Source organism: Halichoerus grypus, chromosome 7, assembly GCF_964656455.1.
Source record: "Halichoerus grypus chromosome 7, mHalGry1.hap1.1, whole genome shotgun sequence".
NCBI lineage: Eukaryota > Metazoa > Chordata > Mammalia > Carnivora > Phocidae > Halichoerus > Halichoerus grypus.
The window spans coordinates 100,245,289-100,317,377 of record NC_135718.1 but is presented as its reverse complement, the minus strand read 5'-3'; the positions used below and the strand labels follow the sequence as shown (position 1 = coordinate 100,317,377).

Sequence of the window (72,089 nt, the reverse complement as noted above, 5' to 3'; positions counted from 1 at the left end):
CTCCATAAAGGAGGCCTTGGCATTACCAGAATAATTACTTACTCAAACAAGCCCATAAAACCAAAGGGTTGCCCCAACTAAAAGCCAAGCAGGGAACTTTTTCCTTTTAGTGTTAACATGTAAATCTAGTAAACTGTATTTAGATTTCTATAAAATCAGCTCTGGATGCAAAAATGGATACTTGATTTACCAGGTGGGCAGCTGAATCAATTCCCCAGGGTTACAGAGGGGCTAAGGGAAAGCAGTGCTGTTAAATATGAAAGAGCACTCGCTCATAAATGGACCCAGCCAGTAACATGCCGAAATTGTGTGGAGGGTGAGAGAGTAGGTCCTGGGGTCAGCTGGGTCCGATGCCGTCTCCACCACTATCGAATGGTGATCCATATTCTTTGTGTCTCATCTGTAAAGTAGAGATTGGAAGAAATGAATAGAATAATACATGTGATCGGCTTAGAGCAAGACCTTGTATATAGTGGCACACACAATAAGTAGTAGCTCTTATTATTGGAAGTAATAGATCTTATTGCAATAAACAGTAGCTTTTATTATTACATATATTAATAATGCAAATAAATATTTTTTGAGCACTGAGGGTCAGCACATAGTACCCAATGCTATACTAAGCATTTCAAATATGATCTTTCATATAATCCTCTCAAGGTAAAATTCCTATCTTAGGTGAAGATTCTGGTAACTGGCAGAACTAGACAGAGAGCTACCAGATTTACCACTTAAAACCATGGGATACCCAGCTAAATTTGAATGTAAACAGGAAGTAATTTTTTAGAATAAACATGTTCCAAATATTGCATGAGACATGCATATGTATCCAGCAACCTAATTAGAAATCAAGCCCCCAGATCTATCTTATCAGGCCCTTGCTCTTTTTTCTTCATACACAAAGAAAGTTATATCCAGAATATAACTTATTCCTTGTATGTTTTATTCTCTAGTATTTTTTCCCAACCAGAAGTTTCTTAGATAAGAAACAATCCAGAATGTATGTGGTTACCAACTATCAGGAAAAGTGAAATGCCAAAGACGATCAAGCTAACCCAGGGGGGCCAAGTGTAGAAGTTGTACGTCAAGCCCCATGTCCCGGAGATTATGATCTGAAAGCACAGCAGCAATTATTGAAAGCACTTAAAAACAAAGTGGCAAAATAACATTTTAGATTGAGAAAAAATATCTTTGCATCATAATAAGCAGCCATAAATTGTGCTTAACATGTTTAATTTTTTTCTTAATGGTATGGATTAATAATCTGATTCACTCTTTCAACAAAAATTGATTGTCTTTATATCAAGTTACCATGTAGATGCTGAAGGAACAAAACAGATGCTGTCCGAGGGGCACATGGGTGGCTCAGTCAAGTTAAGCGTCTGCCTTCGGCTCAGGTCATGATCCCAGGGTCCTGGGATCAAGCCCCGCATCACTGGGCTCCCTGCTCAGTGGGGAGCCTGCTTCTCCCTCTCCCTCTGTAGCTCCCCCTGCTTGTGCGCTGTCTCTCTCTGTCAAATAAATAAATAAAATCTTTAAAAAAAAACAAACAAAACACAAATGCTGTCACTGTTCTCACAGAATTTACACTTTAGTGAAGGGAACTTAAGTGATTAAGCACAAAACCAAATATAAAGTTGCAATCATCACAAGATTTATGGAAGAAGAGTACACAGTGAGATGAGTCCATAGAGGGGCCCTGGAGTTCAGAGAAGCTTTCCATGAAATAGGAAGATTTCTCGGTGACCTGAGCTAAGATCTAAAGAATGAACATGATTTGACCAGAAAGTGTTCGTGGAACAATTAATAATATGTGCAAAGTGCCATAGAAGAAGGGAACATGGCAAATATGAAGAACTGACAGAATATCTCTTCAGCCGATGTGGAGAGGTGAGGTCTGAGCAGTATTGGGAGTAGATGGGGCAGGAAATGTAACATATTAGTTACAGTAGACCAGTCCTCAGCAACACATGGGCCCAACCACATCACGGCTCAAGACGATAAATGCTTCTTTCTCTCTCATATAACATCTCAAGGCAATTCCAGGTTAGAGGTGGTGAAAGGGGATCCTGGGGAATCCATTGTCAGAGATTCATGCTAGCACTTCTCTGTTGTCTTCAACACGTGGCTTTCAAAGTCAACATAAGTCTTGCCGTCCCAGTCATCTGGGAAGGTCATGAACATGCCTATCAGAGATTCTTAGGGCCTGGGCCTGAAAGTAGCACAATATCACCTTTGCTCACATTCCATTAGCTAAACTCAGTCACGTGGTTACCCCTAAGATCTGCAAAATGTCTGTGTCACAGGAGGAAGAGGAATGGGTATTATTAACAGCTTGCACTGTCTGCCACAGGAGGCAGAACCAGATGATATGGAATTTTAGTTTTACCTCAAGACCAGCGAAAATCTATTGAGGGAATTTGAGCAAAAAGGAGTGAGGTGATCTGATATGTATTTGGAAAAGATGACTCTGGCAACAAATTGGAGAACAGTTTTAGTATATGTGCTGCTGAAGCAAGCACCAAATTGGAGAACAGATGAGAAGGGTACCAGAGTGGTTGTAGGGAGATCATATATTTGAGGAGGACATTCTAGCACTTTAGGCCAGACATCGTGGTAGCATGGAATAGAGTAGTTGGTGGTGCTAGAAATAGGGAGAAGTAGATGGATGCATTAGCACCGGGCCACCAAGCAATGGCTAGAGAACAACGGGCAAATATCTAATAAGCCTATTTTCTTTGTTAAACTGTTTTCTACTTCCTGTTATCCCCCAGCTCTCCTTTTGTACTCCTAGGCTCCTCAATCGGCATTGGTAACAATGAAGATGTAAGAATCATCATAAAGAATTCCTCGAATTTGGAAAAAGTTATCAAAAGGGCTTTAAAGAACCTCTGGACTGAGTCCTTAGGGTATGAATTGGTTCAGCACAGCCTGGCTTTTTTTTTTGAATACCAAGCAAGTAAAATGAAGTTAAAAAAAAATTTTTTTTTAAGATTTTATTTATTTATTTGAGAGAAAGAGCGAGCACAAATGAGGGTGCAGAGGGAAATGGAGAAGCAGACTTCCCACTGAGCAGGGAGCCTGATGAGGGGCTCAATCCCAGGATCCTGGGACCACGACCTGAGCTGAAGGCAGATGCTTAACAGACTGAGCCACCCAGGCCCCCCTAAAAATTTTTAAAAACATAACACTGGAATGAGCATAAGGCAGGAATCAGAAAACACAGGACTCTTGTGTCACTGTTTGATTATTATCTTATGCATAAAGTGAGGACAATAATACCTACACATCCTACCCCTTTGCTTTGGATGTTGTGAGAATGAAATGCCGTGGAAATGGCTTATACTGAGGTGCACAGTGGTTCATATTAACAGGGCTCCCTGGTGTTTGAAGTTCTGTAATGGCTTGCTCAAACTATTTAAACAGACATTCATCAAAGTATTTTCACATAAAATAAAGAATTGCATGTTCAAAGCCTGTTCATTCTTTCCTTGTTTTTACTGCTACCTAATATAACAGTAAGCAAAAGTTATTTGCCTACTATAAAAGGCTAAACAAACACAAGACATATAAGCATATTATTTAGTGTGCTGTTTAATTGAAGAGTTGAGAGCTCATTGATTGATTTTACTAGTGTGAAAGAGGTAGCTGCTTAACCTGATCTTCCTCATGGCTACTAAACCTAAACTACTCCCTTAGTCATCTAGTAAGCTGAAAATAGTAGTAGGAAAGGGCACTGGGTGGCTCAGTGGGTCCAACTCTTGATTTTGGCTCAGGTTGTGATCTCAGGGTCGAGGGATCGAGCCCCGCATTGGCCTCTTCGCTGGGCATGGAGCCTGCTTAAGATTCTCTCTCTCCCTCTCCCACCCACGCCCTCTGTCTCTAAAAAAGGGGGGGAAATAGTAGTAGGTAACACTTATTAAATACCAAGCACTGTTCTAAGTAACGTGTGTATATAAATGCTCACACTACACCCACATATATATCAATGACTATGCCCCTCCCCACAATCCTACCTAGAGGATACCATGATCACCATATCCAGTTTATAGGTGAAGAAACTGAGGCACTTACAGGCTAAGAAACTTGCCCAGAGTCACAAAGCTAATGAAGAGCTGAGTCGGATTCGAATTTTGACACCTCAACTCCAGAGTACATGCTCCTTAATCCCATAGTGCTGCATTTCTGTAATGTTCTAAATGCTGAATAAAGTGCTATATTCTGCCCCTATTAAGATTATCCTCATTCTAGGGGCACCTGGGTGGCTCAGTCGGTTAAGCGTCGGCCTTCAGCTCAGGTCATGATCTCAGGGTCCTGGGATCCAGCCTCACGTCAGGCTCCCTGCTCAGCGGGGAGTCTGCTTCTCCCTCTCCCTCTGCCCCTCCCTCTTGCCCCGACTCATGCTCTCTCTCTCTCTCTCTTATAAATAAATAAAATCTTTTAAAAAAGATTATCCTCATTCTAGTTATTGCATTGTTTTCTCTAGAAGAATTTTCACTGACAGTCATCTGACTAAATTACTCCAAGAATTACCACTTGGCCCCATAGCTATTTAAGTGAGGCTAGTAAGATAATCCCAGATGGGTGGGGGAACTAGAAAATTCCACAAGGAACTGCAGCCAGTTAAAGTCTTGCCCGGCAAGGAGCAGGTTGCTGTCACAAAGTAGCTATGTCCACGTGACAAATTCCAGGGCCCACCAATGTGCAGGGACAAGGAAGTAAGGATTCAAGCCTTCCTTTTCTGGTGTCCACTGTCTTATGGATGGTTATAGAGAAGGCAGTACTTGAACTGAATCTTGGAAGTTTAATAGATGCTCATTGAATTGACAAAGGGGGAGCGATTTCACCTAAAGCAAAGAAAGAAATAGCACAGAAGGGAGAGGGCAAGGGCTAGCAACTACGAGAAGAGGATGCCAGGAGCCGGGTCATGCGGGGCTTCGTTGAATGTGGTAAACTTATTCTGTGTAGCTCCAGGAGCCACTGAAGGGTTTTAAGCAGCTGGATGATAAGTTTCGAATATCAGAGAAAGTATTAGGGTTAGGGGAAAGATTATGGTTTCAGCCTTGGGTTTCTGAGTTTGAGAAAGTCAAACTGAGGGAAATCCGGTGTAAGTGTTCTGTGGGCAAAGGGACATGAAGTTTACAGTTTAGAAGAGAGCTATGAGCAAGAAACAGATTTGGGAGGCAACCGCAGTTAACTGGCAACTGAGGCCATGACCGTAAAATGAGATTTTCCAGGCAAAAATAGACAAAAAGACAGAGGATAGAGATTGGGACCCTGAGGTCCACATTTAAGGGTGGTGGACAGATAAAGAATGAGCCTGGGGAGAGGCAACAAGTCAGGGGAATTACATGAGCAGGGCATACGCCAAGGGAGGAGGGAGCATTATTGAAAAGGGTGTGGGCAAAAAAGATGTCTCAGAGCAGTCAAATGAGGTGAGGGCTGAAAAACCCTTCTACTTCAATGGAGTGACAGGGCCAGCTCCTAATGGCAGGAGGTGAAAAGTGACCCCGAGGTTAGGAAATGAAATGAGAGAACAGGTGGAGAGGTTTCTGAGGAAGGAGAGGCAGAGGCAGCAACTTGGCAGCCATTCCACGGTCTGCTTCTCAGGGACCCGGTTTCCTCAAGAAGCTGGGAAGAGGCACAAGGCTCCACAGGCTTGTCTCTGACAGCCTCTTAGAACAGATGAGCGTTCCAGACACCTCCCCAGTTGGAGTTTCATGTGGGATTCCAGCAATCAATTTTTAGGATGATTTTCCAAATCCCAAAACATCGGACCCTACTTTGGGACTCCGTTACCTAATACCTAGGGAGCACATGTGACGGCCTCAGAAGGCAGGGTCTTTGGTGTGTCAGGAGGAGCCCACTGACTGAACTGAGTCTTCATGTTGTTATAAAACCCAGGTAATTTCATAGGCTGCAAGGAATTCTCACTGATTAGTTTTACTTTCCTCTATTAGTAGGTTTAGTTCATAATGATCATGCAACCTCAGGGGTATGACTTAAGACAAAAATATTCAAAGGAAACCCAGCTCTGTAGAGATTTCTCAGCTCGCCTTTCCCCGTGTTTAAAATTTCATGGTTTGTTATCTCCACCCCACCCCTCCCTTGTGTCATCTTGGACATGTCAGTTAACTTTGCAGGATTTCCCTGGCCTCATCTGTCTAAAAAGGGGACTGGACAAGATGCTGAATAAAACCGTATTATTCTACACCAGGGGTCAGCAAACTTTTGCTATAAAAAGCCAGATAATAAACACGTTTGGCTTTGCAGGCCATGTGGGCTCTGTTGCAACCACTCAGCTCTGCTGTCATAACACTAAAGCAGCCACAGACAATATATAAACAAATGAACATGGCTGTGTTCTGATAAAACTTCATTTACAAAAACAAACAGTGGGCCAGATTTGGTCTTCGGGCTGCAGTTTGCCAATTCCTGTTCTAAGCTTTAAAATTAAGTCCTTCAATTTACTAAGCTGGATCTCTTAGACTCACGTATTAAAATAGTCACATCCCAGAAAAGGCAAATTATTCAGCTACTGTCAGCCATTATGTGGCGGGAATCACAAAATTTAACTCACACACTGAAAATGAGAAAAAGCAGAGAAATAGAAGGTTTAATATTTCATTGGTACACAGTCTGGTCTTCCTCAAAAGGTAGGTGAGAAAAATATACTAACAATCCAGTCAAGCTGAAAATTCAGTTTGATCCAATAATTTAAACAGTCTATTTGAGAAGTATTGAACATCTTTTTTGTTAAAAATTCCCAATCTCTGCAAAAGCCTTCCTTCCCCCTGCATAAAGATGGTGAGGAGTGAGGAAGTCGAAGAGAAGGAAGATGATTTGTGGGTCCCCAAGGGCCATAGGGAAGAGTAGGGTCTCCAGGAGCAATGCCCCCTCCTTCCTGCTCTGGGATATCATCTTTATCTACAAGGTGCTGCATACTCTTCTGGCATTCAATGGTTAAGGTCTGTGGTCAGTATAACTTGCCATCTAGTTGGTCTTGGCTTGGGCTTGGCAGGGCTCCATAGTGACCCTTGGCTGATTCTGCCTCACCTCCTCTCCTGTTGGTGTTAGGGACCCCTCAAGGTCTGGCCATGGCTATCATTCATTAGGCCCAGGTTTGACAAGTGCACCTTGCAAATCTCACCATGGAAACATTGCAGCCCCTTCCCCCAAAACAGTGACACCCCCTCTGCCAAGTTCCATAGCCACATTCTCAGGTCTTTCTGAAGTCTGCCTGTGCAGCCATGCCTCAGGAAAAGGTCGACCTCAGACCCTTTCTCTGCCTGAGTTTGTTGCATGATCAGGTTGATGGGACTGTGGCCCAGTTTGGTTTAAGGCAGCCACTAAGCTGGCCTCTGCCCCAGTCCCAACCTGCTTTGAGTTCTCTTCAACTTACCCAAGGGTAGACGAAGCAAGAGATAACTGACCACTTCACTACCTTACTCTCTACTCCACTCTCCTACTCACAATCTCTGCTCATCCATTTTACCCCCCTGCTGCCATGGAGGTGACTCCACCTCATGGCGGATGAGCTGTCTTCTCACTGCTGCAGGAGACATCTCAGAGCACAAGCCCTTCAAGCTGAGTTGTTCGTATGCTAAAGGCAGCAATGAAGGGATCTGGAGAACACTTTCCTATTAATGCCTGCTTGACTCTCCAGACTATTGTTCAAAATCTATTTTTTATCTTAGAAGCTGTTTCCTATCTTTCTTCCTTGAATTCCTTACACAACAAATCATAATCTTTCCTCAGGTTAATGGATGGATGAATGCATTTGGAGCACTAGGATGAAGATCTTATGTCATAAGAGGTCAAATAAGGAATGCATATTTCTAAAGTAGTATGTCATTGCAATCATTTTCTTAATTTATTCAATAGTGTTTTGTTTTTCATGAAGATAGCTGAATAAAGGGAAGTTCCTGAGAGAAATAATCTCAGGACAGGTTGATATTAATGCAGAAGAACATGGAGAGGCAGCTAGCAGTATGTCACGAGAGGCATGCTGGGTGTCCAGGCTTCAACATGTGGTCACGAGGCAGAGGGAAGAGGAAGAAGGTTGTAGAAATGCATTTCATGGATGTGTACAGGATTAACATGTCCCAGTATTACAATGGGAAAAAAAAGATCTGAAGCATAAATCAGTCTGCAATCCAGTAAGAAGGTTTGGAGAGAAGATTGAAGTAACAAGCTAGAGCAATGATTTTGCATTATCTGAGCATTAGAACTTCAAGAGTTAGTTCTGTTGGTAAAATGGCACCAGGGAGGTAGAACCTTGTTCAGAAACAGAGCAAATTTATTTAGTTGATTGTCTCTGTGTGGTTTCCTTGACTTTGGGGCCAGGCTCAAAATTCAGGAGGTGCTAATGGTGAAGGGTCCAATAGAATGTTCCAGGGAGAACTAAAGAGAACAGCTCAAGAGAAACATACACAAAAATATTTAGTAACTGAATAGGACATTTATATTTATTAAAAAATGGATAACTGCATATGGTCAGAAACTTATACCTACAATTTAAATGCCATCTTGCTACCTACGAAGCCATGGTAAACCCATAGGTAATTTACTCTTGACTTTGAAGTGTATTGTATAATTTTAGAATTATATTTTTTTCATAATTATGTCATCCTACAGCTGACATCAGCATTTCTTGAACGTGCACTGACTAGTAAAGAGATGGAAGAAGAAGTTAGTAAAACAAGCCAACCTAGCATTAAAATGCTCTTCAGAGAGTGGAATGTGTGCTTCATTTATTGACTACACATAGTATTCACAAAACAATCCCAGGCACTTGTGTATATAGAATAAATACTGCGCTGATTCCTCTCCTCAAGGAGATTAAGGTCTAATGGGAGGGAAATAAAATACATAAAATCAACATAAATACATACAGATGTGCACAGCAATTACAAGAGTGAGGTGGTCATATGGAATCAAGAATTAGGCTGATTAGTTGGGGAATGATTAGGTAAACCTCAAAATATATATATAAAGAAAATAGGGATGCAGTATTCAAGGTTGTTATCAATGTAGTTTCCCCCCAAAATTTAGTTTCACAATATTCCTTAAGTTTATACCTGTAGCATGTGATCCCCAGCATCTAAGAAACTTTATTTCTAAGACTTATTTCCTACCTAATACCCAAAATAACTGCAGGGTTTAAGGATCTGTTACCAACCCTCACAGATTGCTGTTTCTCTATCAAAAACACTGAAATTAAATATGACAGCTTGCTATTGTGTGATGGCAGATATATGTATGAGGATACGTATCAACAACTCAAACTTGTCAGGTTCCCACAGTAGTGGTGTGGTTGGGGTAGGATATTCTCTCAGTGGGTTATCTGCAGCCACAGTCCCCAAAAATACTCCCTTGGGCCCTGCCTCCCTTCACCAACACGATGTACATTCCAATGAGCATATATCTGTGCACTGGAACAGCTGCAGAGAATAATATCCTATGACTTATTCTGCAGCCTGACATAAGCAGGTTTCCTGGGAAACCTGGGACCTATTCTGCAGCCTGCTATAAGCAGGTTTTCTGGGATCTTCCATCCTTCTCCTCCAGGCCAGAGGAATCAGGAAGAGGATCTATCTGTTTGTGAGGAATGCTGAAGACATAATTTCTAAGAAAGGAAGGAATGAAAAGCAGAAGCAAGTGAGAAAGCATATTCTTTGTACAAAGGGGGAACCAGAAAAGACATCCCATTAGAGAAGAAAAAAACCAGAAATTACAAAGAAAACCAAACAAACAACAACAACAAACATCAATACAGCAGAGTCTAGATGGAGCTTAAAAGGGCTCTGGAATCCTACAGGCTGTTGCAGTCATTTGCCAAAAACCCACCCAGCAGTTCTCTGGGAAAAAGAAAAAAAAAGCCCATAGGGACTGAAAACATTGACTAATAATTCTTGAATCCATCTCCACAATATTATTCATCTCTGCCAAGGTCAAGTTTGGTCACTGCATGGCTGGAGGTCTGGGCATGCTGTTCCCAGTTTTATTTTTACAGTAGTTATGAAGCCCTTTATATTTTCAAGGGCCCTCCTGTCACTTATTACCCACCCGTCCAGACCACCCACCCACGCTCCCACACACAATATGTCCAGACACACCCACAAATACCCAGATTCTTTAAACCTTATGGTGATTCAGGCTACAGGAATATTGTTTGCTCCAAATGACTCTGTTCTACATTCTTGGAGTTTCCCAAAATAAATCTGTTTCCCTCTCTGGGGACCAATCTGTGGATCTTTCCACTCCGCAAACATTTATAGAGCACCTACTGTGTGTAGAGCACAGATGGATATAGGAGCTAAAGGCGGCTCACCGGGAGGCGGGGAAGTGGATGTGAGCCCCATCCTGCTGAGCAGGTGGCTGGCTTCCTGTCACCACACAGGGGTTGGGGGAGGGGAGGCCCTATCTGAATGGAGACCATTTCTCTCACCCACAATTCCTCCTCCCTCCTTTTGTTTCCTTCCCCTTTAATTCAATTCTTCATCTTTTGTGTCTCTCTCACTGCGCCCTCTCCTTCCTTCCCTGTTCTCCTTTTTCTAAGAAAAATAGGAGCTATCGCTGTGCTTTCCCTGCCTCCTTAGTAAACAACTCATGGGCCCTGTGGCCATACAAACTCTAAAAGCATGAAAGGAAGGGAAACAATTGTCCTAACTCAGAAAAGCTGACTTTGAGAAAACTATTTTCCTCCACATCCTAACACGGGTGCCCGCATATCAGAAAGGCCAGAAGGGCGGCCCAGCCACCCTGCGCTCAGGGCTGACAGCAATGTGGACCTGCAGCCTTCCCAAAGCCCCCCCAGGCCCCGAGCCCTTAGGATAATTTATGAGGTGTCAGGATATTCTGGCCACAAGGTCAGAAGAGAATGGGTTTTATACTTCAGCTGCCATGAAAGAGAAACAATTTAATTCTGTTTTACTCTGGCACTGTCTGTTTTCGCAATGAACAGGGGATTTGGGTCTCCTCAAGATTATTTGTCTAAGCAGAGACCAAGCCTCTGCTGAGTCTTGAGAGGTCTGATTTGACTCTGGCTTCCTTCTCCTTCCTTCCCAACTAGGGAAGGAGGCACTTGCCTTTCCTATTGTACCAAAATGAGATTGGAATCCATTTTGCCCAGGCAATTGTTTTGTGCCAGTGAATACACCGATGTCTGCAGTCATTCCATCCTCCTCTCAGTTTTAATGGGAAAGAGTGGTTTGAGCACGTAAAGGTATGAGAGAGCCCTCTCCTAAATTCAGTGGGCCCCAGAGTCCCTGCCAAGTCGTGGTCTTGAGTCTGAAGCAGTGTTTCCCTTGGCCTGGAAGCACAGCCTCCTGGCTCCTCCTGAAGCTGCAGAACCAAAGACATTCCGCTGAGTAGCCTGAAGGTCTGCCTGCCAGCAAAACCCAAAGTCTCCTCCGAGAGATCTCAGAGTAGGAGCGCGTCCTCCCTCACTGACGGAGCAGCCAAGAAGACAAACACAAGGCAAGCCGGCTTCTCAAGACCCCACCAGCCCCCTTCTCTAAGCCAGACTGGAAAGGTCATCTGAGAATCAGAAGGGGACAGACAAAGCACATTATGCACAGTCACCCAGGATGCTTATGTGGCGGAAAGGGGCGCCTGGACTCTGGGGCCTAGAAGCAACAGGTCTTTCTGGACCAATCCACGTGATCTGCTGTGTTAAACTCATCTCCTAGGGTTTGGCCACGTGGCAGGCTCTAGAAAGACAGGAACAGTAACAGGATAAAATAGAACGGATTTCATCAAAGTTTAAGTGTAACTAAAAGGAATGAGAGAAATCTCTACATGTTGAGAGGTAATAATCTTTAAGAAGCATTAAGTGAGAAAAGGAAAGGTACAATACAGTGAGATTGGTAGGCTACCAAGTGTATAAAAAGAGGCCATTATATATTAATATACACTTATGGGAAAACAGAAGAAGCTTGTTTTAGGTTTTGTCCCCAGAAAAGAGAACTAGAAGCCTCACAGTCAGAATTCAGGTGGAGATTTTCTTCTCACTACACATTCTTTTGTATTTACAACAACTTTTTAACCCAGAACTCATACTACCTTTACAGAACAATTTTTCATCAAAAAAATAGTAATAATAAAGTAAAACCCCAGAGAATGGCAAAGAGAAAGGAGATGTAAGAAGAAAAGCAAATGATTGAACTTTAAATTGCCGCTTTATGTTGGGCCAGCCAATTCTCCAAAAAACCACTCCCCTAAATTAGAGCACTGAATTCTTGGTGGGAAGAGTAAAGGAGCTGTTTGGTAAATGACCTCTTCGAGTTCCCTGAATAGTAGTACTTAAATGCGTATGGCAGAGTTCTTTACTTTCATGTGGGCGAGAAGATTAATCCCCAAAAAAGGGCTTCAGTCAATGCATGGAGCCTCCTGCAATTTCGCATCCAGTAAGCCTCCATTTCAAACAAAATGCTGAGTCAAACTGATTTGCTCTCCCCTCTGCCCTTGTCACAGTTTCTGAAGTCCCTTCTCTATACTGCTTGTCACAGTAATAATTATCCTTTGCATTTCCAGAATGTCATTGATCCAAGACAGGTGTGTGTATGTGAAAGAACATTGGGTCCTAGGTCAAACGCCATGTGTTACAGCACCAGCTGTCTCTCTGGGCTTCGGTTTTCTTCTCTGTGCAGAGAAGGATTTGAATGAGAGGCAATACTATAAAATGCCTTAAATGCTACAGGTCTCTGATTCTTTGAAAATATAGTTATCAGAAAAAAAAAAGAAAGAAAGAAAATATAGTTATCAGGCTGTGTGCAGATGGAGCCCAGGACATATTGCAGGCCTATTACAGATGTCTGTGGTTCCTTCTGACCTTCAGGTGAATGCATATATAAAAGTACTTTCTGACTTGCTTCTTCCTTAATTAGAGATAATTGAATTATTTTCCCAAAGATGCTGTCCACTACCAGACCATGAAAACAAGGTACTGGAAGTACATTCTGCCCTGCCATATGACAGACAGAAGAAACTACTACATTATGAAGTAAGCCTCAAAGTTATCCTGGTATCGCCCCCAGGACCTTGGCTGGCTGGCTCACTGCTGTCCACATCAATCATCTGATAAGCAGAGCTTGTCACTGAAGGCTATATCCCTGGGTAGACAATACATGCCCCCAGATGAAGGCCCCTCTTCCCATTCTCTGTCCCACTGCAGATGGTCTGGGGTATCAGAAAAGTACTTTCTCCATGTCAGGACAAAGTACTCTGGTAGAGCAGCCAAGTACCGTTGTCACGGTTCACACGAACCAGAGAGGCCCAAGACATGGTGAGACAGAAAGAATGAAATAATTGCTAGGATGGCAGTCCCCATCCATCCACTCTACTCTAACCTCAGATGGGAAACTTAAAGAACTCAGTTAGTAACTAGCCAATCTGAAATGTGTCTGATTCATTCTCTGCAAATTTCTCCTCCAACATGTTCCCATTCAAAATATAACTGCTTCTCATTCCTTTCCCCAAATATTCCAATTCATCAGGGCCATGTGCGACCTATTCCCCTCAACCCTATAACACAGTCTTAATGGGTCCTTCCCGTTAGTTGTGCTTTTGAGTTTATAACCTTGCCGCAACTTCAGTATGCTAACATAGTGTGAAAAACAGATTCTAAAGGGATGACAGAGGACAAGGCTTAAGAACATGAATTCTGGAGCCAGAACACCTGGTTTAAATTCTAGCTCTGGCTATCAAAAGATGGCAGCAGCAAGATGCACCATCAGTGGCTTTGGACCTGGTGCTCATGGAGGACTGGGCCCTGCTGCATCGCAAGAGGGCTACTGGTCCTTTAGAGAACTCTAACAATGAACAGTCCCTGGCAAGACATCCAAAAATGTTTGAACTAGACTGGTGAATGCTATAACTGATAGTAAGGTAATGAAATCATAGATGCCAGTGGAGGAAAAGGGAAAACTTATGGCTGCCAGCTTTAAGATATTTGGCTGTGGTTCTGAAATTGACCCAAGCTCACTAGCCATTGAACAAGTTAAAGGAAAACGGATGAAGAAGCCATGACTATCAAAAGCGCAGACATTGCCAAGGAACTGTGCCTTCCTCCTAAGAGAGCTGCACTACTCCAGGCTAACTGAAGACACAACCACGGGGGCCTGGTCAACTGGAAACTGGAAAAGAATGTCAAGAGATGAGAGATAGAGAAGAAACAAGCCCATGGACCAACCTCCATTGGATCTAGTCATGTGTTTTCCCACTCTCAGTGTAGTTGCCTTTTATGTCAAAAGGCCCGTTATACTGTAATTAAGGAGCCATGGGATGTGTACAACATTCTGCCCCTTATAAATAATTGCTGTAATACAGGTGACAGTTAAATGACTTTTAACATAGGTACAGTGCTAAGAACAGTGCCTGAAACACAGAGCACTATATTAGTAGTAGTAGTAGTAGTAGTAGTAGCTATTGGGGATATTAGGTATCCTTGAGGACTTTGGCTTACCAAAAAAAGTAAAAATGCTGTTTCTGAATCTTTCAGGCCCTTCCAGAGCCCCTACTTCACCCTTTTGTCATGACTATAGTTAGCTCTGTTTCTACATGTGCCATGCCCATGTGAAGTTTCATCCATCTTTACTGACACGTGTTTACTTACTTACATACCTATCCTTCACTTGTCCATATCCTCTCAAAAAATAAAGCTTGACTTGTTCTTTAATTTTGAACCATTCTCCTCCACTTTCCTGTTCAAAGTTCTAGTATTTAGATTTGAATACTAACAGAATATCGAAAAGTTTGAAAGGAATAATCAAACTATCTATAATCTTTCATGGGATTCTGGTTTCCTCACCATCTTTTTTTCTTTAAAGCAAAATATTCCATGTGGGTCTGCTTTCAGTTGAGGAAGATCGAGGAGGACATTTTTCCCGGTGAAATGAATAAACTGTTCATTATCTGCCCAACAGCCATCTCCTCCTCTTACTTATTAATTAATCTCCAGAAATATTTAGGGAGCAAGCAGAGGTTTCACACTTTGGAAGAAGTTTAGCCCCTTCTAGGGCCCCCTTTGTCATTCCCTTTGCCAACAGCCAGAGATTGGTCTATGACCCAGATCTGGCTCATAAAACATAGGAGAAAGTCTGCTGGGGGGGGCAGGGTGGGAGAAGCTTCTAGTAACTATTTTCTCTATTTTTTTAAAATTTTATTTATTTATTTTAGAGAGAGAGAGGGAGAGCATGAGCTAAGGGAAGAGCAGAGGGAGAGGGACAAGCAGACTCCATGCTGAGCTCAGAGCCCGATGCCAGGCTCAATCTCACGACCCCGAGATCATGACCTGACCTGAAATCAAGAGTCAGATGCTCAACTGACTGAGCTACCCAGCCCCCCTATTTTCTTTCTTTAAAAAAGAAAAAAAAAATCCCACAAGGAAAAAGTTTGTTTTCTCTATCCCTAAATGTAATGAGGTAAAAATGTGATGCTGTAGCAGCTATCTTAGCATAATGAAGCACAAGTTGAAGGAGCAAAAGCCAACATGCTGACAATGGGAGAGTAAAAAAAGAGAAGGAATTGAGCCACTGCAATCTCCGGACTTCTTTTAATAAAATGTAAAACAACTGTAATCTGGTCTTATGTTACTCGATAGCTGATCCTAATACAAATACACATTCCACAAGGAATGTTGAGTCCCTTGCAATAGCACATTCATTCATCCTCAAGAATTTTCTGTGATATCTAATAAATATTTATACATATGAAGACCTTTCTGTATTCCAAATTATTGCTATGCCCCTATGATTTTTCTTTATAAATTTTTCTGTTAAAAATGATTTGCTTATCATATAATGTTATAATTATCTCACCCCAATCAAGCCCAAATTTTTACAAGTACAAAATCATCATTTTCTTCTCTAAAATTACACATTTAAATAATTATAATCTTATTTGACTCTTTCTGCCCTTTGTACTTACTATCTCTTCCTATAGAGGCTTTTGTTAAAAACATGGATTTGGAATCAGAGACCCAAAGTCACAAGTAGTAGCCATGTGAATGGATGAATTACTTATTTTTTCTGAAACAACATCCTCGTCTAAAAATAATATCTAGTGCTGTCACCAAGGTGAAACGAGATGACATAAGTAAAACACTTCCCTAAATCTTGGCACAGACTGAAAACAAAAAAATTGTGGAGGGGAAAAAAAAGGAGGGAGTGGGGATGGAGAAGAAAAAAGTGAAGGAGGAAACATAAAAAGAAAAAGAAGAGGAAAAGGAAGACATGGAGAGAAGAAAAAGAAAGGAAGAGAAAGGAGGAGGAGCAGAAGAAACGGGAAAAGAAGAAGGGGGAAAGGACAAGAAAAATGGAACGAGAGCTAGAAGACAGAAAAGAAGGAAAAGAGGGGAATAGGAGGAAAAGACAAGGATGAGGAGCAAGAAGACGAGAGGTAAGGTGATGATGATGATGATGTGGGTTTTAACCCAGAGAGGAACTCAGAGAAACAGGTTAAGGTTAAATTTTTGAACCCAGACAAAGCCCTGATAATCTACACCTTCCTACAGCATGATTCTTTTCCCCTTGAGCTTTGGTATTTTGTGTGGCTGACTCTCATGCAGTTTGAATCTAGTTAATCCAAATATCACTACAAAGAAAATTACAAAGGATTATAAACCTTGGGCAATAGTCCTCGTATTTCAAAGAAGTGGTTGATTCATCAAGATTCCAGTGCAATCAAAGAACTTGGAGAAGTCCCTGGAGTTTGTTTCCATCAAATGTGAGGTACGCCTCAGTTAAACAAGCAAAAACTTAAATGAGTGATTCATTGGGTTTCTTCTGTAATGACCAGGTGTCCTCCTTCTTCAATGATGACAGGACAAGAGGAAAGAGACTTTTTTTTCTCCTGATACAAGAGGGAGATCTTTTTAACAGTGAGGGCTGGTAAAAGCCCTATTGGTTACAAGTTATTTCCTACAAAAAGTCTAAAAATACTGAACTGATTTCATGCAGTCAGGGTAAAGTGCAGCACAAAAGAAGGTAGGTAAAGGACTAGAAGAATCTCTACAAGGACCTTCTAAACCCACGTTTTTGTTCTGCAGCCAGTGCTTATCTGTTTTCCATAATGGGGACTTCGGGAGGGGTCTCCCTGTCACTTCTTTAGGTTTGTTTGTATCAGCTCTCTCCTTGTCTTCCAGTCTCCCTCAAATGCTGACATGGGTCCCGCATCTACAGCTCTGTTCTTCCTGCTGTGAGAAACACATGCAAGTTCCCATTTTGTCTATGCTTCCTGCTCCACACCATTTATGATTCCAGCTTTCATTGGTATGCATTCTGAGCCAGACTTTCTGACTTTCCCAAGTGCCGTATGTCCACAAGATCCCTCTCTGTTTCAGTCTGTATTATCGTTAGCAACCATTTCTCAGACCATCCATGGCTAGTATTGCCAGCTTTCTTCTCCCCTCTACAAGGTTCAAGCTTAGTCTAATGCTATCCTTCATCGCCCATCATCCTAACCCCCACCCTCTGGCCCTGATGCCTTCCCTTCCCCATTTAAGCTTTTACTTGAGAACCTTGTTGCCTTGCATCACAATTCCAGTAGAATGATTTCAGCCAAGGAAGGCAAAGGAAGGAAACTCTCATGTTGGCCTGAATGAATAACAGAGAAAGGGGAGAAGTCTAATCTTTCCAGTGCAGAAGATGTGGTGCATTGTTTGTTGTGAGTAGCCCTCAGGGAGGCAGAGATTTCAAGTTCAGCATTTACGTGGCACATTTTTCAATTAGACAATATACTGTATGGCATTTCCCTTCCTCCCCCAGTCCCGTCTCTTTTATTACCACATGACTTCATCTCCCCGTGTGACTGACAGAGCCCATTGGGCTCTACTCTGATAAAAAACATCTGGGGAAGAAAAATTGCAATTTAGAAAACAATTAAGTACATCAATTTCAATTCATTTAGTTGGCCAGAGAAAGAAAAGTTCTTTCAAAGAGGTAACTCAATCTCCAGAGGTCATGGATTAAAGGGCAAGCAGACTCATTTTCTCTAGGTTGTAGTGCGGAGGAGTGCATCTTAGTTCAGAGGTCTAAACACAAACATAAACTCTTATTTTGCAATTTTTAACAAAGAGTAAACCACAGAGTTTCTCTAATTTTCTCATTCCTTCTCATTTTTAAGAGATTCTTTCCCTGTCTTCCTAAATTCCCAAGAACTTAAGAGCTTCCTCGAAGGATGTGTTTTCTCTCTCAAATGCTCACCATATGCTCATTTGTTATGGAAGCTCTGTAAGTGAACCTCAGTTTACTGTTAAAGACCCCATCTGAAGGACTGATGGGTGTGTGTCTGTGTGTTACTGACTTTTCCTTCCACTTTTCCTCACTAGGTCTGTGAGCACCCATGGCTCCATTGCTTTAAAGGGCTCAGAACCTTTATGAATCATGGTATAACTTTTCATTTGCAAAACCTTAAATAAAGAATTTCATTATTTTTTCCAGCTTCATTGAGAAATAATTGACATACACCACTGCATAAATTTAAGGCATACAGCATGACTTGGTTGACATATATTGTGAAATAATCACAATAGGTCCAGCTAACATCCATCTTCCCATACAGACACAATAAAAAAAAAAAATAAAGAAGAGAATAAAGGAAAAGATTTCTCTTGTGATGAGAACTCTTAGGATCGCACCTTAACAACTTTCCCATATAGCGTACAGCAGTGTTAGCTGTAGTCATCACGTTGTACCTTACACCCTGTATTTCTTTGTCTCATAACTGGAAGTTTGTACCTTTTGATCTCCTTCATTCAACTCCCCCTTGTCCCACCCTCCACCTCTGGTAACCACAAATCTGATCTCTTTATCTACGACTGTTTTTAGATTCCACATATAGGTGACATCATACAGTATTTCTCTTCCTCTGTCTGACTTATTTCACTTAGCACAATGCCCTCAAGTTCCATCCATGTTGTTGCAAATGCTAGGATTTCCTTATTTTTTATGGCTGAATAATAGTCCATTGTAGATATATGGTACAACTTCTTTATCCATTTATTCATTGATGGGTATTTAGGTTATTTCCATATCTTGGCTATTGTGAATAATGCTGCAATGGACATGGGGTTTTCAAGTCAGTGTTTTTGTTTCCTTTGGATATATTCCCAGAAGTGGAATTGCTGGATCATATAGTAGCTCTGTTTTTAATTTGAGGTTCCTCCATACTGTTTTCCACAGTGGCTGCACCAATTTACATTCCCACCAACAGTGCACAAGGGTTCCTTTTTCTCCACACCCATGCCAGCATTTGTTATCTTTTGTCTTTTCGATGACTATCATGTAACACGCATGAGGTGGTATCTCATTATGGTTTTAATTTGCATTTTCTAATGACCAGTGATGTTGAGCATCTTTTCCTGTACCTGTTGGCCCTTCATATATCTCCTTTGGAGAAATGTCTACTTGTGTCCTTTGCTTTTTTTGTAATTGGGTTACTTTTTGCCATGGACTGGTGCTATACTGGTCTGGGGGAGGGTCAGGGCAGTCAATGTGCAACCACTTCTCTTACCTTCTAATGCAGTGTGTCTTGGTCTCTGTGGTGCAAAGAGGGTGCTTCAGCCTCACCCCTATGTTCCAGGATGCTCTCAGCGGTGTCTTGTTCTTGAATAGTTTTTAGCTGTTTTTCTTGTGAGGAGTGAAATCGGGAATAATATATGTCATCCTCTTGGTTATATACCTCCCAAATAAGGGCCAGAAACATATATCTAGGTAAAATTATAACCACTGCTCTCATCTCTTGAGCACCTACTATAGAATAGTCACTATAATCACACCTTAATCATAATATCTGATTTACTTGTGTTAGAAGGTGAAGGAGGGACAGTAAAGTATCCCCCAAACTGAGAAGGCACTTTGAGATTGGAAAACGAAGCAGGTGACTCCATACAATTTGCACCGAGTTTTTTTCAGGGTAACTTACTGACGGGGTGGGGAGCAGGCAGAGGATGATCCACAGCAGCTGCATCGTTACTCTCCACAAGTCCAGACCTTAGTCCACAGATGTTATAGAGCAAAGGGGCATGCAAAAAGGGCACTGCAGTGAGATCAAACAGTTTGCATGCACCTAAATGACAGCTAACTTTAATTAAATCTTGTGGCACCACCTATATATCAGGAAGGGGAAAGACTAAGTTATCTCTAACAGATTCATGGGAGGCCAAAGCAAGTCTTGCCCCTCAGCTTTGGCAGGCATTTCTAAGGTATGTTTATTAATCTCCAAGGAGCCCAGAGCATGTAGCTCCAAAAGAGGCCATTGATAGGACATGGAAAAGATGGAGGAACAAAGATGAAGTCAGGATTGTCAGCACTCCTATGACTTGTCACATCAATCTTATTAAGTAGGTATTATCATTCCTATATTTTACAGGTGAGAAACTGACTATTTTATTCTAAGGCATTAAGATTTGTACTCATATAAAAAGAGGAAAGACTTGAAGCCAGACTTGTCAGCTTCTTAGGTTCATGCCCTAAATATCACATGCAAAACAACAATAGCCTAGGAAATGAACTCTGGAAGATAGGATCTAGTGATAGCTCTGAATTGAAAGTCTCTAGCTACGTTTAATTAAGATAACATATATAGAGTAACTAGTTAGTGCTTGGTCCAAAGTAGTCTCTCAATGAATGATAGCTCTAATTATTACATAAAACCATCTCCACCTAATCCTTACTGTTATCCTCAATTTCCCTCAAATTTCATAGTACACTTGGGATTGTCAAGTATACTGCTGAGGTTTTCTTATAGTCCCCACTTAAAATTATCACCTCTGCAACCTAAAGATCTAAAAGCAAGATCCAGAAGCAGGTATCTGATTGAGAAATATTAACTACCAGGAAATCCCATTCCAGGAAGGAGCCAATAGGTGGAAATGTCCTAAAGGAGACCTCACTCACTTTTTATTAAAGTCTGCCTTGGGAAGCAGCTTAAAACATAGCCACTTTCACAGCATGTGTTTCATTTTGCCTACTGTAGACAGAGAATACAATTACAATAATACTGTGAGGCCATATGGAAGTGTGAGGTTAGGGCATACACATTTTGTAATGAGCCAGAGTTGACTGACAGGATCACTCAACAAGTGGACCACATTGGCACTGGGAGGGCTTGAGGCTAGGAAACATGAGCAAAGAGTGGATTTGATGTCAGTGAATGGATGGTAAAGGAAAGAGAAAAAGGACATGTGGGTTAGAAAACATCAAAAGGCAGAGAGAGCTGGCAGAGGAGCCACTGGGGGTTGCTCCCTGGTTGAGCCAAGGAGCCCATAAACTCCTGAAATTCAAGAGTTTTGACTCAATCCAGAGGTGATCTTGCAGCTCAGGAGAGTTAGAAGGTTGCTGGGAAGAGTTCATTCGACTTAATTGTAGAGGTAAAGAGATGGCAATAAAAAAATAATTCTAACAGTAGAGTATTTGGGAGCCTGGAAAATTTTTATAGCTGAGAGATGGATCATGACCTGAGCTGAAAGCAGATGCTTAACCAGCTGAGCCACCCAAATGCCCTCTCAGTAATGTTTAGACACATTTTCCCTCTTTTTCTTGCTATTATCCTGCCCACTTTTGTCTTCCTGATATCATTCAATTGCTCACCTCTAAGCAGGTCATCCAGATTTCTTCTCATCTCCCCAGATCCTACCAAGAGACTTTCCCTAGCAGGTGTGCCTTAAACATTCCAATTTACAATGATCTCTCCATCTCTCTCTCTCTGCCAAATAAATAAATAAAATCTTAAAAAAAAAAAAAAAGACTACTGAGCCCCTCACCATCCCCCACCCCTCCAAGTCTTGTGTTTGGTTTCTTGATGATAGTAGGAACAGGAGAGCTACCCTCTCCTGGGGCAGATGTGCTTGCAGAGAACAGGAAAAGTTGTTCATGATATGTTGGTTTGGGTTTTTGTTTCTGTTTTTTGTTTGTTTTAGTTTGGTTTGGTTTTTAACCTCTCCAGGTCAGCTCAGGACAAAAGCCAATTCAAATTCAAAGGTACTGCTGAACTTATCAGAACCATTCGTCTCCTTTGACTTTAAAAACCAGGCAGAAAATGTTGCAAAATAAGATTTCCAGTCTTTCTGGCCCTTGCTCTTGCCAAGAATGCCCCATGACTGCCCTCTGAGAGGCAACAGCCCTTCAGATCATCAGGAAACCCTGGAGCTTGCTAATAAAAAGAAAGTGATTTTCCATACAAAGTAAACAGATCCCTCCTGCACAACTAAAAAGACTTGGCTTCAGATGCGGGTGAAGGTTTGGGGTGGAGTTTTAATTTTCATATTACAGAAGCTCATTCTGAGCTTGAATTTTCACATTATTCTTCAAAGCACAACAGAACCCCCTGTCAGGATATATCCAGCAACTGCATTCTTGAAACAGTTATAAATTAGCTTGCTTTCCTTTTCCCCCTTGAACTAGAGGCTCCTTTCAGGGACCCAGCAGAAACCCTTTAGGAAGCAACAAGTGAAGCTTAGGGGATCCATTCTGTTATCTAGAAGGATCGTTCCTATAGAATCTGGTCTTCTTTAGTTCCCCACCCCTCCTAAACTGAAGCCTGCTCTTCAGTATCAACATATCATAATAGATTCTGAAACAAAAGAATCATCTCTCTGGGGCTGAATTGCTATGTCATTGCGTAGCTGAGCAGGAGATTTCTACAGTAAAATTCTCCATGTGAATTAGAAGAAAAAAAGAGAGAACTCTTTTCCCCAACATCATCTTTTTATTTATGAAACACTTCTGAGCTTATTGGCAGAAAGGCACAATCTAATGCAAAATACAGGGTGGTCCATTTAAAACAGTCCCCTTTAACCAAGGATAGCTTTAAGTGTAACCCATTGTGAGTGGGTCACCAGATGTATTGTTATGTCAGTCCTTCCTGGCATTGTAAAAACAGGGAAGGCTTTCAGGGGTTGGGAGTATATGTGGAAATACAGGGAGTCTGATTGGGCTTTAGAATTGTGAGAATAAAGGAATCTACCAGGATGCCTGATCATCAGGAAATAAAATACAAGTAAACAAATGGGAAACATGTTCAATCTCAATTCTAATATCTTTGTTGTCACAGGTAAGGTTTCTGGTTTTTATTTTGTTTTGTTTTGTTTTCTAACCACCCTGATGGTTGGTTGTATTTGTGTTGTATTACTCATTCAATAAATATTTATTGAGCATCTACCATGTAATAACACTTGACTGAATGCTGGGAATATGACAATAAAAAGGCAAAGGCAATGCCTTCCAGAACCTATATTTTAGAGAAGAGAGATAAACAGATATATATACATGATGTGTTGCTGACATGATGCCAGATACTGATAATGTTTTGGAGAAAAGCTCAGAAAGCAAAGAGGGAAGGGAGGAGGGAGGAGAATTGGGGATAATAGAGTCACATTAAGGGCGCCTGGGTGGCTCAGTCGATAAGTGTCTGCCTTCGGCTCAGGTCATGATCCCAGGGTCCTGGGATCGAGCCCCACATCGGGCTCCCTGCTCAGCGGGAAGCCTGCTTCTCCCTCTCCACTCCCCCTGCTTGTGTTCCCTCTCTCACTGTCTCTCTCTCTGTCAAATAAATAAATAAAATCTTTAAAAAAAAAAAAAATAGAGTCACATTATAGCAGAGACCCGAAGGAAGTGAAAAGTTAAGCCACGCACGCATGTAATAAGCAGAGGAAATGGCAAATGCAAAGGTCCAGGGGTAAGGGTGTGCTTGGTGATTCCAGGAACAGCAAAGACAGAAGAGCCTATAAGGCAGGTCCTTGAGAGAGATGAGCTTCATTCAAGTCTTCCTAAAGTTAAAGGACAAAAGTGGAATAGGATAGCGCTTGGGTTGCTGTTATTTAACTGAAAGTAGAAGTTGAGGTAGAGAGACAACAATCAACCTACCTCCCATGTCTCTGAGCAAGTGTTGGTTAGTGGGGATGCAGAGGGTGAGCGAAGAGAGGAGAGACTTTTGCCTGCTAAAGCAAAGGGAGCAGCCATTTTTCAATTGAAGACAAGGCAAGTGTCATGGCACCCTGTCCCAGGAGGTGGCCATTCCAGAACCTGTACAATTATTCGATTGGCTTTCGTATGAAACTTGGCATTAGCAATGAGGTAATCAAAGTTAAACTGAAATAAACTATTTGTATCTTAGAAGCTTGTTATTAAGGATGGAAAAAGGAAAAGGCATTTTATTCAGTGTTCCTTCTTCTCTCTCTCCCTTCACTTTCCCTAACCTGACTCATTGTCTTTCCAGAGCTGGGGAGTTCTCACTTCATTTTCAAAGGCAGTGCTGAAGGGTGCTGGAGAATGCTGGAGGGCAGAGAGGTGGGTCTCAGCCCCTTGGTGTGGCCCCCTAGACCAATGCTACTAAGGGTGAAATAAAAGTCCGGACTGGCAGGGACCTACTGCTTCATCCCAAACTTTAAGCCTCAAATGAGATGATTCTCTTTCCTTCCTGCTGGTCTTTGACTTCTGCCTTCAGGACCTTTTTCTGGTATTGTCTACAAGTTGTTCGGATATTCTATAAGGCATAAAGTCCCAGTGTGGGATTTATGAGCTGAATACAACTCCCAAAATTCGATCTGCCTCTTAACTTCCAGCTTTGCCCTGATCCACTCCATAGAAACAGAGAAGCAGAGAAATGTTAGCTTTTAAATTATTCATTTATTCAACAAACATTTGTTGAACACCTACTGCATGCTAGGCATTGCACCAGGTGCTGGGAACGAAATTGTGAACAACACAGATCTGACTTATGGATGGTGTGGGAGAAAGTACAGAAAAGATAGAAATTTCTTCCCCTTCCAAATCCACCTTTATCCCCTGATATTTATGAGGACCCCATTCAGAGCATTTCATCACAGCCCTCATTTCATAAATCACCCCTGAGTGAAACCCCAAAGAATCCAGGATTTATTAACCAGGAAAATCTTTCTAGATCTTCAAATATAAATTAGACATCCCACACCCACAATTCTCTTTCTTGTGTGTTTGCTTCATGGCATTTATCACAATAAAGATTACAGTTTATTTGAGTACACACTCATTTCACATCTGCCCTTGACAATATTGAAAGTTATTTAAATCTGTTTTGCTCCCCATAGTATCCCCAGGGCCTAGCACAGTATTTGGCATGTATTAGGTGCCAAATAAATACTTGCTAGTTTAGTGAATGAGTGAACGGTTGGACAAATAAATTGAGCCTTTCTTATTCGTTGGAAGAATTTGGAGTTAACAATAAAGATTAGAACATATCTTTTATATATTTCTCTAAAGGAGGGATCACAGTCATAACATTTCCAGAGTAAAAGCAATCCGTCAGGGGCACCTGGGTGGCTCAGTCGGTTAAGCATCTGCCTTTGGCTCAGGTCATGATCTCAGGGTCCTGGGAATAAGCCCCACGTCCAGGATCCCTGCTCAGCGGAGAGTCTGCTTCTTCCTCTCCCTCTGCCGCTAGTCCCCACTCACCCCCGCTCGTGTGCGCTCGCTCTCTCTCTCATAAATAAATAAAAATCTTAAAAAAAAAAAAAAGCAATCCATCATAATTTCCTTCAGAAATAAAAATTTAAATATGCCTATTTGTAAACCTAGTTGCCAGGCCTCACCCTTCTTCCTATCATCCTGGGTTAAACCTGACTTGAATATCACACACCAGACCCCAGACCAGGGCCTGTGTGAAGAGCACTCATCCGTCCTTAGCCAAGACTCTAATGTTCCACTCCAAACAATCTGGGCTCCTGTCTCCTTAAATGGCCTCTTCTGCAGCCAGGTCTTGAGGCCCCAGGATCTGCCCACGTTCCAGAGAGGGTTAGGATTTCTCATCAGTCTCTGTCTAGACCCTGTTCTCAGATTAGCAACCACTGAAATGCAATCCCTGTGACGAGAAATGAATGGCGTGACCCATATGAAGTGTAGCCGATGAACTATCGCTTCCATGAGACCCATTGTCCCCAACTTCTCACCTCTCCCAGGCACAGCACATTGACTGAGAGAAGCCATTACTGTGTTCTCGCTGCCAAGCATCCAGAAGGTGTGCAAAGGAGTCCTTCCTTCAGAGCTTGCCATCTCTGCCCACATTTGGAATCCACAGAGGGCACAAAGGACAGTCTCCTGGAGTAGAGAAAGGGTATGCACTTGGTTCTAGATAGCAGAGTTGAGACTCTTTTTCCCAGAGTGAAAAGAAAAGAACAGGGTCTAGAAAAGATCAATTCTGTAACAATTTGTTATTTTATACTTTGTGCTCATTTATTTCTAGAATGTCATACTGAGGGGTTTGAGGGTAGAGGAGAAAAGGGTTATCCAGTGTAGAATATGGGAATACAGAAAGGATCCAGAGATCACACAAGGCCTCGGGGTTGGTAAAGGCAGAGGTAACCTCTTTTAGATTATCTTTGGTACAGTTATTCTACATTACTGGTGGTGCCGAAGAGCTCAGAGATACAACTCTAGCTGTGTAACCTCAGTAAAGTTACTTATATCCTTTATGCCTCAGTTTACTTTTATGTAAAATGGGAATAAAGGTGGTGCTCAGGTTCTAGGAACATGATGAGGCTAAGTGAATTAATACATTTGAAGTGTTTATAGGGATGTTTAGGAAAGAGCAATAAATACTTGCTATTGTTATTTATCATCAAAAGTATAAATCAGATGTTGAGTTGGAACCTTTCCAAAGTCAGTTCCACCTCTAAGATTCGTTTACAAGGGTCCCTTCTTCAGATACACATGTATTTAAAAAATGAAGGAATCTGTTGAGATGAATATTAAGCTTGGAAAAGAAACTCAATCTAAATAGAGATAGTCTTACCACCATAATAATTTTTACTATAGCACTTCTCTTGAATTGATATGTAAAATTCTTTGTGTATGTGTGCATATATACAGAAATAAAGGGCTCATAGCTTTCATCAAATTTTAAACTCTAAAAATAAGAAAACTTTTCTGCAGGGTTTATTGAAACATAGTGTACAGACCAAAAAACAATCTAAAGTGCAAGTTACTTGTATGGTTAAGTTAATTACCATATGTGTTTTCTATATGTAAGTAAACCAAAAAAAAGGAATTACACTGACAAAATTTCTTTTTTAAAAAATATTTTATTTATTTATTAGAGAGTGAGAGAGAGAGCAAGCATGAGTGGGGGGCAGAAGCAGAGGGAGAGGGAGAAGCAGACTCCCCGCTGAGGAGGGAGCCCGACATGGGGCTTGATCCCAGGACCCTGAGATCATGACTGGAGCTGAAGGCTTAACTGACCGAGCCACGCATGTGCCCCTACATTGACAAATTTCTGAAATGTCCTGAAATTAGTTAAATGGATTGTAAATACTTACAACACAATAGAAGCTTGCTAAATGCCTCCTTACTGCAGATTTGGAGGAATGATCTAATAATACACTGTAATAGTAAAGAAGCGATGATAAATCTCCTGAAAACAAGTAGAGAGAGCTAAAGACCAAGGACAAGTCCAGGATTTGCCCAGCAGAGGGTTAGCAGTTCTTTTTGGACAATCATCTTATATAGCGAATGTTTGCCTGTGGCCTCTTACTGAAGGCCTGGGGCCTGGAAACTCTGGATTATCCTTTTCACTGTAGATCTATTTCTCCAAACCAGGAGTCAATGACAGTGGGATCATCTCAGGAGCGGGCTCCATGGCCAGTCCTCTTCAGAGTGGCCATTCCTCTTAAAAATAATCTGAAGAATCTTCTGACATTATATGTGAGTGGGACAAGGATTTTCTGGAGGGTGGAAAGAGAAAGCCATTACTCTCCCCCAGACACAGGTGGGGAAACTACTAAATCAAGTTTAGGAAGCTCTACTTGCTAACTTAAAGTTTCCCTTTATAGAAGGCAATATCTGAATCTATGTATGGGAATAGAATGATATAAGTGTGTAATTAATGTAAACATAATATTTTCATGTTCTTAGACATCATCATCATCTCTACAGATTCTCTCAAGAGCACAGACTTAGCGATCAAGCAGGCCTGGGTTCCCAATTATGTTCGGCCCTCTAACCAGCCACTAATCTCGGGCTATTCTTTTAAAATCTTCAAAGCTCAGTTTCCATACTTATGAAATACGGAATTTACATAAAAATATGTAAACGTCTATCTCACAGGGCTGTTGAAAAAGTTAAATAAAATCAGAGATGTAAAGAACTCAGTTAGCATTTGCTAAATGCTTAATACTACTATTACCCCAAGTTTGAAAGGAAATTCCAGAAGCCAAAGTGAGGAGGAGACAGAAAGAACTACTTCTCATGTAACTTTTGAGCCATGGAAAGGGCCAAAGGGCTAATATTCCAGAGATAGACTAACATTTCATGTCAAGAGATGGTAGCTTGACACAGAGCAACACCCAGAAGGGCCTCACAATGCCTTTGGCTATTTCATTGCTTGGCGTGCCTGGCTCTCAAAATTTAAATTTCAGTTTTAACAATAAGTATTGTCAGAGAACATCTGGCAAACACAGAGGGCCTGTTTGCCACATTCCTTTTTCCTTCTTGACAAATATTCCTAGAGGGGGTGAGAACCAGACATTCTTCCTTGACATCCTTTTGTTCTTCTTACAATAACCCATATCCTTTCTGTACACATATTTAAGCCAGCGGTGCAGGAAAATTGCAGCCTACTTATTCTTGCTAAGGCCCCAAGTGCAGGTGTTGGCTGCATTTCCAAGACACTCTTTTTAAAGAGTTCCTATCAAGAGACTGCCTAATTGCATTTTAGTGCATGACCTAAACATGTTACATGATTTAAAATTTTCTGATTATTTCCTGATCTCAGTCACTGAAGACACTCAGACACTGAAGACAGTTTTTGAGTATCTTCCGAGCTCACCTCCTTTAGCCCACAGCTGAGGGTGGAGAGGATGGGGTACACCCAGCCTTGCAGCATAGCTGAGTGGACAAGAAATGAGGCTCTGACATAGGCCAGGCCAGCGGGTAACCTTGCCAGTGAAAGGAGAATGGAGAGCAAGATCAAGGGCTACTGAGAAAGAGTCAGTCACTTCGTCAGTCACTCTCTGTGGCTGAATCCAGAACAGGCAAACTGGGAAGCCCTGGTGGCCCGTGTTTTCTGTTTTCTGTTACAGAGACAAGGGAACAGAGAATGCCACCCGCAGGAAATGAGAAAAATAAAGCATATGCTCAGAGAGAAGCCAGGGCTTGAGATGGAGAGGGTCTATTTCATGGGTTCCCAGTGGCTTTCTTGTCTCTGGTCCCATCCTGAGGCCCAGCCTCACCCTTGAGTTTTATAAGGGATGCTTGCATCCATGTACTAAATGTTCCCCTTTTTGCCCCGCTAGACCAGTGATCCAGTCTATTTCCCTACCTGCTGTTTCCCTTAGTGCCCTGGCCCTGCATTTTGTCCATGAGAAGGCACATTTCCCATTTAGGGCCCACATAGAATTAGACTACTTTACCTGAGTTTGTATTTCCAGTTTTTGTGTGTCTAGCAAAGGTCCTGTCATTGGAAGGGGAAATGCTTCTTACTGCATTCCTCAATTTCCATAGAGAGGTGGAGATTTTCATTCTACTTTCAGGAGAGATCAGTAGGGGAAGGAAGGAAGGAGGACTTTGGGCCCTTTTCCATCTTACTCCTTCCCCACAAAGAGCAGTGACTTCCCTTGTTGAGTTTGGGGCAACTGATTGGATTCACAAAGCAAGCATTGTCTTCCCTCTTACTCTTGTTTCACTGTGGAAAGAAAGTGTATGTGCCTGATGCCTGACAAGCCTTTCTTGTCAGTCTTCCAACCTCCCTGGGTCAGGAGAGATTGTAGATGTCCTTGTATCTGTCTTGGCAAATATGAACCCTTCAGACCTGAGTCTCCCCTGGTCGGGGTGCAGTGGGGTGCACTGGGCTGGTGGGGGCAGTCAAGCCCCAAGATCTAGACTTGTGGGGTAGGGGGGAAATGGGGCATGAGAGGGAGTCTTATTTGGGCTCCAGGCTTGCTTCACACTTAATTACATTAATATTTCATCCTTGATTCCTGAGTCCATATCTAAATTGGCTAAACTATTTAGAGGAAAAAAAATATGATTTGTCCCTCGGAATCCTCACCAGTCTTGAAGATACTTTAAGGAATGTTGAGTTCCATAAAAGAAAGAAATAACTAATTACAGAATAAGGTGTACTCATGAAGCCTCTGCTGAGTGATTGCCTATTAAAAGGTGGGCCATCTGCCAAGGTATCTTAGTTGTTCTCATTTATTTCCTAAACTATAAAAGTTAATATATTCCACCCAGTGACTGTAGTTGAAAATCTTCAAGTCTTCCTTGAGTCCTTTCTTTCTCTCACTAACCACACCCAATCAGTTGCCAACTCCTGTTGATTTCACTTTCCCTGCATTTCCTCTGCTCCTATGGGCACTTTCTAAGTTCAGGCCCTTTGATTTATAGTTTTAACTATCACTGTAGCTGTCTGGTTATCTTCTCTGTCCCCAACCACTTGCTACATTGTGAAATAAACTGGTGAGTTAGTGCCCTCCTACAAACCTTAGGCAGCCCCTTTAGCTAATAGGAAAATCTGAATGTGTAAGACCTATCACAGTCTGCCCCAACCTACACCTTTTATCAACTTCATTTTCTTCCACCACACTCTCTCATTCCCCAGCATTTCTACATTATAGCCACTGTGGTCCAACTGGATGCCCTGGACAGATTCATATACTCACCATTTCTTAAATTCTGTGCCTTGGTACATGCTATTAAATGCCCAACCATTTCACTATGTCTAAAATATTCTTTCCCAGCCTCTCCACATTAAGAACAACCACTTATCCTTGGAATCTTATATAAAATTTATTTTTTAAAGATTTTATTTATTTATTTGAAAGAGAGTGAGTGAGCGAGAGAGAGAGAGAGAGCACGAGTGGAGAGAGAGGGAGAAGCAGACTCCCCGCTGAGCAGAGAGCCCGATGTGGGGCTTGATCCCAGGACCCTGAAATCATGACCTGAGCCAAAGGCAGACACTTAACCAACTGAGCCACCCAGGTGCCACTAAAATTTAAATCAGATATGAGATAGGTACGCTCCATGCTCCTCATTGCTATTTCCAAACCATTCTCCTCCCTCTCTCTCTTCCCTAGACGTTCTCAGGATTGAATCTCATATAATTAAATCATATTGCCCATTATCCTTCATTGTGATGTCACCAACCAACCCCTAGGATATATCCCTTTACTTCCCACTGGTTTTACTTCCTGGTTCACTTTCACTGTCTCCAATCCTGCTAACATCTCCATTCCTGGATGACTGCCACATACACAGTAGATGATTCAATCCAACACTCTAGCCTCTCCATTTCTTGAACTCTCTTCCAGTGATCTGGCCCTCCATGCTGCTTCATTTATATGTTCATAACCCTAGACCTTCTCATTATCAATAATCCCTCCATAATCTCAATTTAATTCATTCCATTCTCTGACCATAACATCCATCTATCCCTTCATTTCTTCTAGTGACCCAATTCCAACTTCACCAGGATCTCAACCCAGTGATCTATCTTTTCACTATCTCTAACCATCTTGATATTCCCTCTCACCTCCTTACTTACTTCGTACCTGCAACTGGAGGGGATTCATCCATGAGTCTATTGAAAGTCGATCTCCCCACTTGCAAACGAGATCCCATCTTTCTTAGTTTCTCAATGACATTGCTTTTAACAATTCTTCCATTTCTTTTCCTAAATCACAAGTTTCTCCCTCCCTACCAAATCTTTCCCATCAATGTATAAACACATAATTTATTTATCCCATCTTAAAAACAAAACCAAAACCCTTCACTTGCCCTACTTCCCTTGCCTGATACTGCCTTGTTTACAAATTTCTAGCAAAACCCCTTGAACAAGTTGTCTATATCCATTCTTTATAATTCCTTTCCTCCAATAGTCACTTATAACTACTGCAATCCAGTTTTTGTTCCTACCTGCTCCACCAAAACTGTCCTCAGTTTTCCTCTTACTTGACTTATTAGAAAGATTGGATACAATCAGTCCCTCTGTCCTTGATATCTTTTCTTCACATGGTTTCCAGAACACCCCAATCTTGGTTTATTTTACTGGTCACTCCTTAGTCTCCCTTGCTGCTTTTGCCCTCTTCTTCCCAAGCTCTTAATGTTGACATGCTTTAGGGCTCACCCTTTGTTCTCTTCTCTATTCTCCCTCTTCTTCTGGTAAACTCACCCCAATCACAACACTGAATACGATCTCTATGCTGATTTTCCACCTCCATCCCAGACTTCTCTCCTGAATGTCAGACTTGCATATTCACTCAGCTTCTCAACATCTTCACTTGATGTCATCTGAAAATTCAGAAATGTTGGGTTTAAGCTCTTCTGATTCCTGATTTCTCACCATGAAAACTGGGTAACCACCCACTTTCCATACCTCAAATAATAACAACTATGTTTTTCTAGTGGTTCAGGTCAAAAAGTTTAGACTCATCTTTGGCTTCTCTCTTTATTACATTCCCACACATACCATTCAGCAAGCCCAGTTGGCTTTCATTTCAAATATATCTACACTCCAAACATTTCTCACTGCTGTCAGTGCTACCACTCTGGTCTGAGCCACTATTACTTTTCTCCTGAATTACTGCAATATTGTCATTTAGGAATCAGCACAGTGTTTTTGTAAAGGGCCATATAGTAAATATTTTCTGCTTTACAGGCCATATAGTCATTGTGGCAACTACTCATCTCTGCTGTTATAATGCAAATGAGCACAACTGTGTTCCAAAAAAGTTTATTTACACAAAAGCAACAACCTGAATTTGGACCAGGAGTCATAGTTTACCAACTCCTGGTCTATCTGGTCTCCTTGCTTCCATCCACTGTTATCTCTTCTCAAGTCAAGAAAAGATCATGTCACTTCTCTGCTCAAAACTCTCAATAGTTCCCCTTCTGGATCAGAGTAAAAGCCCCTTCCATAATCTTCAAGACCCTACATGATCTGGCCACAGCCATATCCCTAAATCTCATACCTTACTGCACTCTCTCCTTCATCTACCCTGCTACAGCTGCACTGACCTCCTCACTGGTCCCCAAATAGGCCAAGCATATTCAAGATTTGAGGCATTTGCACTGGCTGTCCCCTCTTCCTCCAGACATCCACATGGCCAATGTCCTCACCCTCTTCACTTCTTTGCTCAAATGTCACCTCATCAAGGAAGCCAATGCTGGCCACTATTTTCAATTACAGCCTTCCTTCATGACTCTCAATCTCCCCTTATTCTTCTCTATTTTTCCATTTTTTTCTCCAAAACTTACCACTTTCTAACATAACAAATAATTTACTAATTTATATTTACTGCATTCCCCAACTCTCCTAGAATACAAACTCCACAAGGTCAGGGATCTTTGGATTTGATTCCCTGGTGTATCCTGAGACTCTCAAGCCCTGGATGACACACAGTAGGTATTAAAAAAATGTTGGATGAATGGATTCCGTGTGGCATTCCTCAAATCGCAGAGATGTGGTGAGTCATTCTGGTCTCTATATTACTTTAATTCTTTGTCCATACTTCTGTTCTAGTCCTTTTTGTCCTGATTCATTACTATTTATTTATCTGTCTTTCCCATTACAGAGCCATGATCTTCTTGGACATTTTCTATATGTTTATTTGCCTGTCATATAGCAAAAGGTCAAACCATGCCAACTTAATGAACCTACAAATGTACCGTATATGCATAGTTCTCTGTCACCAAATCACTAAGTCTGCAAGTCAGTTATTATTTTAAAAGTCTCTCCTCAACCCCACTCTAGATACATCTATACACACACTCTACTAATTGAGATAATTTAAAACTATTTTTCACATATTTGCTTAATTAGCTTGCAGTGACCTCTGCAAAAACACTGGCCTCTGATGATTATAAGAGGTAGTTTTCTGGCATGGACACCAAAGCATCAAAGCGTCAGCTGGAACTAAAGAAAGCATAACACAACTGGTTTTAATTATACATGACAGGCAGCCGAATATATCTGACACAGGTCTTCTCCCCAATACATCACTCAAAGCAGGCCAGTTTCAGGAAATGGTAGAGATAGAAAAAAAACAGGATCGGGCCAAAATGTGTCCATAATACAAAGCAGATCATCTTTCACATGGATGACCTTATTCATTTTGTTTTATATTTTTATGATGGTCCCAAATTTATAAAATTGCTGACCCCTAAAGACTTGGCATGCTCTTATGCTGGTGTTTAGGAGTGGTGGCTCAGGTTCTCAGAAGAGGAGGTAGGTGAAGATTGCACCCATTCATGAATCACTACATAAACCAAGGGGTCCTCCAAAGTTCATCTAGAATTGCAGGCATGTTTGCAATTAATTCATCTGTGAAGTACAGGTGAGCACTTTCTACTTGTATTCAATATTCACAGAAGGATTAACTTCATCTATAACCTAGTTTGTTTCTTTGGATTTGTTGTCTACCAGGAAATGGGAGAGGATTAGGAGTTGCTTTGTTATGACGTACCCACAATTTTAATATATCTCTCTTATGAAATCCACCCTCTCACCTGATGAATCTATGGGATTTGGGTTGGCTATACCCTTGGATTGGCTCCTATTAGAAAAAAAGTTCTCCTAATTAGACAGCATTTCACCTCAGAACATAATTTCCTTGCTACAATCTCCTCCCAGATGCTTGATACCTGAACTCACTGCCTTCTTGTTTCTGTGCATTTCCTGATTCTTGTGAGCTTGAATTGTTTGATCACTGTTTTGACCAGTCTTACACATCCCAGTGCTCATGAAACTTCAGAAACCCTTGTTTTTTACCCACTGCTTTGCTCTGATTCATGTTTGATGCCAGAAACTTAAACTGCTCCTGAGTCTTTCTACTTGTAACATCACCTTTTATACTTTCAAGAAAAGCTTGAATTTCTGCTGTACTAGGGCCTATGCCTATGACTGAGACTCTAATCATGAATGCTCCATTAAAGAGCTCAGAATTTAACAGGAAATATCAAGTAGCCTTGATTACAATGCCACATGATGAGGGCTGTGATATGTTAAGCATGGGGTATAAAGGTAGCACAGAGCAAGGGCACCTGACCCAGCACCTAGGGGCTATGAGAAGCTTTCCTAGAGTCAGCAACATCTAAGGAGTCTGGGCCAGACAAAAAAGAATGAGAGATGTTCTTTGCTAAGGAAGTAATATGTATAACTGCCATGAGCTATAAATCATAGCTCCTTTAGGGAACTAAAGTAGTTAAGTACAGCTGCAGAGGATGTGGAAAATCTGAAGCTGCAGAGGGAAAGCAGGGCTAGATCACAAAAGGTTTTATATGTCATTCTAAGGAGATGGGAATTCACCCCATCAGTGATGGGGAGTCATTGAAAGTTTATACATGACATAGTCAGATTTATATTTCAGAAAGACTGCATCAGTGTGGAGAATGGATTTCACTATCTAGCTATTTCCCTGAAACAGGCCCATACTCTCACCTTCCCTACCTTATCTTTCTGTGGCTCTGAATAGCCCAGCTCCACACTTCTTTTCCCATCAGTATTCTCAAACACAACTAATTATCAGAGTCAGTTTGAGACCTTATAAAAAATACAGATTATATCTGAATCCACTTCACAGAACTAGATTCTCATGGGGACAGGACCTGTCAATCTCTATTTTATAAAAGCTTCCCACATGATTCCAAGGCAGGTGGAATATGGACAGAATTGGGGGACTAACATAGACTCTCACTTGCACCACAACACAGATGTATCAATGAACATCAGCAGTGTGTTTGGCTTGTTGAGTTAGATTGAAGATGCCTGGAGTAGGTCTCACTCTAAATGTCTTCCTTCTACAGAATCTACACCTCTACTCCCAAGACTAGGAAAATCAGTCCTTACTTAAATCCTCTAGAACTTTCTCTTATTGTTTGTATAACACATCCAAACCTTAGCATGACCCATTAGACAGTATAGTCTGGCTCCAGGGACCTCTCCTCTCCAGCCACTCTTCCCTTTACCTTGTACTTGTTATTAGCAGTATAGAGAGGGGATGTTAATGCAATGTACTCCCCAACTTCTACTTTCTCAATTAAGTTAAGGATGGATATGGAGTTGGGAAATTGTGTAAAGCAGTAAAGATCTGAAAACTATCTGAGGAAAATTGTAAAGTGACTTGACTTAGGAACATAAAGGGACTGCTGGTCAACCTCCAAGATTCATCTGCGTTAAAGAACATATTTCTTGGACAACCATGTTATTTCCTCCAAAGCTCAAAAACCCAGGAGCAGAGAAAATTGATAATTTGTCAACTAACATTTGAATATTGGCAAAACAGAAAGTCAAAAGATAAGAGAATTAAGGGTGCTGGTATAAAAGGAAAAGAAAATTTCTGGAATGGGCCTTAAAAAATAATTTGACTAATTTGCTCCAAGGCACAGAGGATTAAAACATGAATGCTCTTGTTTTGCCATACTCAGTTTGTTTAGCAATGGCTTGCCATTCGATTTAGTTCTGGTCTTTGGCTTGTTCTCTAATGGTTTCAACTCACATTCTGTTATGTTACCCTAGAGCATGGTGAGTAACACAAGAGGTAGAAGGTGCCAGAGGCAAAATAAGTGACTTAATTTTCCAGGACATAAATAAAACTAACACAGTAATCCTCTAACAAGGTAATAAATGTTTCATAATGATTGTTTTCCTCCTAAGTTAGAGCTCTGACTTACAAGTATGATTTTTATGGTTATAGCATATCCATGCAGTAGACCTTCTTTACTTAAATTGATATTTTGTATCTCATACAAGACTCAATATATATCAAGATACAAAATATATGTCAATATACAAATATGTATATTTTCAACATGAAGATATTGGAGTGCCTTAAATCAGTTATATTTAAACATTCTGCTAATAAAAATTAAATTACATTTTTTTAAATGATTTTAGATTTTTTTTGAGGTGGGGAGGGGCAGAGGGAGAGGGAGAGAGAAGATCCTATGCCTAGCGTGGAGCCTGATGCAGGACACAATCTCACAACCCTGAGATCATGACCTGAGCCAAAATTAAGAGTTAGATGCTTAAACAACTGAGCCACTCAGGTGTCCCTAGATTATTTTTAATTAAATTAATCCAGTTAGCTTAGTTCTCATGGTTTATCATTTCCCTTCTCTTTCCAATGTACATTCATATCAATGAAAGAAACAGGAGTGGCTACAATGAAGCAAGAAGTGTTGGAGGCCAATGGCTAAAATTAGATTATCAAGGACATTTACTTACATGTTCACAGCTGAAATTTCAACGTATAATATTTTCTCCTGAAAGGAGACACTTCCTCATCACTGAAATGTAGACTTCTGTTATCAAATTACATCCATATTACATCATTTGGTGATGAAATTGACCCAAAATAGAAAGTGAAACCACATATACTTTTTCTGGGAAAAGAAAAGCTAAAGAAAAAATTAAGCAATGGATTCATTTTCTTTTTTTTTTTTTTTTTAAAGATTTTATTTATTTATTTTGACAGAGAGAGACACAGCGAGAGAGGGAACACAAGCAGGGGGAGTGGGAGAGGGAGAAGCAGGCTTCCCACGGAGCAGGGAGCCCGATGCGGGGCTCGATCCCAGGACCCTGGGATCATGACCTGAGCCGAAGGCAGGCGCTTAACGACTGAGCCACCCAGGCGCCCCGCAATGGATTCATTTTCAAAAGATTATTTTGACTGGTGCCTTCTTAATTAGGGTGAGATTTTTGTCTAAAAGAAGTAGTAGTCTCAAAGAGGAATGAAATTGAATGTATCTAGCATGAGGGCAGAGAAAGGGGGTCTAGACTTTACCCCACACATCCTGGGATACTCCATAATGCAAATCTTCACAGACCAAGGCCGTTTAGAATGTGATCCCTTTTCTGTTTTTGTGTACACTTGTATAGTTTGGGTGTATACAAGCAGTTCTTAAAACATTTTTCCTGATGTTTCACTCTATTTATCTTCCAGAAAATCCATCGAGTGTGAGCATGTCCTTATAAAATTAGTGGAAACTTGTACGTACTACATCAATCATTTCCAGACAGGCCTTGCATCTCTTCTCTCCATCACCCCATGAATTATGAGGAGAGGACCTCTGTCCCAAAGCACCCTGTACAGTCCAGCCCTACATTCCCACTGCCGGTCAGGAGTGTCCATCACTGTGCAATGCAAACATCCACACTGGGATGCACTGTTCTGGAAAGCTGTCCTGCTTCTCCTGGCCCAGCACCACCAGCCCACTCTTCCTAATGAGGCTCCGGAGGATGTCCATGTACTGAGTCACACTGCTGTCAGAGAGATCGAAGAGACAGCTCTCCCGGGCCACATTGTCCTTCAGTATGATGACACCATTTTCTTTCAGACCAGCTCGGCACCGGGAAAGAAATGCAAGAAGGTCTTTATCGGTCAGGTACCCTACAGATGAGGCCAAGTAGATGTGGGAACAGGATGAAATGGTGGGTGGGAGGGAGGAGAGTAGGAAGGTAGGAAAGACCACAAGGCTAAGAATAAAGAGACCATTTGTTCACTCGTTCGTGAATTATTTAATAGCCTGAATTGGTCTAGTTGCAGGTCACTTTGAGAATTTTTTTTTTTTTAAAGATTTTATTTATTTATTTGACAGAGAGAGACACAGCGAGAGAGGGAACACAAGCAGGGGGAGTGGGAGAGGGAGAAGCAGGCTTCCTGTGGAGCAGGGAGCCCGATGCGGGGCTTGATCCCAGGACCCTGGGACCATGACCTGAGCCGAAGGCAGACGCCTAACGACTGAGCCACCCAGGCACCCTTCACTTTGAGAATTTAAGTAAGAGGACAGGTATCCTCTCTGAGGAGGCTCCTTGTCCCATCTATAAAATAAGTATTCAACTACCTAGTCTATCTACCTCACAGGCACAAAATAAACTATTGCCTAGCCCAAGAGTCCCTGCCATTGTCCCCAGACAACCTAATTTTGTCATCATTCCTCTGTGTCTCCTAGACACACACACTCACTTAGACCAAATTCTAATTCATTGCTACCTCATTTCCTGGGAATTTAAATCTAAGAAAGTCTAGTTTTGCCAATAAATGGGGATAAACTTTTTTTGACTCCACTTTTTAAAGTTTTTCAAGTATTTTGTTTTCTTCTTAGAGTTAGGATGGTACAAAGGAACTCCATCATGGGAACTTTCAGGCTTGTAGCAGAGGATCCTAGGGGAGAGATTGGGAGTACCAGAGCTTTGGGGGTTTCTATGATTCCTAAGTCTAGCTAACTGCTCTAAGCACAACTACAACTATATCTCCTTTTACGTCTTTGCTTCCTCTCCATAAATCCTCAAATTAGCCCCAGGTATTGTCTTCTCTATCTGGGAAGGGGAGAAAGGCAGATGTTAGGCCATGCAGGACTAAACAGAGACCCACTGAATCCAGATGACATCATATCTGCCCAATGGGGGTGTAAATTCCTGCAGGCTGTAGCAGTGGTAGCTTTCTACCTTGTCCCCATTGACCTGCAGGTAGTTCTGGGCTTCAAGGAGGAACGATTCCATCATGTCCACCAGTTCCATGCTGTTGAAAACTGGCAACAAGACATGCTTGCTGACCCTTCCTATCCCAGAGCCACAATCCAAGGCGCAGTCTGTCCCAGCTCTCCCAGGGCACTGCGGAAAGGTACCTTGTGGAACACTTCAAATACAGACATTGACCCTGAGTCTAGGATACTCCAATAACCTCTTTAAACCAACTTTATTTTGGTCAGTTTCATGTAATAAAATGCACTATTTTAAATGTACCATTCAATGAGTTTGAACAAAGTATACAGGCATGTACCCACTACCATGATCAAGTTCTAGAACATCCAGTTACCTTTTTCAAAAAATATCCAAACTTGCTAGTTTTCACTTTCTTTATTTTATCCAAATAAAGGTCTTCAAAAGAATTTCAAAGTAAGATTTTAAAAAATAATATCTTAGGTCTAAAAACTTGGTAATTTTCTCAAAGAAATGGGTCACTGAAAGCCCTTTAAAAGGAGAATTGTATTAACTGCAAATTCGGGTCAAGCCCACAGCTAAATGGACCTGCAAGGTAGCTTATTGCTATGTTTTAAAAAAGGAAGGAAGGAAGGAAGGAAGGAAGGAAGGAAGGAAAGAAGAGAATAAAGAAGAAGAGAGGAGAAGAGAAGAGAGGGGAGGGGAGGGGAGGAGGGGAGAGGAAGATAGGAGGGGAGGTGAGGGGAAGAGAGGAGGGGAGGGGAGGAGGGGAGGGGAGGGGAGGAGGGGAGGGGAGGGGGGGAGGGGAGGGGAGGAGGGGAGGGGCAGGGAGGGGAGGAGGGGCGGGGAGAGGGGAGGAAACAAAAGGAAAGAAAAAAGCAAAGCAGAGAGAGAGCCTTTCAGGCCAGAATTTTACTTCAAACCCAGCCCTGATGACACACAGCACAGTCACATGGAGAGAAGGTGTTTGCAGCAAAGTCTCCTTGTCTTTTTTCATGCTAGAAATTGTTTTCTGCCTTTGTAAGAGAAACTACAGGATTTACTGGGCACAAATTTCCCTTAAAATTGTTTTTATAAAGTAGGTCTGTACACTAAATTAACTGGAGGTGAAGGATGGATAGATAGGTGGTGCAGGGGCAAATCAGCCAGTGAAAACTTTCTCAAACTTGCTTCTACATGAACAGACGCTTCTCAAAAGAAGACATGCAAATGGCTAACAGACACATGAAAAAATGTTCATCATCATTAGCCATCAGGAAAATCCAAATCAAAACCACATTGAGACACCACATTACACCAGTTAGAATGGCAAAAAGTGACAAGCGAGAAACTTCAAATGTTGGAGAGGTTGTGGAGAAAGGGAAACCCTCTTACACTATTGGTGGGAATGCAAGTTGGTACAGCCACTTTGGAAAACAGTGTGGAGGTGCCTCAAAAAATTAAAAATAGAGCTACCCTATGACCCAGCAATTGCACTACTGGGTATTTACCCCAAAGACACAGATGTAGTGAAAAGGAGGGCCATATGCACCCCAATGTTCATAGCAGCAATGTCCACGATAGTCAAACTGTGGAAAGAGCCGAGATGCCCTTCAACAGATGAATGGATAAAGAAGATGTGGTCCATATATACAATGGAATATTACTCAGCCATCAGAAAGGATGAATACCCACCATTTGCATCGACATGGATGGGACTGGAGGAGATTATGCTAAGTGAAATAAGTCAAGCAGAGAAAGTCAATTATCATGTGGTTTCACTTATTTGTGGAACATAAGGAATAGCATGGAGGACATTAGGAGAAGGAAGGGAAAAATGAAGGGGGGGAAATTGGAGGGAGAGACAAACCATGAGAGACTATGGACTCTGAGAAACAATCTGAGGGTTTTAGAGGGGTGGGGGGTGGGAGGATGGGTTAGCCTGGTGATGGGTATTAAGGAGGGCATGTACTGCATGGAGCACTGGGTGTTATATGAAAACAATGAATCGTGGATCAAAAACTGATGATGTATTGTATGGTGACTAACATAACATAATAAAATAAAATAAAATAAATCAAGGAATGGGAAAAAAATCTTTATTATTGAAAAAAAGAAAATAACAAAATGTGTTGTGATGAGCACTGGGTGTTATATACAACTAATGAATCACTGAACACTACATCAAAAACTAATGATGTACTATACAGTGGCTAACTGAACATAATAAAAAAATAAGCACAATATTCAACTGTAATATTTTTTCAAGGTCATTATATAATAAAAGTGTTTTTCAGTTAAAAAAAGAAAATAACAAAACATCTGGTTTTGAATTCATACATTGTGTGTAGGTCTAATCACATTCATGGAAAGACACCAGGTTTCAATAGGGGCAGCCATGGTATCCAAGAGGCAGGAGATGTCCCTGACGTCCATCTTTAAATACTCCTTCCCAGAGGAGCTGCATGTGAATGAGAGAGAGAGAAATTTGGTGCCGAGATAGGGGAGGCAGTGCCAGTACATGTAGTGGAATAGAATAAAGAGAACTAAGCAATAGTGGTGAGAGGCTAGTGGAACACAGAATTAGGGTGAAAGGTACCTTAATGTATTTTTAAATAACCATTGTTTCAGAAGTAACTATAGTCAAATATCACACATCTAAATTGGAGACAAATACAAATCAGAGGGGAGAATTTTCAAAGGAATTCTATTTCAAACATTTCGCCTCTCTGAGCCTCAGTTTCTTTGTCTAAAAAAGTAGGGAAATTAGACATGAGTGCTTTAAAAACACTAGGGTTTTGCTGAGATCCTTCAAGGTCTTATTGGGAGAATGATAGGGAGGCTGAGTGGGTGAAGCCCTACCTCCCATTAACCAGAGCAGCTTTGTGTTTATTTAGTTCATTGAGATAAAGGAGGTCAGCTTTTATCATCTAAACTCCTCTGACACAGTTCTCTGAGCCTTCTTTGCTTTATCTTTCTGTGGTTCTAATTCTAAGACCACTTGCTACAATAATGTGAGCAACATGATCCATAGAGACTTTAAGGCCAAGTAATGATAAGAAAAATTTGTAGTTATAATCTCTAATTGAGCATATAAATTTCTACTAACATCATTTTCAGTAACCTAAATGAATTTTCCTATACTTTCCCCATCTTGTTTATGTTATGGATTTACTTAAAAGATGTTTTCTTTATGGTGTTCACAACATAAACCTTTAGCCTTTTTAATTTTTCTGATTTAGTTTACATTATAATATCTGAATGAGGGAGGTGACATAGTGTAAGTAGGAATGGAAAACCCATGGCACATGTACCACCACTGCCCTTTCCCATACTCATGGCAGACATTACTAGTCAATCACAGAACTCTTTCCTTCATTGAGTCTCAGTGAAGCCTTAGAATTTTTTTCAACATAGCATTAGACAGATACTACCAAGGGAATCAGAGTTGGCACTTGAGGTGACAACGCTAAGGTAGAACTGGCTTTTGATTCACACAGTTCCCTGTTCAAGTCCTAATTCTGCCATTAGCTGTGTGGTATTAGAAATCTAAGTTTCCTCAGCTTCAAACTTGGGAATAATCATTATTTTATGGAATTGTTTTGATTATTATCATTATTGCAGATGCAAAGAGCCTCTATGTATAAGCGCTTGATAAATCATGGATATTATGATTCCATTTGAAAAGAAGCTACAATTGCTTCAGTTTTTGTTCTTCATTGTGCCCTTATTGCTGTAAAGAAGACCTTTTGGGTGGACTAGAAAGCAGCATTTCTGTTGTTTCCTTCTGCTCAAACATCACCTCTTGGTCCTTAGCCAAATGTTTTTTTTTTTTAATCTTTAGTTGCTGTGAAAACAAGAGTTAGGTTTCTCAAGGTCTTGATTGGCAACATAAATATCTTATTACTGTAATTTCTAGCACAAAACATATTTAGCAGTCATCCCAATTATGACCAAGTAATCTAGACAAGATAATATTTAGAGACTGAATAATATATATCTCAAAGTTTCAGCTGGTCATATATTTATGTGTCTATGTCCATGTCCGTATATGTATGTATATGTATGTATATGTATGTGTATGTGTATGTCTATGTCTGTGTCTATGTATGTTACTTTATAGAAGCAAGTTTTTTTCTTCTTTCTTTTTCTTTTTTTAAATTTTATTATGTTATGTTAGTCACCATACAGTACATCATTAGGTTTTGATGTAGTGTTCCATGATTCATTGTTTGTGTATAACACCCAGTGCTCCATTCAATACGTGCCTTCCTCAATACCCATCACTGGGCTAACCCGTCTCCCCACCCTCCTCTCCTCTAAAACCCTCAGTTTGTTTCTCAGAGTCCATAGTCTCTCATGGTTCATCTTTCCCTCCAATTTACCCCCCTTCATTTTTCCCTTCCTTCTCCTAATGTCCTCCATGCTATTCCTTATGTTCCACAAATAAGTGAAACCACATGATAATTGACTTTCTCTGCTTGACTTATTTCACTTAGCATAATCTCCTCCAGTCCCATCCATGTCGATGCAAATGGTGGGTATTCATCCTTTCTGATGGCTGAGTAATATTCCATTGTATATATGGACCACATCTTCTTTATCCATTCATCTGTTGAAGGGCATCTCGGCTCTTTCCACAGTTTGACTATTGTGGACATTGCTGCTATGAACATTGGGGTGCATATGGCCCTCCTTTTCACTACATCTGTGTCTTTGGGGTAAATACCCAGTAGTGCAATTGCTGGGTCATAGGGTAGCTCTATTTTTAATTTTTTGAGGCACCTCCACACTGTTTTCCAAAGTGGCTGTACCAACTTGCATTCCCACCAACAGTGTAAGATGGTTCCCCTTTCTCCACAACCCCTCCAACATTTGAAGTTTCTCGCTTGTCACTTTTTGCCATTCTAACTGGTGTAATGTGGTGTCTCAATGTGGTTTTGATTTGGATTTTCCTGATGGCTAATGATGATGAACATTTTTTCATGTGTCTGTTAGCCATTTGCATGTCTTCTTTTGAGAAGTGTCTGTTCATGTCTTCTGCCCAATTTTTTTTTTAAGATTTTATTTATTTCTTTGACAGAGAGAGAGATAGTGAGAGCAGGAACACAAGCAGGGGGAATGAGAGAGGGAGAAGCAGACTTCCTGCCGAGCAGGGAGCCCGATGTGGGACTCGATCCCAGGACCCTGGGATCATGACCTGAGCTGAAGGCAGACGCTTAACGACTGAGTCACCCAGGCGCCCTTCTTCTGCCCAATTTTTGAATTGATTATTTGTTTTTAGGGTGTTGAGTTTGAGAAGTTCTTTATAGATCTTGGATATCAGCCCTTTGTCTGCAATGTCATTTGCAAATATCTTCTCTCATTCTGTGGGTTGCCTCTTTGTTTTGTTGACTGTTTCCTTTGCTGTGCAGAAGCTTTTTATCTTGATGAAGTCCCAAAAGTTCATTTTTGCTTTTGTTTCACTAGCCTTTGGAGATGTATCTTGAAAGAAGTTGCTGTGGACTATGTCAAAGAGGTTACTGCCTATGTTCTCCTCTAGGATTTGGATGGATTCCTGTCTCACATTGAGGTCTTTCATCCATTTTGAGTTTATCTTTGTGAATGGTATTAGAGAATGGTGGAGTTTCATTTTTCTGTATATAGCTGTCCAATTTTCCCAGCACCATTTATTGAAGAGACTGTCTTTTTTTCCATTGCATATTTTTTCCTGCTTTGTTAAAGATTATTTGACCCTAGAGTTGAGGGTCCATATCTGGGCTCTTTATTCTGTTCCATTGGTCTATATGTCTGTTTTTGTGCCAGTACCATGCTGTCTTGGTGATCAGTGCTTTGTAATATAGCTTGAAATCGGGCAACATGATGCCCCCAGCTTTGTTTTTCTTTTTCAACATTTCCTTGGTGATTCGGGGTCTTTTCTGATTCCATACAAATTTTAGGATTGTTTGTTCCAGCACTTTGAAAAATGTCATTGGAATTTTGATCGGGATGGCTCTGAAGGTATAGATTGCTCTGGGTAACATAGACATTTTGACAATGTTTATTCTTCTGATCCATAAGCACGGAATGTTTTTCCAACTTTTTGTGTCTTCTTCAATTTCTTTCATGAATGTTCTGTAGTTCTTAGAGTATAGATCTTTTGCCTCTTTGGTTAGGTTTATTCTGAGGTATCTTATGGTTTTTGGTGCTATTGTAAATGGAATCGTTTCTCTAATTTTCTACAGTTGCGTTGTTAGTGTATAAGAAAGCAACTGATTTCTGTGCATTGATTTTGTATCCTGCCACATTACTGAATTGCTATATGAGTTCTAGTAATTTGGGGATGGAGTCTTTTGGGTTTTCCCCATAAAGTATCATGTCATCTGTGAAAAGAGAGAGTTTGACCTCTTCTTTGCCAATTTGAATACATTTTATTTCTTTTTGTTGTCTGATTGCTGTTGCTAGGACTTCTAGTACTATGTTGAACAATAGTGGCAAGAGTGGGCATCCTTGACGTATTCCTGATCTTAAGGGAAAGGCTCTCAGCTTTTCCCCATTGAGAATGATATTTGCTGTGGGTTGTTCATAGATGGATTTTATGAACTTGAAGAATGTTCCCTCTATCCCTATACTCTGAAGAGTTTTAATCAGGAAAGGATGCTGTACTTTGTCAAATGCTTTTTGTGCATCAACTGAGAGGACCATATGGTTCTTCTCTCTCCTCTTATTAATGTGTTCTACCACATTGATTGATTTGCGAATGTTGAGCCACCCTTGCATGCCGGGAATAAATCCCACTTGGCCTGTGGTGGATGATCCTTTTAATGTATTGTTGGATCCTATTAGCTAGGATTTTGTTGAGGATTTTGGAATCCATATTCATCAGGGATATCGGTCTGAAATTCTCCTTTTTGTTGGGGTCTTTTCCTGGTTTGGGGATTAAGGTAATGCTGGCCTCATGCAATGAGTCTGGAAGCTTTCCTTCTGTTTCTATTTTTTGAAACAGCTTCAGGAGAATATGTATTATATCTTCTTTGAATGTTTGGTAGAATTCCCCCAGGAATCTATCAGGCCCTGGACTCCTGTTTTTTGGGAGGTTTTTGATCACTGCTTCAATCTCGTTACTGGTTATTGTCCTATTCAAGTTGTCAATTTCTTCCTGTAGCAGTTTATAGGTTTCCAGGAAGGCATTCATTTCATCCAGATTGCTCAGTTTATTGGCATATAGTTGTTGATAATAATGTCTAATAATTGTTTCTATCTCCTTGGTGTTAGTCATAATCTCTCTCCTTTCATTCATAATTTTATTAATTTAGGTCCTTTCTCTTTTCTTTTAGATAAGTCTGGCCAGTGGTTTATCGATCTTATTAATTCGTTCAAAGAACCAGCTTCTAGTTTCATTGATCTGATCTACTGTATTTCTGGTTTCTAATTCATTAATCTCTGCTCTAATCTTAATTATTTCTCTTCTAATGCATGGCTTAGGCATCATTTGTTGCTTTTTCTCTCGTTTTTTAAGGTGTATAGTTAGTTGGTGAATTTGGGATTTTTCTATTTTTTTGAGTGAGGCTTGGATGGTTATGTATTTCCCCCTTAGGACCACCTTTGCTGTATCCCATAGGTTTTGGACTGATGTGTTTTCATTCTGACTGGTTTCCATGAATTGTTTAAGTTCTTCTTTGATTTCCTGGTTGACCCAAACATTTTTGAGCAGAATGGTCTTTAGCTTCCAAGTGTTTGAATTTCTGCCAAATTTTTTCTTGTGATTGAGTTCCAGTTTTAAAGCATTATGGTCTGAGAATATGCAGGGAATAATCTCAATCTTTTGGTATTGGTTGAGACCTGATCTGTAACCCAGTATGTGGTCTATTCTGGAGTAAGTTCCATGTGCCCTCGAGAAGAATGAGTATTCTGTTGTTTTAGGGTGAAATGTTCTGTATATATCTATGAGGTCCATCTGGTCCAGTGTGTCATTCAAAGCTCTTGTTTCTTGTTGATTTTCTGCTTAGATAATCTGTCTATTGTTGAGAGTGGAGTATTGAAGTCTCCTACAGTTAACGTATTGTTATCAATATGACTCTTATTTTGGTTAACAGGTGGCTTATGTAGATGGCTGCTCCCATGTTGGGAGCATAGATATTTACAATTGTTAGATCTTCTTGTTGGATAGACCCTTTAAGAATGATATAGTATCCTTCTGGGTCTCTAACTACAGACGTTAGTTTAAAATCTAATTTGTCTGATATAAGAATTGCTACCCCAGCTTTCTTTTGAGGTCTGTTGGCATGGAAGATGGATCTCCATCCCTTCACTTTCAGTCTGGATGTATCTTTAGGTTCAAAAGGAGTGTCTTGTACACAGCATATGGATGGGTCCTGTCTTTTTATCCAATCTGCAACCCTGTGCCGTTTTATGGGAGCATTTAGGCCATTCAGGTTGAGAATGATTATTGAAAGATATGAATTTATTGTCATGATGTTGCCTGTGAAGACCTTGTTTTTATAGATTGTCCCTGTAAATTTCTTTTCTATATCACTCTTGGGGTCTTTCTCCTTTTATAGAATCCCCCTTAATATTTCTTGCAGGGCCGACTTAGTGGTCACATATTCTTTCAGTTTCTGCTGGTCTTGGAAGCTCTTCATCTCTCCATCCATTCTGAATGACAGCCTTGCCAGATAAAGTATTCTTGGCTGCATGTTCTTCTCATTTAGTACCCTGAATATGTCTTGCCAGGCCTTTCTGGCTTGCCAGGTCTCTGTGGATAGGTCTGACGTTATTCTGATGTTCCTCCCTCTGTACATAAGGAATCTCTTCCCCCTAACTGCCCTTAAGATAGTTTCCTTGGTTCTAAGATTTGCGAGTTTGACTATTACATGCCGGGGTGTTGGCCTGTTTTCCTTGATCTTGGGAGGGGTCCTCTCTGCCTCTAGGACACGAATGTTTGTTTCATTCCCCAGATTAAGGAAGTTCTCTGCTACGATTTGCTCAAATATATCTTCTAGTCCTCTCTCTCTCTCCACACCCTCAGGGATTCCAATAATTCTGACATTAGAACATTTCATGATGTCACTTATTTCTCTGATTCTATTTTCATGGATTCTGAGTTGTTTTTCCTTGGCCTTCTCTTTTCCTTTTTTTATCTATTAAATGGTCTTCCAGGTCACTAATTCATTCTTCTGCCTCACTTACCCTGGCTGTTAGATTATCTAGATTAGATTGGATCTCATTGATAGCATTTTTAAGTTCTGCCAATTCAGTTTTCATTTCTGCCCTTAGAGACTCTATGTTGCCATTAATCAATTTCTCCGTTCTAGCTATTGTCTTCACAATTGCTAGCCCGAATTCCTTCTCCAACATCTTGGTTATATCTGAATCCATTTGTAAGTCAGTGGCATAAGTCATAATTCTGCATCTTTCCTATTTTAGGGGTTCCTCCTCCTAGTCATTCTGTTGAGGGTTGGTTGAGGGAATGTATAGAATCCAAATTATTGACCACAACCCAAGCAAGATGCACCTGTTTTCTAGGGACCTTAGGGTGCTGGCCTCTTGTTTCCCAACCTGTCTTCTGGGGGAGGGGCCTGCCGCACTGTTACTCAGGCAATGCTGTTTGGGCAGAGTTGCCCTGCCCCCTGTGGTGGGGGATGGGCTCAGTGAAAACCAGTTTTTTGGGGCTTTTGTTCTCTGGCAGCTTTCCCTGGCAGCTTTCCCTGTCTCTTCCAAGAGTCAGAGCAGAAGAGAACTTTTCCAACCCTCTGCCTCAGAGCAAAGAGATTGCGTGAGTCTGTTCTTCAGTGAGCTCTCCAGGCCACACTCTCCGTTTCTGTCTGTGCTGCTGTAAACTGCTGTCCTGGGTTGTGCGCCCCTCTGCAGCGCTCCCAGTCCTCACCTCCAGGTTGGGGTATGTCTCTGCCCTTTGTGCTTCTAAAGCCACCAGCCGCCCCCAGTTCACCTGGCAACCCAGCCGCTGAGGGATTCCATCTGGGGAGCTGCCCTAAAGTCCTTTCCCCACCACTACCAGTCTGCAAGTCTGTGCCCTGTCACCAGCGTGGGAGGCTATTGCTCACCGATGGTGTAGGATTCCGATGGCCAGGCTCCCTCCCCCTGCCGTTTATCCTCTGATACCTGCCCGAGGAATCATGGCTCCCCCTTCATACCTCAAAACCAACTGCCTGCAATATTCTGTTTGTAGAGATCCAGATATATCTTCTTACATCTCAGGCTGATTTCATGGGTGTTCAGAGTGGTCTGGTAGATATCCAGCTCAATTCCAGGACTGGCTGGAATAGGGTCCCCTACTCCTCTGCCATCTTTTCCCATTTTGTTAGTTTCATTGACACTTATGATGCTGTCTTCCCATATATGGATTAATATAAAATAGCAAAATTCTCTTAGGAATTTCATTTTAGTTTTGATTCTGCCTATATATTTTGTTTTGAAGAAGATCATTTTAAGTTTATCTAGTGGAGTCTAAAACTAAAAGGAAAGTGTTAAATGTCACTGTATAAAAACCATGAAATAGACCAAGTCAGACCCAGAGCTGTGAGAGGTCAAAAGATAAATACCACCAAATACTTGTCACTTTTTATAAATTGCTGCTTTCCCCCACTAGAAAGCTAAAACTGAGGAAAGTTATCGGCCATGCCATTGACATTATCTTGGTATCATTTGTTTATTTGCTAAAGTAAACATATTTGTAACAAGTTTAAACACCTTTTCCCACTGTCCTGTGTCACTAAGTGGTGAAAGGAAAGCAAAACTTTAAATTAAACAATCTGCCTTTCCCCAGTTGACATAAGGATAAATCATGTCAGATACTCATATTCCCTAGCTCCTTGTATCTTGACCTGGTTCCTAATTTAGCAGATTATTAAGGTCAAAGTACCAAAATATCATTTCTTAAAAAAGACTGTTTGTACTTAGTTAGAGGTCATGGTTTCACAATGCGCCTTGTCTACTAAGAAGGACTCCTTATATTTGTTTGAAAAGAGCAGGTTTTTCTTTTCCAACATAAATATGCAAGCATAAGGCTGTTTCCTTTCCCAGGTCCATGGGCGTGTGTATGGGCTCTGTCTGACCAGCATCCCTGTGGTGAGCTTGGCATTCCACATGGAGTGACAAGACAGCTGGATTACTAACTAAGCTTCTGAAATGCACTGGGATCAAAGTCGGCCTCACCACAAGGCAAGCAGGAGGGATTATTTTCGGCCAGGCTGGAGGAGAATTGAGGTCTGTGGTACACACACACACACACACACACACACACAAAGCAAGGATTTTACTGCTTCATGAGACAAATGGAAAAAAATATGTTCTGGTTAAGAGTAAAGAATTTGGTGTCAGAAGACCTGGTTGGGCTTAAGTCCCAGCTCTGTCTCTTACCAGCTGCATCACCTTTGACAACTTATTTAACATCTCCAAACCTCAGTTTCCACAATGTAAAAAAACAAGGATAATAATAGTACTGTCCTTCTAGAATTCTTGTGAAACATAATCAAGACAATACTTCTAAAGTGCTTAGCAGATTGACTATCTCAGAAAAACCACTCCATGAAATCAGTCAGCAATACTGATTAGAAATATTCCAGGTTGCCCTGATCTATAAACAGCCATGGCCATCATCTTCAGCCTTACAGTCCTTTGTGGCTACAGCTGATGCTCACACACGTCGGCCCCAATGGGTGCTCCATCCTGATCCAATTCTCTCTGCTCAGACACTTGGTGCTCCAGGGAGGTTGGATGTGAAGTGAACCTCACCTCAACACTAGGGATATTCTTAAGAGTGTGCTTCTAAGGAGGTTGACAACCTAACCCAAATACTTATAATATTTATAATGTTTCTTTTTTTTAACATTTTTTATTTAAATTCAATTAATTAACATATAATGTATTATTGGTTTCAGAGGTGCAGGCCTATGATTCATCAGTCTTATATAATACCCAGTGCTTTTATCAGAATAAAATGGACTCCAAATTTCCAATAGATGACTTCAAAATGAATTGGGATGTAACCTGTTTGCCAGTTAAAACTTTATGTCTTTAGTAGGACCAACAGCAGCTTTATTGTGTCAGCATCTCTATTAAGTTTATTCTAACAACTAAAGAAAGTTCCTTAAACTGTAATGAATGCATTTTATGAAAGCCTGTTATTATTAGTAGTAGAAATAAAGTAGATTTATTGGGTGATAACTATTTACAACAAAACAAGCACTTGATACATATTATCTAATTTGAGCTTCACATTATCCTATGAGGTAGGTTCTATGGTTATGCCCTAGTCACAGGTGAGAAAACTGAGACTTAGAGCATTTAAGAAACAATTCCAAGGTTGCTTATACACTAAATAGAAGAACCTAATGACTCTGAAGCCCAAGATTTTGGCCACTACACTATACAGTCTGTCTCCATATGATGGGGAAGTAAGGAAACAGTTTCACCCAAGACCAGAGCTACAAAGAGATCATATTCTTTCAAGGCAAAGTCTGCACTATGTATTAAATAGTATGAAGAGATTCTACTGTACTTATCATTTTAAAACCAAACATAAGCATGCATTTCCTTACTATATTGAATTTGTATTAGAGAAAATCAATAAATCGCCCCAAGATCCCAAATAGCATGATCTCTCATCAATCATTTGGGTGTCAACTGTTTCATCTGTGAGACTCTAAAAAGAGATGTCTTCTTAATCCCCAAATTATAATATTAGCACTGCTAGTTCACCTTCCTCTGAAGCATGAGAGATTAGCTGGAACTAGGATGATGAAATGCCAAGTGGTTTGATGCGACCCATCCTTTCTGAACATCTTAAAACAGGTTTTCAGGCTAAACTCTTGGCTGAGTTATATGGCTTTAATATGACTTAAATGACAACACAGAAGCATGTGAACTCAATGTTTGCAATGACTTTGCTTCCTTTTCAAGCTGCAGTTGGATAACTCACCCCAACAAATTTCCTAAGAAATTCCTGAGAAGCCTGGACATCTGGGTTATACAGTTCAATGAAATTTCCAATCATACTCTCTTCTGTAGCAGGTACTTCTTGGTAGAAAAGTTTAGCTCTGGCATAGAACTGCATCTCACCATTGATGACTTGTTAATGCATACAATTTCACTGCAAATGAAATATTATTAATATTTATTAATATTAATATGACAGAACAAATTAAATCTTATCATATATTGAATTGCCTCTTAGAAGCCTCTGAATTTGTGCTGTGGAGGAAAGGCATAGTCAGAAGATCTGGGTTTGAGTTCTGGTTCAGTGACTTACTCATTATGGAACCTTAGGAAAACTTCTTAACCCCTCTGATCTTCAGGTATCTCATGCATAGTGGCATTTTCATGACTTACTAACTCTATAGTTTAATGAAACTTTAGCTTATTACTGTATTTTTTAAAAGTTTAACAGCATTTGCTATACTAGAATGAAGAATGTCACAAGTTTTATCTTTGAGCTCCAAATGTTTTATGAGAATTTAATCATTAGTCCTTACTTCTAATCACAAGGTACATTCAGGGTAGCTATTTTTTTTCATCAATTTTTCAAGCAACTCATACTGAACTATCTCTTTGTACCAACATTACAGAAGATGTGCTTGAGTTCTTTCTTCTGAAAATAAAATAATAAAAAAAGATAAAAAGATTTATTGCACAACTATCTATGCCAGGTAGTGTGTTACGCACATTCACGTATACTATGTCACTTCATCATTTAAGAAACCATATGAGATATTATTTTAAGGCATTTATTTTTAGAAAAACATATATTCCAATTTCTGAAGAGTAAATGTGGATGCATGTGGGTTTTTTGTAGATGAAAATGCACCTCTTCATATATAAAATATTTTCATTAGAGGACATTCAGGAAGAAATGATAGAGAGTGGATGAAAGGAAGGAATTTCTGTTTCAAGACTGTAGGCTGAGTACATGCATTTGTCTTCCTTCTTTCCCCATATTCCCCCCAAATTGTTTTAATAAACTCAACACATAACAGTGAAGAAAATGAGAGGGGAGCCACTGATGGATTCATGATTTCAACAAATGTCTGGAAGACAAAAAGCAGATGGAACAAAGCTAAAAGATTTTGCAGCCTTGGATAGATGCAAAAGGAAATAAGAGTTAATGAAAAATCTCTCTACAAGCCAACCAGGAAGAAGACAAATGCACCCTCCCAAGAGCAACAGGCAGCACAGCTATAATCCTGGGTGGGGGAGGGTCTTCTCTAAAAAAATTTTTTTTAGCTTAATTAATTGCCTAAGGAGACCTAAAGCAGTTAGTGTTAAGATCGTAGAATACTACTCATTTTACCATATAGATGACTCCAAGCATCTCATCTGCTCACACAGATCAGAGTATGGTAAGATCTACCTGCACATGTACAGCTCCTTGTCATCTTTTCTATTCAGGGGAGACATATTTAACAGAGGAAACCTTCCCCATTACCTAGAATCATTGAACCTGTCCTTTATGCCTAACTATGGAAAAAAAAAATGATTTCCAAACATATGGGGGTAAAACAGCAGTCTGAAAGAAAAAGATAGAGATAAACTATTAGAAATGACCCCAAAGGAAATAGAAATAGTTCAGGAAATGGACAAGAATTTAAAACAAAACTAAACAGAAAAAATATATTCTTGGAGAGATATGAGAACTAATGCATCCATAAATCAAAAATAAGATGCTAAGAAAGTGATAATTCAAAGAATAACAAAGAATTCTTAGAAATTAAAGTTTTGATTACCAAAAACTTTGGAATAGAACATTGAATAAATGTGTCAGAACATAATAAAAAGACAGATATGAAAAACTGAGGTAAATAGATTAGAGTTATAAAGACTTAATTCAGGAGGCCCAAACATCAAGCCAATTAGGATTCTCAATAACAGAGAAACAGAAGGAAGAAAATTATTAAAGAAATAATAGAAGAAAATTCCCCAGAGCTGAAAGTGATTGTAGTGTCCAACAAGTACTGAGCAGCATGGATTTAAAATAATAATAATAATAATAATAATAATAATAATTAAGTAAAAGCCACATTTACACAAATCCTTAGGAAATTTCAAAACACAAAGAGTAAGAATCCTAGAAGTAGAAGATCCTGAAGTTATTTAGAAGGAAAAAGGTGACTGACCCTCAAGGAGGGTTGCCAGATTTAGCAAATAAAAATATGAGACAAACAATTAGTTTTGAATTTCATATAAACAATAAAAATTTCATAGTATATGTATACTTGAAATGTATATTGCACAGGGCATACTTATAAAAAAATATTTGTTGATCCTCTTAAATTCAAATTTATCTGGAGTTTTATATTTTATCTGGCAACTATATTCAAAAGACTAGAATCAGGCTTATAACATAGATCTCATCAGAGCACTGGGTGTTATATGCAACTAATGAATCATTGAATACTACATCAAAAACTAATGATGTACTATACGGTGGCTAACTGAACATAACAAGAAAGGAAAAAAAGAAAGAAAGAAAGAAAGAAAGAAAGAAAGAAAGAAAGAAAGAAAGAAAGAAAGAAAGAAAGAAAGAAAGACTAGAAAACAGGGGCACCTGGCTGGCTCAGTCAGTAGCATGTGACTCTTGATCTGGGGATTGTGAGCTCAAGCCCCATATTGGGTGTAGAGATTCCTTAAAAATAAAATCTTTAAGAAAAAAATAAACACTAGAAAAAAAAGAAGCAATGCCATCAATATTCTGAGAGAAAATTATTCTGAACCTAAAACTTAATACCCAGTCAAACTGTGAAAGAATATTTACCTACCATGGATTCACTCTTCAGAAGTTTCTTGAAGCTATATTCCAAACCAATGAGGGTTAAAATCAAGAGAAGATATGTGTCAAAAGATAATGAAATTAACCCAGAAATCCAATGAAAAGAAATCCCAAAATGACAGATACTTATCAGATCTAGAAAGAAATCAGTCTTTATTACAACAGAAACTATAGGCTCTAGAAACATAAGTTCATCCAGAAGTAGAATGAATTGGATTCTAGGCAATAGATTAAGTAAGAATCAAAGAGACATTAGTGATATTCTAAAGAAGATATATATTTTTTTATCTCAACCATCACAAATAAAAGACAGGTGAAAGCTCCAAGCAAAATACATAACAGTACAAAAATGTTATGATCAAGATATAAAGCAAATCAAAATAGACATAATTTTCAGTAGAAAGAGTATAAGAAAAGAGAATCTATTTAACCTTAACTAGAATCATTTTTCATCAGGTAACCCCACAGTTGTGAAATTGGACTACTGCACTGCTTGGCTCTTGATTGAATAACAATTATATAGTCCCAAATTTTGATTCTAGAAGTTGAAAATCCAACAAACACCACTTATAATGTTTCATCATAATACATTCCATCTATGGAGTTACACCAGTATTTTCCAACTCAAAGACATTGGAGCCAATTTTTGGACCCTTGAATGGTCCTGAGTTTCCTGAAAGGGATATAAGAATCAGTTCCAATGTACATTTTCTAGAGACTAACAATATTATATACTATAGCTCCATATATATTAACTGTTATAGATTGTTTTTTAATACAAATCTTTTAAAAGTATTAAATATATAGATTTTTTTTGCCATTTTATACACATATTAACAACTGACTGAGAAAATACATTAAAAGGAGAGTCCTCAGGTTCAAAACATTGGGAACCACTACCCTACACCAATCTCTCTCCCCTAGCACTTAGTAAAGTATTGTGTAAACAGCAGGTGGCTCAATAAATTCTACAGGGATGACAAAAATCAAGCATAGCCATCCCAATAACACATGAGTGCTCCAAATTCTTCTATATGTCTCAGAAAACCAAGCTAAGAAATCACAGCTCATAGAGTCTTCCCCAAGTTGCATGCTGCCCAGGATCACAAGCAAGCCACAGGCCAGTACTCTCGTTGATCCAACCAAAGCAGCAAAGCAGCCACACTCATCATCACCTGCTTAAGTCAACTAGTTGGTGAAGTCTATTAAAACCCTTAATCTGGAAATGGGAATGGTCCATTATGCCAGCAACATTTAGACCACAAGTGAATGCCAAGCCCAGCAGGGGTCAGACTCAATAGGTAGGTTTTTATGGTTATGGGCTTGAGTTCTCATTTTCACCTAATTGACAGGAGCATTTCACTAAAACGATATATGAGGTGTCATGTCGAGCCCCAGGTTCTCCTCTCTTGATAACTCCCGCAATGGTGCAAGTTGACTCAGATAAGGTAATCAGTCATCAGCCTGTGCCTTTTTATTATAGAAATACATAAGCTCATTCTTATAGGATTGCAATGTCTCTGTGAAATTTGGGGTAGTCTAAGACAGAGTTCTTGATAGAGTTCTAGTCGTTCTTCATATAATATGGTACTTATGTCTTGTCCTACATTATGGGCTGAACTCCCAAGAACCTTGCAATGGTTTACTTGTTACAAAAAAGGAAAGTAGAACACAAGTTGATTTGCCCTAAAGAAGAATTTGGATCTTGTGAACTCTCTAAGGAAAATTTTGTTAAAAGCTAAGCACTTACGTCTGCTGAGTATCTCCTTGTCTTTTTGTTTCCTTTTTCTTCCTTTTTTGTATTTCTAAATGGTTGGTTGAGGTTATTTTACACTTTATTTCAGATGTTAAAACTGTTTGTCAACTGAAAATTGATCTGAGAGGATAGGTAGGTTAAGTTTAGACATTTAGTTTGAAATGATTTGAGATAGGATATTAGATCATGTTAGCCTTTTATTTATTATTAAAAAAAAAAAAAAAAAGCCCAATTAGGAGATGGCTTTATGAAGGGTAAGACCTTCCATAAAATAGATTTGCAAATGAGCACTTCCCAATTTAGCCATTAAAGAATTAATGGTAAAAATGGAAAGAAGGATAGAAGGAAGGAAGGAAGGAAAGAAGGGAGGAAGGGAGGGAGAAAGTATCTAGGTACCATGGAATATTACTCAACCATAAAGAAGAAGGAAGTCCTGTCATTTATGACAACATAGATGGACCCTGAGGGCATTATGCTAAGTGATATAAGTTAGACAGGGAAAGATAAACACCTTATATGTGGAATCATAAAAAAAGTGAACTCATTTCTATTTTTTTCACTAACAGGGGAGAGTGGGAAGTAAGACTTTATCAGTGTTTCTGGTGGAATCCAAAGGTCTGGTGTGTCAGAATACTAGAATACTTGTCATTATCAAGTCTTGGAATTGCCCTGAGGGGCCCTCTAAGTTTGATTTGCTCCCTGAATGCTTTAGGTGTCTGGTGTTTTTTATCTCTAAAATAATGCACTACCTACCCTAAAAGTTTTAGAGGACTTCTTCTTTTTCAGCTGAGGGCTAATTCGGTGGTTCCTAATTCTTTCCAGGTTTGAACACAAATGAGGTGACCAAAGGGAGGGCAGGAGGAACAGCACACTTTCCTCACTTCGGCAAGGATCTGCCACCCCACGTCACATTCCCTACCCACTTGGCTGAACGTCTTCCCAACTCTCTATTCCTACTTGAGCATTCTACCTCACCTATTATCAAATTTTAGAAGTCTAGAAGTCAGGCCAAGATAGTAGGGACAGATTTCTCATGGTGAGATTTGCATTGGAAGAGTCAGACACTGATTCAGCAGTCACCCATATGTCCTGTGCACCTCTGCTGCATCCTGTGGGGGTCTCTATCACTCTATTTCTACATTCCACAAAAAATCTCTGTGTGGGTCTCTCTCCTACACTGAATTATTCAGGATAAGGCTGTATCTTACTTGTCTTTGCAACTCAACACTTACCATTATGCTTAACACATAGTAGGCCTCTTTCCACAGACTAAATGAATATTGTCTCACTTTTTGTTCTTTTAATAGCATACAAGTTCAACAAAGTAGAGAGTGGCTAGAGGGAAAAGCTGACATAAGTGACACAAGTTACACTTTTCATATAGTTTATAAGATATCTATCCTCCTAATTAGGCATACCTATATAATAAAAAAATAGTAACTACCATTGATCCAACATGGATGTATGCACTACCTATGCTTAGTGTTCATATCTAACAGAATAGGTAAGATAGATGTTATTATCTATGGAAGAACACAAGACAACAAGAGGTTACCTAAATTACCTAAGATCGAGTAGCTAGTGAGGACACAACTGGAACTTAACCCAGGTCTATTTAAATCCAAAACCTATATCTCATCCTTCTCATGCCATGTGTGTATCTAAAAGCCTGCTAAATAAAAAAGGAAGTTATCTGGTTCTCCATTTCTTTAAAGCAAAATAATCTTGCAGTATCTCCATTGCAAAAGTAACAGCAAATGGGGGGAGGAGCAAGATGGTGGTGGAGTAGGACACCTAAATTTCCTCTGGTCCCAGGAATTCAGCTAGATAGGAATCAAACCATTCAGAACACCTATGAACTCAACAGGAGATCGAAGAAAAGAATAGCAGCAACTCTCTGAACAGAAAAGCGACCACTTTCTGGAAGGTAGGACTTGAGGAGAAGTGAATCCGAGGTGATATTCGGGAAGATAGACGGTGGGGGAGGGGGCCTCCATCAGCCACTACCAGGAAGTGATAGAGCAGCAGAGCACAAAATCGGAACTTTTAGAAGTCGGCTCTGCTGAGGGACGTTGCTCCAGTGGCTAAGCAGGGGGTGGAACCCTCACTGGAACAGTGTGGTGTCAGGGCCCTTGGGGTCACAGAAAGGCCGGGGGTGCCTGAGTGCAGCAGAGCTTCCAGGTATCAGCAGGGAAGCCAGCTGCAAAAACGAAGCTGAGGAGTGGGCTCTCAATTCGGGCTTGCCACAAACCATGATCCATGGCACAGTCGGGCCACTGCTCCTCCAGCAGGGACCCAACAAGCGGCAGATCTGGGGAGACTCCCCTTCCTCCCCTGGGAGGAGCAGCACAAGTGCACCACAGGAATCTGCTGGGTTTGGAGACTCTACACAGGGTCATGTGCCAGAGATAGAAACGCTTGGTCACAGGCCGGATGAGCATGGAGTGCGGCCGGAGACCGGGGAGATGGGAGTGATTGCTTTTCTCCGGGGGCTCACTGAGGAGTGGGGCCCCGAGTTCTCGGCTCCTCCAGGACGGAGATTGGGAGGCCGCCATTTTCACTCTCATCCTCCAACACTGTAAGGAAAGCTTGCAGGGAACAAAAGATCCCAAGAGGAAACCGGAGCAGATTACTTAGCCCAGACCCAGCAAGGGTGGGGCAATTCTGTCTCCGGCAAAGACATTTGAGAACCACGGCAACAGGCCCCTCCCCCAGAAGATCAGCAAGAACAGCCAGCCAAGACCAAGTTTACTGATCAATGAGAACGGCAGAACGCCAGCGCTATGGGAATACTGCACATAGAATTCATTGCTTTTTTCCCATGATTCTTTAGTCTTTCAAAGTTAAATTTTTTTTAACTTTTTTTTAAAAAATTTTTCTTTTTCCCTTTTTCAACCAACATCTTATCAATCCCTTAAAAAACATTTTTATTTTTCATTTTTAGAGTCATATTCTATCCCTTCATAGTAGTTACCCTTATTTTTGGTATATATATATAAGTTGTTTTCTCTTTAAAATTTTCGGATACAGTTTCTTCTAACAGACCAAAATATACCCTAAATCTCTAGTGTACGGCTTTATTCTAGTCTCCCGCCTGATCACATTCTCTCCCTTTTTTTTTTAAATTCCTCTTCTTTCTTTTTTCAACCAACTTATCAATTCCTTTTATAAAATCTTTTATAATTTTCATCTTTACAGTCATATTCCATCCCTTCATCGTATTTACCCGTATTTTTGAACATATATGTTTTTCTTTCTTTAAAATTTGGGAGGCACTTTCTTCTAAGAGACCAAAATACGCCCAAAATCTAGTGTGTGGCACTAATCTATGCAACAGCCTGATCATATTTGATCATATTCTGGTTTTTGTTTGTTTGTTTGTTTTTATCTTTTTCTTTTTCTTTTTTCTTTCTTTCCATTTCTTTTCTCCTGGTTTCAGGTCCCTTCTGATTTGTTTAGTATATATTTTTCTGGGGTTGTTGTTACCCTGTTAGCATTTTGGTCTCTCATTCATCTAGTCTCCTCTGGACAAAATGACAAGACAGAAAAAATCACCTCAACAAAAAGAACAAGAGGCAGTACTGACTGCCAGGGACCTAATCAATATGGACATTAATAAGATGTCAGAACTAGAGTTCAGAAAGATGATTTTAAAGATACTACCTGGGCTTGAAGAAAGCATGGAAGATATTAGAGAAACCCTTTCTGGAGAAATAAAAGAACTAAAATCTAACCAAGTCGAAATCAAAAAAGGTATTAATGAGGTGCATTCAAAAAGGGAGGGTCTAACTGCTAGGATAAATGAGGCAGAAGAGAGAATCAGTGAGATAGAAGACCAAATGATGGAAAATAAAGAAGCTGAGAAAAAGAGAGATAAACAACTACTGGATCACGAGGGCAGAATTCAAGAGATAAGTGCTACCATAAGACAAAACAATATTAGAATATTTGGGATCCCAGAAGAAGAAGAGAGAGGGGCAGAAGGTATATTGGAGCAAATTATAGCAGAGAACTTCCCTACTTTGGGGAAGGAAACAGGTATCAAAATCCAGAAGGCACAGAGAACCCCCCTCAAAATCAATAAAAATAGGTCAACACCCCAACATCTAATAGTAAAACTTACGAGTCTCAGAGACAAAGAGAAAATCCTGAAAGCAGCTCGGGACAAGAGATCTGTAACCTACAATGCTGGAAACATTAGATTGACAACAGACCTATCCACAGAGACCTGGCAGGCCAGAAAGGACTGGCATAATATATTCAGAGCACTAAATGAGAAAAATATGCAGCCAAGAATACTATATCCAGCTAGGCTGTCACTGAAAATAGAAGGAGAGATAAATAGCTTCCAGGACAAACAAACACTAAAGGAATTTGCAAACACGAAACCAGCCCTACAAGAAATATTGAAAGGGGTCCTCTAAACAAAGAGAGAGCCTAAAAGTAACATAGACCAGAAAGGAACACAGACAATATACAGTAACAGTCACCTGACAGGCAATACAAAGGCACTAAATTCCTATCTTTCAATAGTTACCCTGAATGTAAATGGGCTAAATGCCCCAATCAAAAGACACAGGCTATCAGATTGGATAAAAAAAACAAGACCTATCGATATGCTGTCTGCAAGAGACTCATTTTAGACCCAAACACACCCCCAGATTGAAAGTGAGGGGGTGGAAAACTATTTACCATGCTAATGGACACCAAAAGAAAGCTGGGTGGCAATCCTTATATCAGACAAATTAGATTTTAAACCAAAGTCTATAATAGGAGATAAGGAAGGACACTATATCATACTTAAAGGGTCTCTCCAACAAGAAGATCTAACAACTGTAAATATCTATGCCCCTAACATGGGAGCAGCCAATTATATAAGGCAATTAATAACAAAAGCAAAGAAACACTTCGACAACAATAAATAATAGTGGGGGACTTTAACATCCCCCTCACTGAAATGGACAGATCATCTAAGCAAAAGATCAACAAGGAAATAAAGACTTTAAATGACACACTGGGCCAAATGGACTTCACAGATATATTCAGAACATTCCATCCCAAAGCAACAGAATATACATTCTTTTCTAGTGCCCATGGAACATTCTCCAGAATAGATCACATCCTAGGTCACAAATCAGGTCTCAACCAGTACCAAAAGATTGGGATGAGTCCCTTCATATTTTCAGACCACAATGCTTTGAAACTAGAACTCAATCACAAGAGGAAAGTCAGAAAGAACTCAAATACATGGAGGCTAAAGAACACCCTACTAAAGAATGAATGGGTCAACCAGGAAATTAAAGAAGAATTTTAAAAATTCATGGAAACCAATGCAAATGAAAACACAACTGTTGAAAATCTTTGGGAGGCAGCAAAGGCAGTCCTAAGAGGAAAGTATATAGCAATACAAGCCTTTCTCAAGAAACAAGAAAGGTCTCAAATACACAACCTAAACCTACACCTAAAGGAGCTGGAGAAGAACAGCAAATAAAACCTAAACCCAGCAGGAGAAGAGTAATAATAAAGATCAGAGCAGAAATCCATGAAATAGAAACCAAAAGAACAGTAGAACAGATCATGAAACTAGAAGCTGGTTCTCTGAAAGAATTAACAAGATTGATAAACCCCTGGCCAGACTTATCAAAAAGAAAAGAGAAATGACCCAAATAAATAAAATCATGTATGAAAGAAGAGAGATCACAACCAACACCAAAGAAATACAAAACAAATATAAGAACATATTATGAGCAAATGTATGCCAGCAAATTAGATAATCTGGAAGAAATGGATGCATTCCTAGAGATGTATCAACTACCAAAACTGAACCAGGAAGAAATAGAAAACCTGAACAGACCTATAACCACTAAGGAAATTGAAGCAGTCATCACAAATCTCCCAAAACACAAAAGCCCAGGGCCAGATGGCTTCTCAGGGGAATTCTACCAAACATTTCAAGAAGAATACCTATTCTTCTGAAACTGTTCCAAAAAATAGAAATGGAAGGGAAACTTCCAAACTCATTTTATGAGGCCCCCATTACCTTGATCCCCAAACCAGACAAAGACCCCATCCAAAAGGAGAATTACAGACCAATATCCTTGATGAACATGGATGCAAAAATTCTCACCAAAATACTAGCCAATAGGATCCAACAGTACATTAAAAGGATTATTCACCACTACCAAGTGGGATTTACCCCTGGGCTGCAAGGTTGGTTCCACATCTGCAAATCAATCAATGTGATACAATACATTAATAAAAGAAAGACCAAGAACCATATGATCCTCTCAATAGATGCAGAAAAAGCATTTGACAAAGTACAGCATCCTTTCCTGATCAAAACTCTTCAGAGTATAGGGATAGAGGGTACATACCTCAATATCATAAAAGCCATCTGTGAAAAACCCACAGAGAATATCATTCTCAATGGGGAAAAACTGAGAGCTTTCCCCCTAAGGTCAGGAACACAGCAGGGTTGTCCACTATCACCACTGCTATTCAACATAGTACTAGAAGTCCTAGCCACAGCAGTCAGACAACAAAAAGAAATCAAAGGCATCTGAATCAGCAAAGAAGAAGTCAAACTCTCACTCTTTGCAGATGATATGATACTTTATGTGGAAAACCCAAAAGACTCCACCCCAAAACAGCTGGAACTCATACAGGAATTCAGTGAAGTGGCAGGATAGAAAATCAATGCACAGAATTCAGTGGCATTCCTATACACCAACAACAAGAAAGAAGAAAGAGAAATTAAGGAGTCAATCCCATTTACAATTGCACCCAAAACCATAAGGTACCTAGGAATAAATCTAACCGAAGAGGCAAAGGATCTGTACTCAGAAAACTATAAAATAGTCATGAAAGAAATTGAGGAAGACACAAAGAAATGGAAAAATGTTCCATGCTCATGGATTGGAAGAATAAATTTTGTAAAGATGTCAATGCTACCTAGAGCAATCTACACATTCAATGCAATCCCCATCAAAATACCATCCACTTTTTTCAAAGAAATGGAACAAATAATCCTAAAATTTGTATGGAACCAGAAAAGACCCTGAATAGCCAGAGGAATGTTGAAAAAGCAAAGCAAAGCTGGTGGCATCACAATTCCGGACTTCCAGCTCTATTACAAAGCTGTCATCATCAAGACAGTATGGTACTGGCACAAAAACAGGCACATAGATCAATGGAACAGAAGAGAGCCCAGAAATGGACCCTCAACTCTATGGTCAACTAATCTTCGACAAAGTGGGAAAGAATGTCCAATGGAAAAAAGACAGTCTCTTCAACAAGTGGTGTTGGGAATATTGGACAGCCACATGCAGAAGAATGAAACTGGACCAGTTCCTTACACCACACACAAAAATAGACTCTAAATGGTTGAAAGACCTAAACGTGAGACAGGAGTCCATCACAATCCTAAAGGAGAACACAGGCAGCAACCTCTTCGACCTCAGCCTCAGCAACTTCTTCCTAGAAACATTGCCAAAGGCAAGGGAAGCAAGGGCAAAAATGAACTTTTGGGACTTCATCAAGATAAGCTTTTGCACAGCAAAAGAAACTGTCAACAAAACCAAAAGACAACCGACAGAATGGGAGAAGATATTTGCAAATGACATATCAGATAAAGGGCTAGTATCCAAAATCTATAAAGAATTTATGAAACTCAACACCCAAAGAATAAATGAAGTCATGAACAGACATTTTTCCAAAGAAGACATCCAAATGGCCAACAGACACATGAAAAAGTGCTCAACATCGCTCAGCATCAGGGAAATCCAAATCAAAACCTCAATGAGATATCACCTCATTCCAGTCAGAATGGCTAAAATTAACAAGTCAGGAAACGACAGATGTTGGCAAGGATGCAGAGAAAGGGGAACCCTCCTACACTGTTGGTGGAATGCAAGCTGGTGCAGCCCCTCTGGAAAACAGTATGGAGGTTCCTCAAAAAGTTGAAAATAGAGCTACCATGCGATCCAGCAATTGCACTACTGGGTATTTACCCCAAAGATACAAATGTAGGGATCCGAAGGGGTACGTGCATCCCAATGTTTATAGCAGCAATGTCCACAACAGCCAAACTATGGAAAGAGCCAAGATGTCCATCAACAGATGAATGGATAAAGACGATGTGGTGTATATATATACAATGGAATATTATGCAGCCATCAAAAGGAATGAAATCTTGCCATTTGCAATGACATGGATGGAACTGGAGGGTATTATGCTGAGCAAAATTAGTCAATCAGAGAAAGGCATGTATCATATGACCTCACTGATATGAGGAATTCTTAATCTCAGGAAACAAACTGAGGGTGATAGACATTGGGGAGGGTATGTGCTATGGTGAGCACCGTGAATTGTGTAAGACTGTTGAATCACAGACCTGTACCTCTGAAACAAATAATACATTATATGTTAAAAAAGAAGAAGAAGATAGCAGGAAGGGAAAAATGAAGGGGGGGAATCAGAGGGGAGACAAACCATGAGACTATGGACACTGAGGAACAAACTGAGGGTTCCAGAGGGGTTGGCGGATGGGTTAGCCTGGTGATGGGTATTAAAGAGGGCACGTACTGCATGGAGCACTGGCTGTTATATGCAAACAATGAATCATGGAACACTACATCAAAAACTAATGATGTAATGTATGGTGATTAACATAACATAATAATAAAAAAAAGTAACAGCAAACGTTTGAACAATGTATCACTGTTCAATGAGTTGTGCAGCCATGTCTCCACTGGGGTAAAATCAATTTGAAAAATGCCAATGGTTATATGCTGAGTTTTATTTGACAGTCCCACATGTCTTACGGGAAGTGTTTTTATTAACTCTGGCTTTTAATTGTAATGGCAAAGAGGTGACCATTGTTATCAATTTCCTCCTTAGAAACTTATTCCAGTAGAAAGAAAGAGGTAAGTGAAGGATGTGTACTAAAAATTGGTGGGTACCTCCCAGGCACCAGGCATTATACTAAGCACTTTCATATTATCTCTTCACATTATCTCTTTCAATTCTCACAATAATAACACAAAACTTGGGTTATATTCACCATTTTGCAGATGAGTGGTGAGTGACTCAGAAAGATTTAGTAACTTAATATCACATAGAAATGAAGTGTCATAGCCATGTCGTACCCCATCCCTATTCTGCTAAACTCTGTGGAACCACTGTTCTAAATGTGAAGTAAGACTAAGCCTTTAACGATGTGCAGGAGTAATAGACTCTTAGCATATGATTAACAAATAGTCATTGACTTCTATGTACTCGGAAATACACTGTGGATAGCGCTAGAGGATTATTGAGTGGTTAACTTATAGAAACATCTCCATTGGGCCTTAGATAAGCCCTCTTGAGCACTGGTATACAAACTGGAGATGCATACAATTTTTTTCCTATTTATTTCCTATTTGATCACAAACAGCCACCTTTGGAAAAATCATTCACTCCAAACCCCCAAGTGCACTTGTGCTGGTATAACTAGATTACATGAACCTACTCACTGGCCTGCCTATCTTGTTGATTATCTAAGTACAAAGCCAATGCTCTTCATAGACTAGGTTTTATGTTCCTGTCAAAAAAAACGTGGTAAAACTTAAATTGCTGCCTACATAACTCAAGTTGCCATTTTCACTGGGAGGCAACCTGATTTTCAGGCTCAAAAAAGGCAGACTCTGGAGTCAGTCTGCCTGGGTTCTAACCCTGCTCCCCCACTCACAGCCACGTGACCTTCAGTAGGTTACTTAACTCCAGAGCACATCAGTCCCTCGTATATAAGGTGGGGAAAAAAAACAGTACCACCTAATAGGCACACTGTCAGGAGTCCCTGAGATAGTAACGTGCAAACCACTGAGAACAGTAGCAGGCTTGCTCCCATTTCTTCCTGAACAGGTGTCTTCAGTGGCATAGCTAAGCCTTCATTGGAGATTTGCAGTATGTGTGCTCTTGCTTCTCCACAAATTTCTGAAGCTAGCCATGGATATTCCAGCAAATGTCCCCATGACTGAATGTCCCTGCATAGTGTGCTTGTGGGACTGGCTACCTAATGCAAGCAGTTGGAAGGAGGAAGGCAGGAAAGAAGGAATCAAAGAATTACCCCAAACAACAAACTCTCTGTGCAGACTCTACACTATCCATTCCCTAACCTTTCAAAAGTAGGGCTTTATTTCATTTCTATGAAGTTTTTAAATCATCAAAAAGGAGGGGAAGCCAATTCCAAAACATTTGAGTGGAGATGGGGAGGACTCCACTGGCTAAATTTTCATTTCAAGCTGAAAAGCTTACTATCCCCTGCTGCCTGAAAATTCCCATACAGTGAGCTGAGCCTATCGTCTTTGGTAATGCCTGTTCTAGAGAAGACCACATGGTGACATTAAAAGAGGCCTGGCTCTGAGGAAGGGAAAGAAAAAACTAATCCTTATTGAGCATTGACTATTTACTATATACAATTGCTTTCAATTGCCCTGAGGAAAATGATACTCAGAGACTTTAGTAACTTGCAGTGGTGACTTTCTCTATCAGTAGCAGTATCAGAATTTGAACTCAAGACTTTAGTGATTTGCAATTAATTATTACTAAGGGGGCATTTAATCTGCTGTGAACAGATACTGAGTTCTTTCTATGTGCCAGGAACCATGGTAAATGCTAAATTCTATAGATATAGAAGAGGACAAGATAAATGAGTCATGGGAACTAGATTCCCATCAGGAAACTAATAGAGGTACATGCATTCCATAAATAGAACTTATAAATCTCCTAGGGGCAAAACCCAAGGGTTAAGCAAGATAATCAAGGGTTTGGGGAAGACTTGTGATTGGATAAAAGTCATACTGGTGGATGAGACACATGTGCTGGTTCCTTTCTGCACCTGCAAGTAGCTTATAGTCTCCTGGAGGTGCTTTAGCTTCTGCCATGACAAGAAAACACTGCAAAAAAAGCTGAGTATTCACAGAGTTGACAGCCTCCCTTTCCTGTAACCTTAATTTAAACTTTTTAAGGATTAATAAAAAGTTATTTGTTGATTTGCTTCCATTTCCAGTTTATAAAATTCTGAAGAACAGAGACTGCGTTTTATTGTTTGAATCTTCTCCAATACACCGAACAGCATTTTGCACGACAGAGCTCCATAAATGTCTCTTACACTAAATTGAATTGATCAGAAATGTCCAGTGTTTCTATCTCTAAAATGCAATGTTTTTCCCCCATTAGAAACATTTGCCAGTGACCAGATACACATATACTCCCTTACATGGCTCAGCATCCTTGCAGTTAGACAGGGCCATGTAACTGGTTCTGGGCAATGGTATCTAAACAGTTGTAATGTATGTCCCTCTGGGACAAAATATTTACAGACTAGCAGGCAAAACTTTAGCTCCTATCTTTCCTTACCATGGTGACTAGCAGTGTCCCAGAGGGTGGAGCCTTTATCATCCTAGATCCCTGAATGCCTACATGGAACACAGCCCCTCCCCCATAATGCGTGTTGAAATGATACAGCAAAAACATAAAATAAACTTTTATATGCTCAGCCATTGAGATTTTAGGGTTAGTTTGTTATTGCAGGATAGCATAGTCCATACAGACTAATATAGCCCCTGATTGCTAAAATCAATGAGGTACTGTGGATAGGGCTACCTCTGTTACTCTCAGGGGAAACCAATTCCTGGGCTGAATCATCAGAGTCAGAGAAAATAAGGAGTACCTATTTATGGAAAACCGACTAAGTAAAATGGAGTCATGTTTGGCTTAGAAATGGACTAAGGGTTTTCAAACAGTATTAATGGAAACCGATGGGTGTTACAGAAGTGCCTCAGGAGCCACTGGTGAGGCTGGGATAGAGCAGGGAACACACCCTGTCCCCAACCCTAAGCAGAAAATTTTCACTTTTTCCTGTTTTACACTAGGCTTCCATAGAAGACTTTGTCAAAACTTTTGTTTTTTTTTAATAATTTTTTAAAGATTGGAAATCACTGATAAACCATCAGCACATTCACAGAGGAGAAAAATTAGTATAATCAGAAAGACTCTACTGATCAGAAAAAAGGGATTGAGACCAAAAATAAATTATAGTCTCCTTTTCCCTGATTAATTTTCACCTGATTTTCAGAAGATACTGTTCTATTCTTCCTTTTTAATTCATCTTCTGCTACTTTCAGAGTTGAGTTCCTTTTTCTCTCTAGTAATTATTTTTAAAATTTGGCAGCCATCTGCCCCTTAGTGAGTATCTTAGTCATTGTAATTGATATCTTTCTCCAGTCTACGTACGGTAGCTAAGGCCACCAAGCTACTGTTATTGAGATGGGACACACAAGACTCTCAAGAGTGTCTCTAGAAAAGCAGTGCTCTGCTAGTGTGTGGAGCAACCAGAACATTCTCACCTTCCAAATGGACTGCTCTAGTTTTCCCATTTGGATACAAATAGACGCATAACACATCCTAAAAGAATTACTTATGGGCAGTGTGATCTACCGGAAAAATCTCTTGTCTTGGGTTCTTGCTTTGATATCTAAATGAGATCTGTCTAGATTAGATCTCATCATCTCTGAATTTTCTTTTCTCCATTTGAAAAAGTAAGATGGGGGGTGAGGGTGCGAAGGTGGGAGTGGAAAAATAGTGATACTTATCCTATCCATCCCTAGTGTAGCTGTGAGGATCAAATAAAATCATAAATAAGGAAATTTTTAAAGAAGCATTGCATAAGTATGAGATGAAAGCATTGTATGTATAGATTTAAAGATCCCTTCAGAAATGGGTTTATACAAAGAAAATCTGGTAGGCTGCTAGCAACTAGTTTCTTGAACACAGTACAAAGAATTACATAGCTCCTACGGTGTCTAGAAATGCTGGCCACATCAAGTGCACAATGGGGCTTAAGAAAACAGACTGGGGCTGATACATACTGGTCCTGCTTTCATTGGGGGGGAAACATAAATCAAAGGGGGACACTTCACTCTTTAATCACAAGTTATTTCCTCTTCAGTGCTGTTAAGAGTGCCTTGAAGTAACCCCTTTCACAGAGGCTGAGAAAAGTAGTGTAGACAAACCTGATAAGCTTTTTATTGCCCTATTGTCTAATTCTCTGAAAACTAGAGGAAATAGGGAAAAGGGAGGCAGACCACTGCCTCAGGTTTTTTTCTTAATATTCAAAGAACAGACTAAAATCTGCTCCTTTTTGGCTGTCTATTACTGTGACTCAGGAAAACCAGAAAGGATTGTGTGGACTGTGGGCTCATGTACACACACACACACACACACACACACATACACACAAACACAGAACAAGGACACCTTATCATTTAGTCTTTCTTTTTAACTCTTAGTTGCCATACTACCACATTAATACTCTCATCTTTGAATTACCTAATTTGTCCCCCCTCTCAATTTTGGCAAATATTTAAAATGTCCTTCAAAACTCAGGAAATGAATTTCTATAAGCCCGGTACTCAGGCCAACCAACACCCAGGGAAGCAAATCACAGTTCCTGAGTGTGCATGGGAATCCCAAAATAGAGGCCTGACTTGCCAGGCAGCACCTGATCTTTGCACCCTGCAAGAAAGAGTGCCATTGAAACATTTAAGCCCCCTGACACTGGTTGTGTGTTCTTTCTATCTGAAAAGTGTCCTTGTTCTAAGGACAAGGACTCTTGCAGAGGTCCCACGACTTCACACAGTCCCCCTTTCTTGTCCCTTATCTAGTAGTTCTGACTCACTTACCCAGGGGAATTTTTTCCAGCAGGTAGAGATAACTCTGAAAGAAGTCACTGCGAATGGCTTTGTGAAGGATAAAGGACATGCTGTGTCGACAGAGTTCAGCGTCGGTCTTCTGCCAGTGGGATCTAAAGGCAAAATGGGCTCCCAGGTGGGCCATGGTGAAGGGGTATGATAATTATTCCTACAGAGAAAGGAAGTTTGCCTGGCTGTTTCTTTGAATTAGCCTTCTCTTCCTACACGAACTTGAGACTGTCATTTTAAACCAGCCCCTGTCCATCTGTATCAAGAGAGGCTGTCATGGGGTATGGGGAGGGGCAGCAGGCGCGGGAGGTCAAGCTCCTGGCACATCCCCGTCTGACTGCTTGGGCGACACCACTCCAAGCCAGCAGGTGCTAAGTAAAGATGAAAATAGGCTGAGTGCGATCCTGCTTCATCCAGGAAAAAGCAGCGTGCCTTCTTTAGATGCCACTTCAAACAGGGAGGAGCACAACCCACTAACACCCTGACTATTTGCTTTAATTTGATTCCTAAATTGGAAGAGCCTAATTTCCATTTCAAAGCATGGGGAATATTTCACAGGAGATCCTGTTTCCTGATTTCCATCACTCCTCCTGGAACGCAGAATCCTCAAGTTACAAGGACCCTTCAGAGTCATCCTAGCCAACCAGGCTCCTCTCATCAGTGCAATCTTGCCCAAATCATTTCATAAGGGTGGATATGTGTTTCCCATTTCTAAGGATTCTTCAAGAGACACAACTATATGAAAGCCTGTTTTGATGTTAAATACCCATCTCTGCCAGCAAACCAAACCCTTCCATCTAGCTTGCTCTAAACAACACCTCATCCTGTAAGCCTGTTTCTTCTCTCTCTGTCATGGGGATGATTTTCCTCATAAGTACTCACTTGGTTTCTGTACTTCTGATCATCCCTCTGGGTCCACTCTCCACTCTTCCCACATACTGTGTATCCCCGAGGCTGACCTGTGTTGACAACACCAGCGGACTCCCTTGCCTTCTCGGTTCTAGTTGAGTTCAGCCAATGGGTAGTGACAGCAAGAGACTGGAGGAGAGTGAGCTAATATATTTATTCCCCTGGCCCTTTCCCTGTGGAGATGCCATAGGCTGACTGCTTCCTTTGGTGGTAAGTCACAGGTCCCGTCCAGTGTCTTCTCATACAGATATCTTGTCCTACTTCTGATAACTGCTCCCTCCTTTACTGCTTCAGCCCTTGGGGTAGTGATGTGTCAGGCTGTCACAAGCCCTGGAGTAATGCACTCTTCCTTGCAATTTTGCTATACTTACCTACACCTTTGTAAATAGTCCCTTTATTAAACTGGCTCAAACTCTCAACTTGCAAATGCCATCTGTTTCCTATAGGAGACATGACTACCATTTTATCCCCCTAATGTCCTTAACAGGAAAGTCCATAAGAACTCAGTACTCTATTGGACCCATATCATGTT

The 72,089-nt window shown here is 40.4% G+C and overlaps 1 protein-coding gene across 1 annotated transcript; it reads right to left on the bottom strand.

Moving 5' to 3' along the window:
* Positions 1-38,087: 38,087 nt before the first annotated feature.
* Positions 38,088-70,784, bottom strand: NTMT2 (N-terminal Xaa-Pro-Lys N-methyltransferase 2). The gene is given in 6 exon segments (XM_036118939.2): positions 38,088-38,359; position 38,728; positions 39,334-39,582; positions 52,310-52,463; positions 52,465-52,480; positions 70,631-70,784. Coding segments are annotated over 6 exon segments (846 nt in total).
* Between the last annotated feature and the right edge of the window lie 1,305 nt (positions 70,785-72,089).